The sequence below is a fragment of the Eriocheir sinensis genome, chromosome 62 (assembly GCF_024679095.1).
Source record: "Eriocheir sinensis breed Jianghai 21 chromosome 62, ASM2467909v1, whole genome shotgun sequence".
Classification (NCBI taxonomy): Eukaryota; Metazoa; Arthropoda; class Malacostraca; order Decapoda; family Varunidae; genus Eriocheir; species Eriocheir sinensis.
In genome coordinates, this window is record NC_066570.1 from 9,013,577 (window position 1) to 9,085,665 (window position 72,089).

A 72,089-nucleotide genomic window follows, 5' to 3' on the forward strand; every position below is an offset into this window, starting at 1 on the left:
AGCTGTCGTTGAAAAGATAAGGTCAAGTATATTATTTTCCCGAGTCGGTTCTTGAACGTGTTGATGCAAATCACTTTCTAGTAAATATGTGTACAGGTCGAGCCCTGTATGACAGTTCAACGGTTCACCCCATCTTTTCACTTGCAAGTTAAAGTCCCCAACAATTACTGCCTCGCAACTGCTACTTGTTTCTAATAATAATTCACTTAATGCGTGGTCGATATCAAGAGTCTGCCTTGGCGGTCTGTAGATAAGTCCAATTACTATTTTACGAGATTTATTTTTAATTTCAATGAAGACCGTGTCTACATTGGTTATAATATCTGTTTTCACGGATACTGGATGGAGAGAGTTGTGGATATAAAAGATAACGCCTCCACCCTGTCTGTTCTCTCTTTCATGACTAAAGATGGTATAACCCGGTAATCTATATTCCGCAATGAAATCTCTATTTGAAGTATCTATCCAAGATTCTGTGACTCCGATGATGTGATAATGATTTGTAGCTTTGAGGGGGACGCGGGTGGAGCCCCCGGCACAGACTGTTCGGAGGCTGAGGACACGGGCGCCGGCAGGGCCGCACCGTGACCTTTGGCAGCAGCGGTCACCGGCTGAGGGTAAGCCGGGGCCACTGGTGCAGAGGTGGAGGCTGCTGCCGGCACCCGGGATTCTTCCAGCGATCCAGAAGCGGGCGCTGAAGAAGGCACTTTAGCAGGAGGTCTGTCCCCAAGGGAGTCCTCACTGCGAGTGCAATTCTTCTGATGGGGCTCAGTACCACAATCATCAGGCGTCTGGGGCGATGATACGGCCTTTTGAGGCAAAATTGAGGTTTTGAAAAGAACATACTTGGCAGTGGTAGAACGGCGATGGGCATGGACATTGAGGGCAGCGGCATATGTCATTCCGGGGGTGGCCATCTTTGTTAGGGCAAGTTGTTTAGCCTCAGCGAAGGGTACCCTTTCCTGATTGCGTATTTTGAGTAATTTCCTCTCAAAGAGGAAGCGCTCACAATCCTTTGATGAGGCAGGACGAGGTTCACCACAGTGGTAACAATGTACAGGTCAGTCGTCACCGTGGTTATCCATACCGACAGGTCTGGGTGACGTGACCATACGCTTGGCAATGAAAGCACCTTCTGGGGTTGAGGACATAGGGCTTCACATTCAAATTTAACCAGGCCAGCTTGACAGTTTTGGGCAGTACTAATCGGTTGAAAGTAATGAATAGGGTTGGTGTAGGTGTGAGAACTTCGTCTACTTTTCGTGGAACTCGTCGTACTGATGTCACATCGTAGTTTTTGAGTTCGTTCACCAACCTTTCTTCTGAGTAATGAAGAAGGTGCCGTGAAAAGACAACTCCCCGAGATTGTTTCATGGTGGCTTGAGCAGAGCAGGACACTGATGCATCCAGAACGGAGGTAAGGGAGCGGAGCTTTGAACTCTCTTCAGGTGACGAAACTTCAACCAACAAGCTACCGTCCCCTTGTGGCATAATCTTGGGCTCACGGCCACAAGTCTTGACCAGACAACGGTGCACTTCAAAAATATCCAGGTCATTTATCGAGTCTTGGGCAGACCCTCTAGGAGGTAGGGACTTTCCAGAGGCACCACCAGGAGCCGTGAAAGGCTCCAAGGTGGCGATGAGAGAGGACCGTGTGGGACTTTCCGGGGACGGGCGGACGTCAGGAAGAGAGGCAGGCTGGGGCAGTGTATCTATATCCATACACAGGGAGTTTCTTCTACTTCCCTACACCCCTACCCAACACGAAGCCCAACAAGAGGAGGCTGGATGTTGGGGCCAGACCGCACCCAACAGCCCCAGGGGTAATGGGGAAGTATACGCAGCCACTGCCAGGCGTTTAACGGCGGCCGCGTGACCGTTGCGATCGCCCACCCGGCAGTGACCGCTTGACCCTAGCCTTCGCATGGTCCTAGCCAGCGCATGACCAGCCGATTGATTCAGTGGGACCACTCTGAACCGCCCGTCTTACCCCAACCCTCCCACCAAAGGAGCGTGTTGCCCACCGAAGGGAACTACACCCCGCCCCGCGGTGGACTCAACTCCTAGATGAGAGGGCGCAGGGAGTATACGGGACGCCACGCACGGCAAACATGTGGGGAGACAATAGCCCTGCCCTAGGTGATAAAAGAGCGGGCGCAAGCAACATCACCAGTAGGCCTCCTCTGCTAGTGATGAGGGGGGAGCACTTAGTCCACGAGGGCAGCGGACATCGAGCCCTATCGAGGTAGACAAGCCACCACGGTGGGTGGTGCCGCCGACCTCGCTTCAAGCCCGTCACCACGACAAGGTGACTCCCCTTCGACGGGGTGAAGATCCGGATCTTTGTCCTTCTGCACAGGTATCGACAACGCCATATACTCGTGTTGAGCGAGTCCATAACACAGTGGGCCGGGTCAATCCGCCGTAAGACTTCCTGGCGAGACTCACCGTTGTTATAAACTAGGCTACCAAGATACGTGAAACTTTCTGAGATCTCAACGTCCTCGCCACACGCATGAACAGACTGTACTGTTTTATCTAGCAAGCCTCAAAACGCCTGTACCTAGGTGTTGACCCAGGAGACCTGAAGTCCCAAAGGCTTCGCCTCCATGTGCAGTGCCCGAGAGCCATCATCAAAACATCCAGCGACTCCGCCAGGATTACTGCATCATCGTCAAAAACAAGGTCAGTGACCCTGGTACTCCGCAATGACTCTGGTTCACATCTCTGCCCAGTACCCAGTCCATACAAGTGCTGAAAAGCGATGGGGCAAGGACACAGACCTGCCTCACTCCCGCATTCACAGACTAGAAGCTGGACAACCGCCCCCCCCCACACACACACACTCATTTCACAGCACTCTCTGTCCCAGAATACAGGCCAGTCAGTAAACCAATAGTTCTCGCAGGAATCCCACCAAAGTCGCAGAAGATCCCAGAGTGCCTCGCGATGCACTGAGTCAAATGCCTTCTTGAGATCGATGATGATAATTGGAGCGTTCATTTCTTGGCGCCGCAACTGCAGGGATATGTGGCGCCGAATATAAAACTGAATAACCTATACTAAAAAACTATAAAAGAAAACGGTAATTATTTAAAAGCATAATACAAACGAAGTCAATAAAAGGTCAATAAAACCTACAGGAGGTTGAAGATGCCAGCCTTCTGTAGGAAGCCATAAACGTCATGTCCCGGGGAGAGTGCTTTCTCCCCCAGCACCAGAGAGAGAGAGAGAAACTCCCATATCCACCCCGACACCGGGTGAGGTACCGCTCTAGCATGTCCCCCAGACTGGGGCACTCAACCAGCAAGTGTCGAGCAGTCAGGGGACCAAGCAGTCATCACAGTACGGATGAGGACATGTCCCAGGACATGAGGAGCCATGTGTATGTCGAGTATGACCCACCTTAAGGCGGGCCAGGACAGTCTCTCTCTTACGACTCCTAATATGGGAATACGACCAGGGACGCACAGCCCTGGTCGTGACCTTCACCATCTTTGTCGTGGCAAGAACAGCCTGCCAACTGCATTGCCACACCCTCAGGAGTGCAGACCGCACGGTGGGATATAAGTGCCTAAATGGAAGAGCGCATTGTGAGGGAGGACGAGAAGCTGCGGCCGGCGCCACCTCATCGGCTTCCTCGTTAACACGCACAGAGACGTGGGCAGGTACCCAACATATATTTATTTGATGGCCACACCTTTTGGCCAGAACCAGCCAGCTTAAAACTTCTAAAACTTTAGCGTCGATGCTCCTAAAATCTTCTATTGCGGACAAGGATGCCTGTGAGTCAGAGTAGACAGTAAAAATACCAACAGACAAAGTGAAGATAGTGCGAATTGATAAAAGAATGGCAGATAGTTCTGCGGTAAAAATTGAGGCTAAAGCAGGCAGAGTTCCGGAACCGGAAAAGTCCAAGTAAAGTACAGATATGGCGTGACTATAGTCCGTTTCATTCCATCTGTCCACACGTGAACGTGGATGTGACACCAGCGCATTGTTAGTTCGTGATTGCGGGAAGATGAACTTCATATTTTCAGTGATATATTTGAGTGTTTATGTTTACAAAAAACCTCAAGCCCTCTTATATGAACCGCAAACAGGCCGATTTGCATCGATAATCCACCATACAAGCACACGAAAGAACAACTTGTATATCAAATAGTAGCTATAGTCTGATCATACTCGATCGATTCATACCTAGCCTTTCAGATACCCATAGTTCATCTCACTTAGGTACATAAAATGACATCAGACCCTACAAGTGTGTATACATAAGGAATTTTGATTTGTTGCATGTAAATAACAACTAAAAGCCTAGAATCGCATTCAACAGTTATTATTTGCTATTTCATGTTATTTCGATTAATAATAGGTATGTACGAGCAGTAAATTATGAAGATACCCTTATTTGCACTTGCAGAGCCAGATGTCTTTTAAGGGGGGGTTGTAAATGGTCGGCTGAAAAAAAACTTTTTATAAAAATATATTTTTGTTTTATAAAATTCAGCAATTTTTCCTTTCTTTTGGTATATGAATGAATATGATGAAAAAATAATACAGTGGTATGCAACATGCATTGCAATGCAATGCAATGTCCTGCAATGACCTTCCGCGCGGCGCCACTGGGTTGCAATCCATGTTTTCACCCATTTTTAATTTTAGGATTTTTTTTCATGGTCTGTCATGATACTCTTAGGTTCTCTTACACCACTAGTCAAGAAAATGGGAAGTTTAACACTCAGTAATATATTTTTGTATTTATCCGTGAAAAATCGATTTAAATAATGTTTTTTTCATAAATCCAACAAAACATTGTATGTATCCGCCTCAGATGTCTTTGGATTATATTTCATTGATTTTACACAGTAGAAGACTGGTTTTTACTTTGAAATATGGTCAAATTCGAGTACATGGATTTGTGACCCCGTAGCCTGTGTACACATCCAATGAAAGTAAGTTAAGGAAACCATGTGTGCTTTTTTCTTCATATCCTGATGTATTTATCCTGTGGATTTCAAGTCCCTAGGTGGAATACGTAAAATACAAAAAAATATTTCATCTTCATCGCTTGATATCTCAAAACCATGATTTTGCACTTTGAAAAATATCTCCTTCGTTGTATTTCTTGTTATACACAAATTTCTTACTGCAGCTTATGAAAGTATGTGTAAGGAATAGGGTTTGCTATCGAAATCATTGCTTGAAGTTGATTTTGATTTGTGTAAAATATTTGTCAATATTTTTTTTATTTCATCGAACCTAAAAAATATTGTTAGCTATTGTATAAACGATATATTGTATATATTGTTAAATATTGTATAAACGATAGCAAACATTAATCTCCCAGCCTTCCTGATTAAAATGCTTTTCGAAAGAAAAGAATCGGCCTGTAAATAAGGGAGGAGAAACACTTAGAACATAAGGAATTTAACATGGGATTTGAGATTTTACAACCCCCCTTAATATACAGGAAATGAGCTATCAATCCATGAATTTAAAAAAAAAACATAGATCGTTCGAGCATGATGTGACTAGGTTATTTGATATAAGCTTGTCTTTTCATGTGCTTGTGTGGTAGATTATCGATGCAAACGACCGAGTTGTTTTTTGAGTACATAAACATTCAAATATATTATTGAAAAATAAGCTTGAATGTCTATCACAATAGTTGAATTTCAGGCATTCACGAACTAGAAATGCGCAGGTGCCACATCTATCAAAATTCCCGCTTTGTTGGCGGACAGATGAAATGAAACAGACTATAGCTGTGTGAGACAGGAAGAACTGTCGAGCAGTTCCCGCCGAGATGCGCTTTGTTAAAGTTGAAGTACCGACAGAAATGTGTATTTGGAAACTCCCATGGTGTGATGGTGGGTATCTGATAGACTGCTATAGGGAAGTATGGTAGTGAGAGGTCCCCAATGACATTCCGGACACGGAAACCAAAGGGGCGAGGTTGGAGAGGTTTGTTTCCGTACATTATATCTACATTGGTGTCTAAGGCAGGTGTAGGCAGGGTTGTTAGGTTGGCGTTGTAGTCTGTACCAGTACTTAATTAGAAGTCCGTCTCTATGCCCGTCTAAGGGTGGCACCCCAGCGTCAACTAAAAGACTTGATATGGGGGATGATCTAAAGGCACCTACTGACACTTGAACTGCAGCGTGGTGGACTGCATCAAGTGTGCGGAGACGGGCGGTTGTTGCCGATGTGTATACTTCGCAGCCGTAGGACAGTCTCGACCCAGTGAGTGCCTGGTAAATGCTTAAGCGTATTGTGCATCTACTGTTGATCTCACCTTCCGAAACCCTGACTGGTAAAGAGACAGGTGGCCATTGCTCTCTAGATGGTGTACTAGGCGAAAATTTTCCATCTTCTCCAGGAATTTCCTTAGGTAGGATGTTTGAGCAATGGGTCGGTAGTGTATTGTGAACCATCCTTCCGGATGGGAAGTACAATGGCTTTGTGCCACCACTTGGTATGATGCCAGTCTGCCAGACTTTGTTGTATATTTGCAACAGAAGGGTCATGGTGTTAGGGCTAATGTGTCGGAGCATGGCATATGAGATATTATCAGGACCCGGCGAGGTGTCGTTGCAGCGGGAATGAGCTGATTGCAGTTCGCGCATGGAAAAGGGAGCGTTGTATATTTCTGAGTTGAGAGATGAGAAGTGTAGCTGGCGTCTCTCCTGAAGTGCCGGCGTACTTCGGGAGGTCTTGAGTCCCGTTCAGACACAACAGCAAATGCTCTGGCTATGACGTTGGCGACTTCAGCGCTCCCTGATATTATTTTATTGTTGATTTTAAATGCAGGTGGTGGGGTCAATGAAAACTTTCCTGCTACTTTGTGTACCCACTTCCACACCCGTGTCATCTGCGTCTGTGAATTAAGTGAGGATACATAACTGGCAAATAAGGATCGTCGTGCTTCTTTCAGTGTCCGGCGTGCTTGTGCTCGTGCTTTCTTGTAGGCGATATGGTTGAACTCTGTCCTCTGCCATTTTTAACGGTTGAAGGCCCGGCGACGGCAAGCCACAGCTTGTTTGCACTCGTCAGTCCACCATGGCACAGGACGACGTGGTGTATTTCCCGTTGTCTGTGGGATTGTAAATACTCCCGCTCGGTAAATATGTGCCGTAAAAAAGTTAACTCCCGCCTCGGTTGTCTCAAAGTCAGCGATTATCATCTCCGTGTGACTCATGGTTCCAAAAAGCTCCCAGTCTGCCCGATCTAATTTCCAACGCGGTAGTCGAGGTGACGGTTGAAAGGTGGAATGGGAGATGTAGATGGGGTAGTGGTCGCTGCCATGTAGATCCTCTGATATTTCCCACTTGAAGTCCAGATAAGCATTGGGGAACTGAGTGAGAGGTCAATAATTAACTGAGTGTCAGTTTGCATGTGGTAGTGTGATTGATGACCGGTGTTCAATATGCATAGATCAAGGTCTTCAATTACAGATGCGATAATGGCTCCTCTTGGATTGTTGATGTTATCCTCCCATAGTGTATGTCGGCTGTTAAAATTCCCAACTATTAGGAAATGTGAGGGCAACTGGCGTACCAGTGCCAGAAGGTCTTGCCGATTGATTGGTGTACTGGGTGGGAGATACAAAAACTCAGAGTGTAGGTGCGAGTTATATGAATTTGAGCAGCAGCGGCCTGCAATGGAGTGTTAGGGAAGAGCGGAGTATGTGCCACGTTATTGGAAATAAGGAGACAAGTACCTCTTGAAGGGGCTTGTGTGGGGTCTGCTGGTGAGTATATGACACTGTAATTGCGTGGGGGAGGGGGAGCGTATGCTCCTAACAGTGTTTCTTGGAGACAGAGACACTGTGGCTGGGAGTCTTTTATTAGGAGCTGGAGTTCTTCCCAGCTTCCTCGCAACCCACGGCAGTTCCACTAAATGATCTTGATTTTTGTTGTTGTTGTTGCAGGGATCCTCCGGAGAGGGACGTCCCTGTTTTAAGGATGGTCTCTCGCTGGAGGGTTGACCCCAGCACTAATGTTTTTCTTTTCGGTGCGTCTTGCCGGGGAAGGTCTAGCTTTCCCCGGCCTACTACTCCTGCCGGTGGCTTTCTCACCCTGTCCCCCAAACCTTCCGCCACCCCTACGAGGCGGCAAGGGAAGGAGACACGGGTGGAGCCTCCGGCACAGACTGTGCGGAGGCTGAGGACACGGGCGCCGGCAGAGCTGCACCGTGATACAGGGCAGCAGCGGCCAGTGGCTGAGGGCAGCCGGAACCACTGTTTTTTTTTCTCTTTTTTTTCTTTTTTTTTTACGTCTTGGCCTATTGCGCCGGTAGGCTTCTTCCCGGTGGATCCTGATGGTCGGTCCAAGGCTTCTTCCCGGTGGGTCCTGATGGTCGGCCCAGCCCGTTCTGGCGCAGGCGAGTGTTTATAGTGGCGCCGTCTTGCATTGGCTCATGCTGCCCTCCCGGAGCTCATCTTTAATCCTAGAATCTAGAGTCCGGGTTGTTAGGTGGTCTTCTGGACAGCATGTGGGTAGTTTTAAGCCACTCGGCGGCGGCTTGGTGGCATCGGTCGGGGATTGAACTCGCGTCCTCCTGAACGCGGGGCCGTCTTGCTATCTGTTCAGCCACCAGGGATAGCGGTCACAGCCGGCACCCGGAATTCTTCCAGCAATCCAGAGGCGGGAGCTGGTTTACGTGAACTATTCCGTGGACATTTTAGTCGCACGGACTTGTCTTGGGCAGACCCTCTAGGGGGTAGGGACTTGCCAGAGACACCACCAGGAACCGTGAAAGGCTCCAAGGTGGCGATGAGAGAGGACCGTGCGGAAGTATCCGGGTACGGGCGGACGTCAGGAAAAGAGGCAGGTATATTTACCTTTCATTTCCCTACACCCCCACCTAATACGGAGCCCAACAAGGGGAGGCTGCATGTCGGGGCCAGACTGCACCCAACGGCCCCAGGGGTAATGGGGAAGTATACGCAGCCACTGCCAGGTGTTTAACGGCGGCCGCGGGACCGTTGCAATCGCCCACCCGATAGTGACCGCTTGACCCTAGCCAACATATGACCAGCCGATTGATTCAGCGGGGCCTCACTGAACCGCCCGTTTTACCCCAACCCTCCCACCAAAGGAGCGTGTTGCCCACAGAGGGTAACTACACCCAGCCCCGCGGTGGACTCAACTCCCAGATGAGAGGGCACGGGGAGTATACGGGACGCCACGCACGACAAACACGTGGGGAGACAATAGCCCTGCCCTAGGTGGTAAAAGAGCGGGTGCAGGCAACATCACCAGTAGGCCTCCTCTACTAGTGATGAGGGGGGAGCACTTGGTCCACGAGGTCATCAGGCATCGATCCCTATCGAGGTAGTCAAGCTACCACGGTAGGTGGTGCAGCCGACCTCTCTTCAAGCCCCGTCACCACGACAAGGTGACTCCCCTTCGACGGGGTCTTGAGATCGACATAGGCTACAAGCATCCCCTGTCGAAACTCACGTCGACGCTCCACCTGTACGCGAAGCGCTAGGATACGGTCAGTTGTTGATTTACCAGGCGTGAACCCAGACTGTTCAGGTCTTTGCATCTTCAGCAGCTGGCTGCGAATTCGCATCAGCAATAGATGGGCAAGCACCTTGCCTGGCACACTGAGCAGTTTCATACCACGGTAGTTGTGGCAATCTTGTCGGTCCCCTTTCCCTTTCCAGATAGGGACGACCAACCCCCTCTTCCAGTCAGGAGGAATGGTATCGGACTGCCATACGCCAGTCATGACCGCATGCAACCCACGGATAATGGCCTCACCTCCAGCTCTGAGCAGCTCCGCACTGAAATTACAGGTGCCAGGTGCCTTTCCACCCCTCAACTTTGCCACAGCCTCTCTGGCCTCAGCCAGAGAGGGTTGGCTTTCGTCGATGGGTGGATCAGCATCCGCCACTTGCAACCCAGCAACTGGAAGCTGCCCACGTGGAGGGTCCGCCATGTACAGCTGCTAAAAGTGCTCAGTCCAGCGAACCCTCTGCCCATACATGTCCGATACGAGGCAGCCATCAGCTGTTCGGATAGCGCTCACCTAAGAGGGAGACTTGGAGCGGAGCTTCTTCAGGGATCGGTAAGCAGGTCGGAGGTCATTCGCTTTTAAATGGCCCTCGACTTCCTCAGCGAGACCCCTGACATACCTCTCCTTGTCTCTCCTCAGGAGAGCTCTAGTCCTACGTGACAGAGCCCTGTATTGGTCCCGGTTCCCAGCAAGTCTGGCAGCGCGACTCTCTTCGATAATCTCCAGCGTCTCCACCGAGGGAAAGCCACTCCTAGATCTCGGGTGCTCTCCAATGCACTCCTTGGCTGCTTGCAAAGTCTTATGTTTGAAGGTATCCCACAGTTCTACAGGGTCCTCCAGGGTGCCGAGCACATCGATCCGATTTGAGACTGTCACTTCATACTCCTGAGCACATGCCAGGTCCTTCAGCCTCTCGAGATGGAACACAGTATTGTTGCATCTCGAGATTCTTCTTGACCTGATATGAAGCTTGAGTGTTGCAACAACAAGCCTATGATCAGTTCCAAAGAACTCAGCACTTCGGAAAACCCTGCAGTTCTGGAAGATCCTCCAACGAATACTTACAAGGATGTGGACAATTTCCTTAGCTACCCCTCTGGCATTACTATACCAAGTCCAGCGGGCGCAGCTCTGGTCTCTAGCACCAAGAACCCGCAATTCTCAACCTCCTGGATTCTTTAATATTCAGAAGGAGAAAGCTGTTGATGTTTCCGGCACCAGAACCATGGGGACCAACACATAGCTCGTGGCCAACCTTGTCAATGCCAGTATAGTCCGCTTCATTCCGTTTGTCCACTCGCGAACGTAGATGTGGCACCTGCGCATTGTTAGTTCGTGATTGCGTGAAGATCAACTTTATATTTTCAGTGATATATTTGAATGTTTGTGTATACAAAAAACCTTCAAGTCTTTTTATATGAACCGCAAACATGCCAATTTGCATCGATAATCTACCATATAAGCACAAGAAAACAATTGGTATATCAAACAGTATAGTCTGATCATACTCGAACGATTCACAGCATTTCAGATACCCATTTTTCATCTCATTCAGGTACAAAAAATGATATCCGACTCTGCAAGTGTAAATGCATAAGGAATTTTGATGTGTTGCTCTTTAAGCAGCATGGGTAGCCTAATATTCGAAATAGCCTAGCATCGCATTCAAGTTAGCCTATTTTTACTATTTCATGTTATTTCGATTATCAATCATTATTTACATACAGTAAATTATTAAGATAGCCTTTATATGCACTTGCAGAGTCAAGATGTCTTTTGATATACCTGAAATGAGCTATTAATCAATGAATTTGAAAAAAAAAACAGGCCTAGATCGTTCGAGCATGATGTGACTATGTTATTTGATACAAGCTTGTCTTTTCGTGTGCTTGTATGTTAGATTATATCGATGCAAATGAATGAGTTGTTGTTTTTAATACATAAACATTAAAATATATTATTGAAAAATAAGCTTGAATGTCTATCACAACAGTTAAAGTGACTGCATAGCACCGAGATACCGAAAATGGTTCACGAAGTCGATTTCTAGAGTCTGGCATGTAGAGGTACCTGCAAGCATCAGCCTTTACATGGCGCGTATTTAAATGCCCCGCGAGGGATTTAAATATAGATCAGCTGAATGGGACTGTTGCCATATGTAGTGCAGATTTTGGTTTAATTTTTTTCATAATTTTTCTTGCTCTATCCAAAAGCAGACTCATTCTGGTTAATATACGATATGTTGGGCGTGTGTGTGGCAGAAAGGGTCATAACCAGGAAGAGCGCGTCACGGCATCAGTCCAGTCGGTCCAGTCAAAAAAAAAAAAAAAATAATAATAATAATAATAATAATAAATAAATAAATAAATAAATAAATAAAACGCACGTATCAAACCACCCTTTGGTTCGTGTAGAAGAGTGTGAACCTCCTAGGACAAAGTATGAAGCTCTATCTTAATTTGCATACAGTTTATTATATGATACTTGAATTTAAAATGCTGCATCGTTTTTCATTATTAACCAATGTTTGATCCGTTCATTGTTTTGGACACTACAATAAAAGAGCTAAAACATTCTTATGTAAACCTTTCTGTGAAGAGGATTGTTATAGGAGTAAATCTTAGCCAAAATGTGAGCGCCGTTTTCTCGAAATTACTTTTTTGACTGGTTTTGATGCTTCTTTGAGTAATAACATTTCCTATTTTTAACCAATTAGAAATATGTTAAGTTTATTTTGCAGAGTATGATATGCAGAAGATTTAGTTCTGTCAAATTAATTATAATTTAAAAAAAAAGTTTACCCGAAATTAAAATGTTTTTTTTATTATTGTTTTATCTTAAAACGTTAAACTTTACCCAGACTGTTTGGTAGATATGGAGGTCTTTTTTTTTAAATGAGCTTTTGAAATATAAAATACAAGTAAAATTCGAGGAGTAATTAAAACTTTATCATTTTTTTTATTAAAAATAAAAAAAAAATATATATATAATGGCTTGATTTTTTGTCTGAAGCCTTTTTATGATAGCCTCAACTTTATATTATAGGGTCATGAAAATTGAACCATTCCTTTTATGTACTGACCCAATCCTATGCAGTTACCTTAATTTTCATTGTCCGAGAGGCCCCGGACGTTCCAGGAGCCCACACGCAGAGCCCTTCGAAGGTTAACCCCGGGCCTGGTTCTGCGGGCGGGCGCAGCCTCTGCACCACCCCGGCCACTCCAAAAACAAAAAGAGGGGCTAGGGGGCTAAGGTTCTAGTAATAAGGCTTGTGTGGGCTGGTAAGGAAACGTAGTAATGTGTTTAAGTTATATAAATTAAAATTAAAATAAGTTCTAGGCCAGAACTGGTTTACCAATGGTGGTGGATGAGTGAAACAGTCTTGGCAGGCATGTTGTAAGACTTAATACGATAGAAACACCCACGAAAAGGTTAGATAAGTTCATGGATAATGAGGTTAAGTGGGATTAGGTTTACAGCAGCTGCCTTGGACATGCCTGCCGACCTCTTGCAGACTCTTTATGTTCTTATTTTCTGATGATCTAATGTAATCAAATGTTTTGGGGAAACAAACAGTGGCATCGAAAAGAAGCAAGGGAACCGAAAAAGAATGAGAAGGGAGGGAAAGGAATGAGAATACCAAAAGGATAAGAATAGATAAGGAAATATTTGAGGAAAGGGCATGCAGGGTAAAGAGAGACAGAGAAAGTGCAGGGAATCAAACGCTATTATATAAAAAAATAGAAAGGGAAGATTAGGCATGGAAAAGGTGAGGCTGAAAAGGAAAGGAAAGGGGAGAGAAAGAAGAAAAGTGAAGGAAAATAAATGGAAAGAGGGAAAAGCACATGAGTAAGGAAGAAAATAAAGAGGAGAACTTAAGAGAATATGAAGGTGGGGGAGAGAAAGGGAGGGAGAGATGTAAGAGGGATGGAGAGGGAGGTTAAAGAGAGGGGAAGTGTAGAGAAAAGGGAAGGGAAGAAAAGGAAAGGGAGGAAAGAAGGAGGTGGGATTTCTAACAAGCACAGTAACTTTAAGGATAGAGCCAGCGAGCATCGAAGGAGGAGGAGGAGGAGGAGGAGGAGGGTAAAAAAGTAAGGTGAAGGACACGAAGAGGAGGAACGGGGGGAAAATAAATGAAAAGAAGAACAGAGGATGGAAGGTAAATAGTTGGAAGGAGAAGGAGGGGAAGGAGATGGAGGTGGAGGAGGAGGGCATAGGAGAAGGAGGAAGAGGAGGAGGAGGAGGAGGGGGAGGGCATAGGAGAAGGAGGAAGAGGAGGAGGAGGAGGAGGGCATAGGAGAAGGAGGAAGAGGAGGAAGAGGAGGAGGAGGAGGAAGGCATAGGAGGAGGAAGAAGAGGAGGAGGAGGAGGAAGGGAAGAAGGAGGAGAAGAAGGAGGAGGAAGAGGAGGAGGAGAAAGGAAAGAAGAAGAAGGAGGAGGTGCAGGGGGAGGAGGCAGGGGTTCCAAGCATCCGCAGGAAATACCAAAGGTTAGGGGTATCATCATAATTACGCCATGAACCACTCCGTCACCCCTTCCTGTTAGATGTGGAGGATATGAAGAGAGAAGGGAGGGGGAGGGGAAAGAACGAGAAGGGAGAGGACAGGAAAAGAAGAAATGGAGGAAAAGGGAAAAAAGAAAATGAAAAGAATCAGGAGAAAAATAAAAAAAGAGAGATTAGGAGAGACAAGGGATGGAAATCAACGTTAAAGCTGTTTTACAATAGATTAAGAAGAGAGGAATGAAGGAAGGGCACGAGAGGAAAGCAAGGGATAAGGGAAAGGCATTATGGGGGAGGAAGCTAAGAGGGATAAGAGGAAAGTCAGGGAAGGGGAGTAATGGTGGCATGGGAGCGAAGGTGAGGAGGGAGAAGGATTAGAGAAAGCCATGCACACAGCCACGGCGGTGTGGAGAAAGAACTGAAGTGAAGAGGGAGAATAAAAACGGAGAATGCGAAAATGGAAATAACGTTAAGGAGGACGACAAGGAGGAGGGGACAAACGAGGAAGAAGCGGAGGGGGGAGGGAAAGGAGGGAGAGATACTAAGAGGAAAGAAGAATATAAAGGAATGTGAGGAGGACTAGGAGGAGGAGGAGGAGGAGGGGTCACAGACGACAGGACTCATTTTAGAGGTGAAGGACGAGAGAGAGAGAGAGAGAGAGAGAGGTACTACTAAGGATTTCAGAGGCTGTGCGGCCTCGTTTTTTGGGAATAATATCGTAACGAACAATCGTATCGGTACGAGATTTTGCGACAGTGTATTTCACACACTGCCTTAATTTTTAAGGGTATCGCCAACCGCCACAAGTAGAGAATAAAGGCACTTGTCCCTATACCAAGAGGGTAAAGTCATCAGTGTCAGGCAAAGATACGAACACAACTACCAGAGGCTCCGCCCACCTTGTTCCTCTTCCTTCCATCTCCCGCCTCCTCCCTTCTCCCTCAATATCTCTCTCTCTTTCTCTCTCTCATGTAGCTTCGTAACTATAATGAATGAAAGGCATGCATTAATTGTAGTGGCGTTATATACTCTTTCTAATACTGATAGGCATCCTTTAAATAAAGTTGAGAGTAGGGTAACGTGTTACTTACATAGCCTAATTACCTCCGTAACTATTGGTAGCGTAGTGGTTTGGTGGTTTATGGTGTACGTTTTCGTAGGGCTATTGTATAGCATGTACCTACTGATAAAAGTAATGGTGCTCTTATCGCCAAATTATAGTGGTGCTATTAATTTTATTGTCAGGGAAGAGCTGAAAGTATGGTAACGGGAAGAATTGCGAAGGTATAACAACAAAAAACAAACGAGAGAGAAACAAATACAAGCGAGCAATCGTTCTACCATCAATCATGGTAGTCATCATTTACCACCTCACCCTACTCTCACATGTCATTACGTCCACGGCCCAGATGTGTATCACTATGCTCAAAATTAAAGTCCCAGTATCACATCAAGCATGCCTTAATTGAAAAAAAAAAAATCATTCTCGAGTATGTATGTATCTTCCAGAGAGAGAGAGAGAGAGAGAGATTGAGGGAGAAGGGAGGAGGCGGGAGATGGAGGGAAGAGGAACAAGGTGGGCGGAGCCTCTGGTAGTTGTGTTCGTATCTTTGCCTGACACTGATGACTTTACCCTCTTGGTATAGGGACAAGTGCCTTTATTCTCTACTTGTGGCGGTTGGCGATACCCTTAAAAATTAAGGCAGTGTGTGAAATACACTGTCGCAAAATCTCGTACCGATACGATTGTTCGTTACGATATTATTCCCAAAAAACGAGGCCGCACAGCCTCTGAAATCCTTTTAGTAGGTATTGTTTTACCGTAGATGTAGCGGTTACTATTGTGGCTGTAAGTATTGTTATTGCAGCTGTATAAATTTTGCAATGAATTTCGTCACTGACAATTATAACAATAACATATAATAATAAAAATAATGATAATAATAATAATAATAATAATAATAATAATAATAACAAAAACAACAACAATATGCATCTTGCTTCCTCATATCCTCCCCTCCTTCCCTGCCGTCACCGCCCGTCCCGTCCCCTTCTCATGCCCTTTCCCCGGCAGAGGCAGCGGAGGGAGTCTGGCGGCGTGGGGCCCTGCTTCAAATATTTACACCTGATCGTAGTGTTTGACATTTTGTAAAAGTCACTCGTGCGTGCTTTGGTGATGCTTCTCTTGACTCTGCTTCCACTACCATCAGGGGGCTACGTGGTGCAGTTGTTAGCACACTCGGCTCACAACTGAGAGAGCCAGGGTTCGATTCCCGGGCGGAGTGGAAAAATTTGGGGGGCTTTTCCGATACCCTACGCCCCTGTCCACCCAGCAGTGAATGGTTACCAGGTATTAATCGGGGGTTGTGTCCCGTCTCCTGGGATCTGTTTCCTTCTCGTATAATTCCTTCTCCTTCTGTCTCTCTCCGGCATATGACCACAGATGTTGCGTCGACTAAACGGAACTTTCCAACTTTTCCACTACCATCACGATCACCACTACCCCCACCATCGCCACCACCTTTACTACCAACATCACTAACACGACAAAAAACACGAACCACCATCATTACCACCACAACGAGCATTACTACTAACACCCCAAGCACCATAACTCACCATCATCACCAGGACCACGACCATCACCACCAGCTCCAGAAATATCATAAGCACAAGCATCATCGCCTGCTTTAAACATCAACACCAGTAACAATAAGAAACCGGAACTTCAACAACAACAACAACGACGACGACGACGACAACAATAACAACACAACAGGAAGAGCATCAACTACAGCAGCAAAGGAGCAACAGTAGCAGTAATAACAAGCTCGCTCTCTCTCTATGATGTCAGTGTCTTCCCTCCCGCTCCAGAAAATGTTTTAATTTAATTTTTCCACCTGGTCTCATGTCTGCCCCAAATTGTACATTTTTTTGTGTTCCACTAATATTTCGATTGTTGAAGTCCATTTATTTTCATATAATTATTAGTATAGTTTCAACCTTTTGACTGATCTGTAATCTGTAATGATCGCTTGCCGTCTTTCCATGTTATAACCAGCAGTTTTCTCTTAATTCTTCTTTTGAAGGCTTTTAATCCCTCTCTCTCCCTCTCAATATTTTGTGAGCTCCAAGTTTCTGAACCGTATATTTAGGTTGGCAGGATACATTGATTGTACACTTTCTCCTCACGAAGAGTGGCAAGCTGCTTTACTGAGATTACTATGTTTACATAAAGCGTTCCCATTCATTTCAATATTTTTTTTTTAGACTGGACTTGCACTAGTTGCTTGTCCTCGGTGTGTGTAATCATCTACTCGTCAAATGTTTCACTGTCGATCATTACTTGTTTTCCTGCCACTGGTTTATCAAGCACTACATTAATGTTCTTCATATTCATCTCAAGGCCTACTTTCAATAATTTTATCTGTGGTTCCTTATCCTTCTACACAAGGATATTTTCCTCAGACTGAATTAGTAGCCTTATATACTCATAAGAATTTAAGGTCGTAAAATTAATCATCATTTATCTTCATTCCAATGTTACGTCACTCTACATTCTTTTGTACTTCTGTGTAAGCCGTGAACAATTTTGGAGATAATTTATCACCTTGCCCGTTGCATTTCACAATTGGAGTTGTCACGCTTTTTCATGGGGTTTAATGGCTGCCGTGCTACTTTCTATCTATACATTCTAACAAATTTATGTATGGTTCACCAGCGCCCTACCTAATGACTGCCTGCATGAACGATAAAATTTAAAGTGAGTCAAATGTTTTCTCATTATCTATGAAAGCCATGCATGTGGCTCTATTGTGCTCGGCAGATATTTCTTAAACTTGGAAATTATTCATGTTACTCGTTTGTTGATACTAAATTACCTTCGATGAAAGGCTCTCGTCTCATTATGTCCTCTCTTTAGAAGCGTCGCCTCCGAGGCAGACTGATCGAATGTTTTTAAAATAGTTAATGGCTTCACGGGTGTGGACAAATTAAAATTGTTTATGATCGCTGACACGTTTCGAACGAGAAACAGTTGCACAAAACCCAAGTTTCACACTGCACTATTTTTTTCTTTCACCAACGTTGTATAATTAAAATTAAATAAGCTCCCACCTTCAGTGGTACAGTGCAACATAACTTATTAATTAAAAAAAAAAAAAACTTGATCGCCACTTCCTTCGCTCTAATACTCGCTAAAGTAGAAATACAAAATCTTGGTGGCTTTCATAGGATGTAATATCACTTTGGTTTAGTACAAACCATTTAGTCTGGATCATAGATATCTATGTAAATATTCGTAAATTCTCTCTCTCTCTCTCTCTCTCTCTCTCTCTCTCTCTCTCTCTCTCTCCAAGGTAATCCTTCCGATGCGATGTGCTAGCCAGCTGGTCGGTTTATCATTTCTACTTGCGTTTTTTCTGTGTACATCAATTGTGTAGTACCAAAATAATCTCTCCTCACTCTACGATCTCCGTTGCTCGCCATCACTACCGCGCCACCTATACCGCCACCTTCAAAGGGTCACGGGGAGGGGTCAGGGAGAGGAAGGTGAGGGGAAGAGGGTGGGAGGGAAGGGGCACGTCTAGGTGACCTCGCTGTTACCGCCCCACATTTATTTTAAAGGAAAAGTATCATAACATTCACAGAAAACGGAAGTCTTTGGCGGACCGTGCTGTGAGAGGGTGACCATACTGGGACCGACTGAAAACGGAAACGAGGAGGAGGACGAGGAAAAGGAGGACAAGACAAGAAAATATGAATAAAATGTAGCTTTCTCTGTCTGTTTATTTATTTGTCTATCTGTCTATCTGTCTGTTTGTCTGCCTGTCTCTCTCTCTCTCTCTCTCTCTCTCTCTCTCTCTCTCTCTCTCTCTCTCTCTCTAGGTGATCGCCCACTTCTAAACAGATGAATGGAAAAATACCATGGAGAGAGAGAGAGAGAGAGAGAGAGAGAGAGAGAGAGAGAGAGAGAGGATGAAACCCGATAAATTTTTCTCTTCTGTGATACGCTTCTCCCCCCCCTCTCTCTCTCTCTCTCTCTCTCTCTCTCTCTCTCTCTCTCTCTCTCTCTCTCTCTCTCTCTCTCTCTCTCGCGGTACGAAAACATTCCTCACTCAACCGATTTATTGACAATAGTTCAATGGTTCAATGCAGCAGTGAGAGAGAGAGAGAGAGAGAGAATTCACACACACACACACAGAGAGAGAGAGAATTCACACGCACACACACACACACACACACACAGAAGAGAGAGAGAGAGAGAGAGAGAGACACACACACACACACACACACACACACACACACACACACAGAAGAGAGAGAGAGAGAGAGAGAATTACATAGATTTTACATAGATACCAGACCACACAGGCCCCAAGGCCCAAACTAGGTGGTCTGTCCTAAACCTAAGTGACAGTTGTTATATGCCACCATGACGTTGAAACTGACCTAGTGAACATTTAAATGGAGGAGATAGCGGTCAAGATTATTCTTAAACGATGCAATCGAGTTACAATGCACCACTGATGGTGGTAATCTGTTCCAATCTCGAACGACAGCATTAGTGAAGAAGAATTTTGTGCAATCTGAATGAACTTGTCTACATTTGAGTTTAGCGCCATTATTTCTCGTTTGCATCGAATCATCCATCACAAACAGCTTGGTCGGATCCACGTTGGTAAAACCGTTAAGTATTTTAAAGCACATGGGGAGGCGGTGGCTGAATGGATTGCGTGACGGCCCCGCGTTCAGGAGCTCCAGGAGGGATGCGGGATCGAATCCTGGCCGCCGCACAGCTGAGGTTTTTCAGTCACCGCCGAGTGGCTTAAGACTACCCACAATCTGGCCTGAAGACCATCCATCAACCTGGGCTCTAGATAACCTCTCCGAAAAGAGGCTCAAAAATGAGTTCCGGGGACAGCATGAGCCAACGCAAGATGGCGCCACTATAAACACTCGCCTGCGCCAGAACGGGCTGGGCCGACCATCAGGCCCCACCGTGAAAAAGCCTTGGGCCGACCATCAGACCCCACCGGGAAGAAGCCTTGGGCCGACCATCAGGCCCCACCGGGAAAACTTGGGAAAGCTTGGCCGACCATCCGGCCCCACCGGGAAGAACCTTGGGCCGACCATCAGGCCCCACCGAGGATAAGCCTACCGGCGCAATAGGCCGCGACGTAAAAAAAAAAAACGATCGGTTTTCCTCTGAGGCGGCGTTTTTCATGAGAAAACAGGTTTAGATGTGACACAGAGAGATTGATTGATTGATTTAAATTAGGCGCCGCAACAGCCAGGGTCATATGGCGCCGCATTCAATGAGTTAAAAACTAAAAAAGGAAGAAAAAACTAAACTAAAAGGGCTAAAAAAGGAACCTAAAAAAGTAAACTAAGAGCAAAGCCAAACAAAACGAGACGAAACAAATCACACAGAAAACGGTCATAACTTATGGAGAAGGCCAGCCTTCTCCATAAAGAGAAGTACCTCATGTCCCGGGGAAAGGCATCTCCCTCCCAGCATCAGCGAGAGACGGAATGATCCGTCTTCTCCCCGACACTGCGACAGGTATCGCACTCGCAGGTCCCCCAAACTGGGGCACTCGACCAGCAAGTGCCGCACGGTCAGGGGAACCAAGCAGTCATCACAATAAGGCTGCACTCCCCGGGACATGAGGTAACCATGTGTTAGACGCGTATGACCCGTCCGAAGACGGGTCAAGGCTGTCTGCGAGCGACGGTCACGGACACTTTCGCATGACCAAGGACGAGACACAGTCCTGGTAATCTCTCCCATTTTGGAAGTCGCACCCCGAGCATTCCACCTCTCCTGCCAACTGGCAAGAATTGCCTTGCGAATCTCTGGAAACATATCTGTACATGGGACAGCACTAGGAGGGGCAGCTCTAGCTGCTGCCTCCCTTGCAAGTCCATCAGCTCGTTCGTTCCCGTGTACGCCAACGTGTCCTGGAACCCAACAAAACCCAACGCGATATCCCCTATTGCTGAGCAAATACAGCCACTCGAAAGCAGATAATACTAGGGGATTAACAGAGGGAGTAAAGGAGCCCAGCGCAGAAAGAGCGCTACGAGAATCACTAAAGATTATGAAAGAGTCCACAGGAAGCGTAAAAATAATCTGTAAAGAGAGAACTATTGCAGACAGCTCTGCAGTAAATACAGAAGCAACAGAAGAAAGACTACCTCCCCGACAGAAGAAGGGGAACACAACACCAAAGCCAACTCCAGCATCCAATTTAGAGCCATCAGTAAAGACAGGGATGGAGTCCGAGTGTTCAGTGAAATGCTCTAAAATAAGACTCGGGACGCATATGGCGGTAAATCCCTCTTACTATCTATAGTGGGAGAACACACGGATACACCGGGCAACTGACAGTATCCAACCCTAGGTACTCGATAAGGGCAGATAGGAATGGGAGGGAAAGACAACGGTGTCATGGCAGACGCTACCCGAAACCCAAAAGGTTTAGGGAGACTAGGTCGCTCATCATATGCAGGCGAACGGGAATCCCGCAAAATTGACACACAAGGAACTAATTCTGGAAGGTGTTGGACGCGGAACCAGCAACGGAATAGAGAGGACTGGCGTCTCAAATCCAGAGGCAGGACGCCAGCATCCACGAGGAGGCTAGGTATCGGTGAAGACCGGAATGCACCAGTAGCCAAGCGGACCCCGGCGTGATGTACTGAGTCCAACACGCGTAGGTGAGCCTCCTTGGCGGAGGAGTATACCTCGCAGCCATATTCCAACTTGGAAAGGATGAGTGTTCTGTGGAGGAGGAGTAGCGTGTCCCTGTCTGCACCCCAAGAGGTATGAGCTAAAACACGAAGGAGGGACAGGGCTTTCTGACAAGCCGCCTTAACGTAACGTAAATGAGGCACCCAGGTTAGGCGGCTATCAAATAAAAGACCGAGGTAACGAGTCGTCTCTACACAGGACAGTCGCCTATTACCAAGATATAAGTCAGGGTCCGGATGAACGCCTCGAAGACGACAGAAATGCATAGCTACTGTCTTTGAGGACGAAAATCGAAAGCCGCGCGTATTTGCCCAATTGGCGACTCTATTAATAGTCAATTGCAGTTTTCGTTCAATCAACGACATCCTTGCCGCAGAAAACGAAATGGATAAATCGTCTACATATAAGGAGCTATGAACTCCATCAGGCAGGACACCAACGACTCCATTAATAGCCACAGCAAATAGCGTAACACTGAGAATACTTCCCTGTGGTACACCATCCTCAAGTGGACAAACCTCGGAAAGAGTACTCCCCACTCTAACCCGTAAAAGACGATGAGATAAAAACTCCCGAATAAAAACAGGGAGACGGTCACGAAGACCAAACTCAAACAGGCTAAGTAAAATACCATGATACCAAGCGGTGTCATAGGCCTTCTCCAGATCAAAAAACACGGTCACCTGGTGGTGATTATTGGCAAACGCCTCACAAACTGAGGACTCCAAGGATAAAAGAGCATCCGAAGTGGACCGCACCTTTCGGAAACCATATTGCACCGGGGTCAATAAATTCCGGCTCTCCAAGTACCACATAAGCCTGACATTCACCATCTTCTCCATCACTTTACGAATGCAGGATGTTAAAGAAATAGGACGATAGTTAGTTGCTTGGAGATGATCTTTCCCAGGCTTCAGAATGGGGAGAATTACAGCCACATTCCACAGAGATGGAAAATCACCGGTACGCCAAATGAAATTGTAAAGATCCAATAAAAATATAAAACCACAGTCAGACATGTGGCGTAAGAAAGCATAAGGGATGTCGTCTGGACCTGGCTAGGAATCATGACACTGGGATAAAGCCGTCTTCAACTCGGAGAGAGAAAATGGGATGTTATAAGATTCCCCTCCGGTGGAAGCGAAGTTAACGCCGAGTGATTCCAAATCCCGGCGATGACGAGCCCCTGGTGCAGTAGGATCTTTCCTAGAGACACTGGCAAAGTGCTTGGCGAATAGGTCAGCAACAGTCTTAGGGTCCGCCACCGTTTCCCCTGTATGCGATAACACTGGAGGGGGAGGGGGGGAAAACTTCCCAGGGATCTTACGAACTCTGTTAAAGACTTCTGTGAGTGTAGTTCTGGTAGTGATGGAAGAGAGATAAGCCTTCCAAGAAATTCGTTGAGCCTCCTTGAAAGTGCGTCGTGCTCGAGCACGCGCTCGCCGAAAAGCATCCAAACACTGGGGGTCCCCACGGTGACGACGAAGTCGAGAGAATGCAGCACGCTTCTCTTGCACAGCAGTAGTGCAAGCGGCGTTCCACCAGGGAACAGGACGTTTAGGGAACTGGCCAGACGTCCTGGGGACGGATTGAAGGGCTCCAGAATGTAGGGCATCAGTGAAATAGGATGCAGCTTCGTCAGAAGTTCCAAAGTCACCCAACGGACGAAGAGAGGAGCTAAGTTCCGTAAATCGCTGCCAGTCTGCTTTATCTAGACGCCAGCGAGAAAGGCGTGACTGTGGGACAGAATCAATGCGTTCCAATAAAATTGGAAAGTGGTCACTGCCATACAAGTCCGGTAAGACCCGCCAACGAAAATCAGGAAGAGAATTAGAAGTGCAAAGTGAAAGATCTATAGAGGTAAAAGTACCAGTTTGGCTATGAAAATGTGTCACCTCCCCAGAGTTTAAAATTTCTAATCCCTGATCCTCAATAAAAGAAGCAACTAAAAGTCCGCGTGGGTTGGTAGCACCATCATCCTACAACGGATGGCGACCGTTAAAATCCCCCAATAAAAGTAAAGGCGAGGAAAGTTCCTGCACCAGGTCGTCAAGATCGTGTCTGTCAACGGGAACACCAGGAGGGAGATAAAGGCTACATAATGTATAAAATTTGCCCAAATAAACCTTAACAGCAACAGACTGCAACGTTGAGTGAAGCTGTAATGGGACAAAAGGGATATCACAGCGAACGAATATGGCGGTGCCACCATGGTGGCCCTGTCCAGGATTGGGGGTCCTGTAAACGGCACGATACCCAGGAGGACTAGAGTGAGTGTAGTCTCCGAGCATTGTCTCCTGTAAACAAAGGCAAGCAGGAGAAAACCGAGATATCAATCCTCCCACGAGGCTCGTAGGCCTCTACAATTCCACTGGAGGAGTAGGAAGATGTCTATTTTCGAGTGCGCTCCAGGCGAGCCCCTGAAAGAGACTGCCACCTGATTCGGTACGGTAATACGACGAGAAGAGGAGACTGGGACCCGAGAGAAGCCGGGTCGAGGGACCTCGAGCTTTCTCGCAACAAAGGAACCTGCGCCCCCTCCGGACGCCGCACTACTAGAGCCAGACCGCACACCACTCCCCGAAGCTACATGCTCGCGGGGAGGATTCCCAACACTATATCCAAGGGATTCCTCAGTTTCCATATCCCGATCAGGAAAACCACTAGAAGCAACAGGAACTGGAACAGAGGGGAACTCAGCAGGCTCAATATAAGCCTCCGCATCTTCCTCCATTGGCCTTTCCTGAGAGACCCCAGAATCATGTATACCTACAGTAATCTTAGTTGGCGGAACAGATTCAACTGAATCTGTAGAACCGCGATGTCGCTTCTTCATACCTCTGGCGGACTTCGGCGAAGCAATGTGAGGTGCATGTACATCAACATGCATCACCTGGGACGAGGCCGGAGAAGCTCCATCAGAAACTGGAGGTGACTCGACAGAATCACAGGACAAAAGGGAAAATCTATTATGGGACGTAATAACAGTAGCTTCAAAGGGCCGGGAGGAAACCGTAGAGGACACCTGAGCAGCGGGCTGGGCAGAAGAGCGAGTGCCCAGCGATGAGGTGTACGTCTTTGCTCCAGTACCGGCCTTCTGGCGGTAGAGGAGTTCACGGCGCGCACTACCAAGGCTGATAAACTGACTATTTGCAAGTTGCAAAATATCCTGTTCCAGGCGATATCGTGGGCACTGTCTGGAAGACAACTGGTGAGCATCCTGGCAATAGAAGCAATAAGCAGCTGACTCACATTCCGCCGTGGAGTGTGAGCCTAATGCAGAACAATTACCATATCGAGAAGGCTCAGTGCAGTATTTCTTACCATGACCATACCCGTAACATGAAAAACACTGTAGAGGGCGGTCAACAAAAGGCTTTACCCGAAGATGGAGAGGGCCAATACTGACACGGTCAGGGAGGGTAGAACCAAAAAAGGTGAGAAGTATCATGTTAGCTGAACCCTTCATCTTGGACACCTTATGAACAGAACTAGGGCACATCCCAAGTATTTCCTCCTCAGAGAACTCATAGAGGTCATGATTATATATACTGCCTTTACTATAATTGAAGGTATGGTGTGCTTTGACCGTTTCAAACATGTTGTCAGCAGGGCATGGTAGATGTTGCAGCATTTTAGCTTGAGTAATATCTTTAGCCCTGACTAACACTCCCTTCCCATACTTTTTCAGATTCCCCTCAGGGATCGTGCCAATTTCTTTGGCGAGGTACGTAGCAGCATGAATGAAGTTGCCACGCCCATTCCTATAGTATGCAACAAACCAACGAGGGGGAGGGACCTGGCTGTCCCTGGGAGTTGGCTCTAACAAAGCGTCTTCGAAGAAGTTCTGGACATAGTCCACGTCACTGTCAGAAATATTGGAAGAGCGGAGAAGTTTCGCTTGAAATCCAGCACCTGCGATAGGCAGAGTCGCAACAGCATCACACGCCGACTGGGCTTCAGCGCTGGAGGCAAAGGTCACATAACATCTGTTTGACTTGAAGTCTCCATCATAAATGAGACGGATACGAAGGACTGTGCCAAATGGCTTGAGTAAGGAGTGCAAGGCACGGCAGGAAAACGATGGATCGATATTCACCATCTGAAGTGCGTCCAGCTTGGAAGAGGGACGCACATCAGAGTTACCCTCAGAATGAGAGGCAGCCTTGTCAGACACACGTGGACTTTTGTGTCGCACGGACTTGTTTTGGTCAGCCCCTCTAGGAGGTAGGGACTTTCCAGCGGCACCACCAGGAACGGTGAAAGGCTCCAAGGTGGCGACGAGAGAGGACCGTGTAGGGGTAATCGGGGACAGGTGGACGTCAGGGAGAGAGGCAGGCCGAGGCAAGGGAAACTTACCCATACACAGGGGAGGTGTTTCACTCCCCACCCCCACCACCACGGAGCCCAACAAGGGGAGGCTGAATGTTGGGGCCAAACCGCACCCAACAGCCCCAGGGGTAATGGGGAAGTATACGCATCCACTGCCAGGTGTTTAACGGCGGCCGCGGGACCGTTGCGACCGCCCACCCGGCAATGACCACTTGACCCTAGCCATCGCATGACCAGCCGATTGATTCAGTGGGGCCACACTGAACCACCCGTCTTACCCCAACCCTCCCACCAAAGGAGCGTGTTGCCCACCGAGGGGAACTACACCCTGCCCCGCGGTGGACTCAACCCCCAGATGAAAGGGCACGGGGAGTATACGGGACGCCACGCACGGCAAACACGTGGGGAGACAGTAGCCCTGCCCTGGGTGGTAAAAGGGCAGGGCGGGAGAAGGCAACATCACCAGTAGGCCTCCTCTACCGGTGAAGAGGATGAGCACTTGGTCCACGAGGCCAACGGACATCGAGCCCTATCGAGGTGGGTAAGCCACCACGGTAGGTGGTGCCGCCGACCTCGCTTCAAGCCCCGTCACCACGACAAGGTGACTCCCCTTCGACGGGGGAGAGAGAGAGAGAGAGAGAGAGAGAGAGAGAGAGAGAGAGAGAGAGAGAGAGAGAGAGAGAGAGAGAGAGAGAGAGAGAATAATGAAAGAATATAAGATTAATATAGATTTACATAGATATTTAAACCACACAGAATTTAGGCAGGGGTTCTCTCCTAACCCTAAGTGAGACTACGTCGAACAGACTCGAAACACAAACTTTTGCTTTAGCAAATATCAAGAAGAAAATGAGTATCGAGTGTTTTTTAAATGAAGGGATGAGTGGTCAAGTTCAAGTCTCCCCTGCAGCTACATGACGATTTTCAGCCATCGCCGAATGGCCGAAGGTAACACACATGCTGTCCTGATGAACACTAAACAATCCTGACTGAAGCGAAGCTCTCAAGAGAATCAGATGGAGCTCTGGGGGAGAGAACGAATCAGACAAAAATGGCGCCATTATAAAACACTTGGCCATGCTACTAACGAGCTGGGGTGGCCAACGTGCTACATCAAGGAAGCCTAAAGGCGCTAAAGGCTGAACGTTAAAAAAATATGGAAAAGATTATTGTGTTGCACTAAACTGCCTTTAATTAAGGCAGGAGCTTATTCCATTCTCGTACAAAAATATTGGTGAATATTAATGGAGTGCAGCCTGAAGTAATATGTTCACACTAAAGTTTTGTGCCATTATTTCTCTTTCGCGACGTGTCATCGATTATAAAAAAAAATTGGTTTCATTCACTTTCGTAAAGCCTTGAAGTATTTTTAGAGATTCGATCAGTTTCCCTTTGATGCGGCATTTCTCACGAGAGAAAATGTTAAGATATAGCAGCCTTTCCTTGTAAGGTTTGTTGCGTGAGAAAGATATCATCTTGGTTGCCCTGTACTGAATACCTTATAATTTAGTAATAACCTTCGCATGGTGAAGAAACCAAAACTGCACTGCGTATTCAAAGTGAAGTCTGACAAAATTAAAGTATAATAATTATAGTATTGAACAGTGGTAGTACTAGATTTTTATATTTAAATGAGACGTTTATATCAATAAAGCCCAACGTTCTTTTCACTTTTATCGGCACATCAATACATTGCTGGGAGAATTTTAAGCATGCCGTGATTTTGAGAAAAAGATCCTCAGCACTAATTTCATAATCAAATTTCTTAGTTTTAGTTCCAATTTGAAGAACTTATCTATGTGAAGGGGCATTTCCCATTTATCAGACACAGCTAAATGAATTTATAAATCTTCTTAGAGCCATTGCTAACATTCGTCTAAGAAGACGGAGTTACCAACAAACATGTTAGCAAATTTAGTTCTGAAACCATTGGCATCGACGTCATTTATCCAAATTTAAAAACAAAAAAGTACCCAAGCCAGAAACAAATCAAAAGTAGAGGTCGGGGTCGGGGCGCGAGCCTCGACCCCGATCCGGTCTTGCTGGGGGGCCCGACCGCGCGGCAGGCTTCCACGATGCATCCGCATCCGGGGAGCCTGCCGTCAGTGACGGGTGCAGGGCAAAGCCTACGGGACCCCTGCACCTCGAAGGAGGAAGGGCCCCCTAGCCCCTCTTTTTGTTTTGAGGGTGGCCGGGGTGGTGTAGAGGTTGCGCCCGCCGGCAGAACCAGGCCCGGGGTTAACCTTCGGAGGGCTCTGCGTGTGGGCTCCTGGAACGTCCGGAGCCTCTCGGACGATGATCGACTGCCCTACCTATCAAATGAGCTCAGAAGGCTGAGGGTGGACATAGTGGCACTCTCTGAGACAAGGAGGCCTGGCAGTGGGAAGATCAGTGAGGGGGGTTACACCTTCCACTGGTCCGGCATGAGCAATGGCTTCCATGTCAAGGGGGTAGCTATGGGTATCTCCAGTCGACTGCTGCCATTTGTGGTTGAGGTTGCTCCGGTTGATGAGCGTATAATGCGAGTGAGGTTGAAGCACACACTGGGCTCCATGTCTCTTGTTGCAGTGTACGCTCCTACCGAGATGCGTGAAACTGAAGAGAAGGAGACGTTCTACGCCTAATTCGACTCCGTATTAGACCAGTGCCCTCCCCGGGACACACTCATTGTCCTGGGCGACTTCAATGCTACTACTGGCACTGACAGGGTTGCTACGAGCTATGTGTTGGTCCCTATGGATCTGGTATCAGGAACATCAACAGCTCTCTCCTCCTGAATTTTGCAAAATCCAGAAGGTTGAGAATTGCAGGTTCCTGGTACCAGAGACCAGAACTGCACCGCTGGACTTGGTTTAGCGATGCCGGAGGGGTAGCTAAGGAGATCGACCACATTTTCGTAAGTACTCGTTGGAGGATCCTTCAGAATTGCAGGGTTTACCGGAGTGCTGAGTTCTTTGCAATTGACCGTAGGCTTATTGTTGCAACATTCAAGCTTCATGTCAGGTCAAGAAGAATTTGAGTTGCAACACTACTGTGTTCCATCTCGAGAGGCTGAAGGACCTGGCATGTGCTCAGGAGTATGCAGTGGCAGTCTCAAATCGGTTCGAAGTGCTTGGCACCCTGGAGGACCCTGTAGAGTTGTGGGATACCTTCAAACGTGAGACTCTGCAAGCTGCCAAGGAGTGCATTGGAGAGCGCCCGAGATCTAGGAGTGGCTTTGCCTCGGTGGAGACACTAGAAAATATTGAGGAGAGTCGCGCTGCTAGACTTGCTGGGAACCGGGACCAATACAGGGCTCTGTCACGTAGGACTAGAGTTTTCCTGAGGAGAGACAAGGAGAGGTATGTCAGGGGTCTCGTTGAGGAAGTCGAGGGCCATTCAAATGCGAATGACCTCCTACCTGCTTACCGAGCCCTGAAAAAGCTCCGCTCTAAGTCTCCCTCTCAGGTGAGCGCTATCCGAACAGCTGACGGCTGCCTCGTGTCGGACATGGATGGGCAGAGGGCTCGTTGGATTGAGTAATTTGAGCAGCTGTACATAGCGGACCTTTCACGTGGGCAGCTTCCAGTTGCTGGGTTGCAGGTGGCGGATGCTGACCCACCCATTGACGAAAGCCCACCCTCTCTGGGCGAGGTCAGAGAGGCTGTGGCCAAATTGAAATGTGGGAAGGCACCTGGCACCTGTAACATCAGTGCGGAGCTGGTCAAAGCTGGAGGTGAGGCTATTATCCGCGGGTTGCATGCGGTCTTGACCGCCGTATTGCAGTCCGGTACCATTATTCCTGACTGGAAGAGGGGGTTGGTCGTCCCTATCTGGAGAGGGAAAGGGGACCGCCAGGACTGCAACAACTACCGTGGTATTACACTGCTCAGTGTGCCAGGCAGACCTGAACAGTCTGGGTTCACGCCTGGCAAGTCAACAACTGACCGTATCCTAGCGCTTCGCGTACTGGTGGAGTGCCGACGTGAGTTTCGACAGGGGATGCTTGCAGCCTATGTCAATCTCAAGAAGGCGTTTGATTCAGTGCATCGTGAGGCACTCTGGGATCTTCTGCGACTCCGTGGATTCCTGCGAGGACTATTGGTCTGCTGACTGGCCTGTATTCTGGGACAGAGAGTGCTGTGAAGTGTGTGTGTGTTTGGGTGGGTGGGTGGGGGGTGGGGGGGTGGAGGGGGCTTGTCAAGCTTCTTTCCCGTGAATGCGGGAGTGAGGCAGGGCTGTGTCATTGCCCCATCGCTTTTCAACACTTGTATGGACTGGGTACTGGGCAGAATTGTGGACCAGAGTCATTGCGGAGCATCCATTGGCAATACCAGGGTCACTGACCTTGTTTTTGCAGATGATGCAGTAATCCTGACGGACTCGCTGGAGGTCTTGGTGATGGCTCTCGAGGATGTCTCTGTAAGAGACAATCCTGAGTGGAGTAGGCCAAGGGGACGCCCACGGAGTTCGTGGCTAGAGCAAGTCGATAGATCCTGCCAGGAGGTACTCAAGGTGAGAAGGAGGTCTGCATGGAGACTTGCCGAGGGACCTCCGGGCTTGGCGTCGTAGGGTGGGCGAGGCGACGCATCCCCCGACGTATACCCCCACTGATTGACTGATTGATACGATAAGAACTGAGCTCTGTGAGGCACCATTAGTGACAGGTGCTCACTCTGAGGCAGCTCCATTAATCACCACCCTCTGATGTCAGTTGTTTAGCCATGCCAGGCTGACTAGTTCTTCGGAGCGATACAGAGCTCTGTCACGAAGGACTAAGGGTCATTCTTACAGTCGTCTCCGAATGTTCGGAAGACGGTCCCTAACACGTTCGGGTAGCTTGTTCTTTCTTAGGCCGGTGTCACACTGGGCGGTTTTGCCGCGCGGTTTCGCCGAGCGGTTTCGCCGCTTTTGCGATAACACACACAAACCAATTAGAGGTGTCACACTGGGCGGTTTTGCCACCACCGCTGCATGCTGCGGCAGAACCGCCCTGCCGCCCTGCCGCTTCCCGCCGCGATTGAGGACACAACACACACAGTTCAATGCACGTGGTCACACTGGGCGGTTCCGCCGCGCGGTCGACCACCATGTTTGACGTTGATTTGTTTATTCAATTAGTGTAATTGTTAATCTTTCCTCGGCAGATATTGCCCTCCTGAACTGTGTGTTTTGTTTGGAGATGTGAGGCCTTAGAACTTGCAGCAATTTATCAAATGAAGCCTTGGTCATTCGGTAATTAAGAACATAAGAAAGTAGGAGTCTGCAAGAGGCCGGTAGGCCTGTACAAGGCAGCTCATTTGAATCTAAGTTCCCGTGAATCTAACCCCACCTAATATCACTGCCTATGAATTTATTTAATACATTTATTAATGCGACAATTGTACTGGCACTCACCACATGACTCCTCAGCCTGTTCCACTCATCTACCACTCTGTTAGTAAACCATTTTTAGCCTAGTTCCTTGTTGCATCTGAATTTATCCAGTTTAAACCCATTACTACGTGTCCTACCCGGTTCTCTTACCAACAGAACCTTTTTAATATCCCCCTTATTACAGCCCTTCATCCATTTATAAACCTCGATCATGTCTCCACGCACCCTTCGCCTTTCTAGAGAATGCAAGTTTAACTGTGTGAGTCTTTCCTCGTATGGCAAGTTTCATAAAGCTTGAATCATTTTAGTCATCCTTCTCTGCACCGATTCTAACATTTTTATATCCATTCTAAAGTAAGGTGACCAGAACTGAACCGCATAATCAAGATGAGGTCTAACTAATGCTAAATATAGTTTGAGGAAGACTTCGGCGTTTGCTTACGCTCCTTGAAATAAAACCCAGTACCCTGTTTGCTCGATTTCTAGCTTGAATGCACGGTGCCCTTGGACTGAGATCAGAGCTCACTAACACCCCCTATTCTCATAAAACTTCTCAAACTTTTCACTAGTTTCCCTCTCAGCATGGAATGGGTGAACCAAGTTTCTCAGACATGTGGGCTCTTTAAGTAATCCTTCTGCCTCAAGGACACAAACAACCTTGAGGTTAGCGCTGCCGCGCGGCGAAACCGCCAAAGTGTGACATGGTACTGGTTAGGCGGCGCCGCCGCCCTTCCCCACCCAGCGGTTTTGCCGCGCGGCAAAACCGCCCAGTGTGACACCGGCCTTACAGTCGCTTTTCCCACCTCATCAACCTTCGGGAGTGCGGCCCGAGCGCCTCGCATTGGGTCCGAATTATTGGAACACGAATGGGGACCTACCAGGCTCCCCAACTTGGTAGAGGGTGCCATCCCGAATCAATAAAATTATCTGTAGAATGTTGTAGCTTGTATACATGTTCCTTGTGTCACACTAAACATAAGCTCGATTATTATAAAAAAAAAAATTTGTCCAGTGAAAAGAAAGATGACTTGTTTATTTTCTTTTAGAAGAATGTATGATGCAGCTTTGAATTCAAGATTCCATCAACTCCGACGAGAAAAATATAAGTAATTCACCACCCCGGTTTCTGACCACATATCTGCAAATAATAATGGTAAGTGCAATTATATATCATCACATAGGCTTGCAGAAGTCAAAATTCAATATCAAATAAACAATGAATATCATAAAAGTCACGTTCACTATCTAAGCAAGGTCCAATCTACCAGAAAAAAAAACATGAGTCTGTAGCATTGAGATTCTATGGTCTGAAGTACAGTATTATTAAGTTACCTATTACTTGTGATAATGATAGTTATGTAATTAGAACTTGGCAGTATTTTCGTTATTGTTAGGAGGCTTTCCCACAAATTCACATGTTATGTCCATAAATGTTGTTGTTATTGTGGCAAGAGCTAAGCCACATACCATAGAACTTCTTATCTCACTTACAGTTAGCTGATAATGCTTATACATTTTTTGACTGACACATGAAACAGCTAAAAGTAAGGGTAAATTTTCCGTGGTAGGCTACACATATGTGAGATTTCCAGACAAAATATATTTTTTTCTACTGTTTTTCTTTTTCATATGATTAATAGATTTTCAGTACTCATTTCTTGCAGAAATGCTTTGGTTTTGACAAGACTTGGCTCGGATTTAAATGATTTCAGAGAAAACTTTGGTTGCTAGACAAACCAACCTGACCTAACCTAACCTAACCTGGACTGGAGCAGAGCATCGGCCTTGCTTATAACAAACTCCTAACCCAACCTAACTCTATTGCTATTATTTCAGGAGGCCATTGCAAATCTCATGCAGCTGTATGAAGATATGGAACAACATGAGTAGCGGGCTTTTTTTATTAATGTTTATTTTTTTTGTGCCCTTGAACTGTCTCCTTTGCTGTAAAAAAAAAAAAAATGCAGTTAATGAAATTGCCATGCTGAGGGTTCCACGGATAATTCCGGTTGAACGTTCCAACCCAATGGCATACTTCAGTGAGGAAGACTTTATGATGAGGTACCGGCTAACAAAAGAAACTGTGAGGGATCTCTTGCAGGAAATATCCCCCCATCTTCAAAAAATTAAAAATAACAGAGGTATGTCTACACAAACCCACCACCATCTACTAAAAATAGATTTTGTTATATTGAACTCAAACATTTTATTTTTCACACCATCCAGTACAGACACTCCATCTTTTTTTTTTTACAACAAAGGAGGCAGCTCAAGGGCACAAAAAAGAAAACAATAATTAAAAAAAGCCCGCTAGTCGCTGCTTCCAAAAAAGAATCAAAAGAGGTGGCCGAAAGAAAGATCAATTTCGGGAGAAGAGGTGTCCTGATACCCTCCTCTTGAAAGAGTTCAAGTCGTAGGCAGGAGGAAATACAGATGAAGGAAGATTGTTCCAGAGTTTACCAGCGTGAGGGATGAAAGAGTGAAGATGCTGGTTAACTCTTGCATAAGGGGATTGGACAGTGTAGGGATGAGGATGAGTAGAAAATCGTGTGCAGCGGGGCCGCGGGAGAGGGGGAGGCATGCAGTTAGCAAGTTCAAAAGAGCAGTCAGCGTGGAAATATCGATAGAAGATAGAAAGAGAGGCAACATCGCGGCGGAATTTAAGAGGTAGAAGGCTATCAGTAGGAGGAGGAGAGCTGATGAGACGAAGAGCCTTAGACTCCACTATGTCCAGAAGAGAAGAGAGTGAGTGGAGCCCCTCCACACGTGAGATGCATACTCCATACGAGGGCGGACAAGGCCCCTGTATATGGATAGCAACTGTGCGGGGGAGAAGAACTGGTGGAGACGATACAGAACGCCCAACCTCGAGGAAGCTGATTTAGCAAGAGAGGAGATAAGAAGTTTCCAGTTGAGATTTTGAGTTAAGGATAGACCGAGGATGCTTAGTGTTGAAGAAGGTGACAGCTGAGTGTTGTCGAAGAATAGGGGATAGGTGTTTGGAAGATTGTGTCGAGTTGAAAGGTGGAGAAATTGAGTTTTTGAGGCATTGAAGGACACAAGGTTTCTTCTGCCCCAATCGGAAATGATAGCAAGGTCTGGAGTCGTGTACTTCCTGTTGTGATGGTCTTCTACTGAAAGAAGTTGAATAGTGCAGAGTGGAGTCGTCGGCGTATGAGTGGACAGGACAGTTTGTTATGGAAAGAAGATCATTGATGAATAACAGGAAGAGAGTGGGTGATAGGACAGAGCCCTGTGGAACGCCACTGTTGATAGGTTTAGGGGAAGAGCAGTGACCGTCTACCACCGCAGAGATAGAACGGCCGGAAAGGAAACTGGAGATAAAGGAACAGAGAGAGGGATAGAATCCGAAAGAGGGCAGTTTAGAAAGCAAAGACTGGTGCCAGACTCTATCGAAGGCTTTCGATATGTCTAGCGCAACAGAGAAAGTTTCACCGAACCGGCTAAGAGAGGATGCCCAAGAGTCAGTTAAGAGAGCAAGAATATCGCCAGTAGAATGTCCCTTGCGGAATCCATACTGGCGATCAGATAGAAGGTTAGAAGTGGAAAGGTGCTTTTGAATCTTCCGGTTAAGGATTGATTCAAAAGCTTTAGATAGACAGGAAAGTAAAGCTATAGGGCGGTAGTTTGAGGGATTGGAACGGTCACCCTTCATAGGCACAGGCTGTACAAAGGCATACTTCCAGCAGGAAGGAAAGATAGATGTTGATAGTTAGAGACGAAAGAGTTTGACCAGGCAGGGTGTCAGCACAAAAGCATAGTTTTTAAGTACAATACGAGGCACTCCATCAGGTCCATAAGCCTTCTGAGAGTTGAGGCCAGAGAGGGCATAGAAAACATCATTAGGAAGAATCTTAATAACAGGCATAAAGGAGTCAGAGGGGGGATGAGTAGGAGGAATATGCCCAGAATCGTCCAGGGTGGAGTTCTTACAGAAAGTTTGAGCGAAGAGTTCAGCCTTAGAGACAGATGAGACGGCAGTGCTACCGTCAGGGTTAAGGAGAGGAGGGAAAGAGGAAGAAGTGAAATTGGATGAGATATTTTTGGCTAGATGCCAGAAGTCACGGGAAGAATTAGAAGAAGCAAGGTGTTTACATTTTCTATTAATAAAAGAAGTTTTGGTAAGTCGGAGAATAAATTTAGCACGATTCCGGGCTGAAATGTAAAGGTCAAAGTTAGTGGGAGTTCGAAGGCTCTGGAACCTTTTGTGAGCTGCCTCTCTATCTTTAATAGCACGAGAACAAGCGTGATTAAACCAAGGCTTTTTAGCATGAGGAGTAGAGAAAGTACGTGGAATGTATGCCTCCATTCCGGAGACAATCACCTCTGTGATGCGCTGAGCACACACAGAGGGGTCTCTCTCCTGGAAGCAGTAATCATTCCACAGGAAATCGGAAAAGTACATCCTCAGGTCGTCCCACCGAGCTGAAGCAAAATGCCAGAAGCATCGCCTCTTCGGCGGGTCCAGAGGATGTACAGGAGCGATAGGACAGGATACAGAAATAAGGTTATGATCGGAGGAGCCCAACGGAGAGAACAGTTTGACAGAGTAAGCAGAAGGATTAGAGGTAAGGAAGAGGTCTAGAATGTTGGGCCTGTCTCCAAGACGGTCGGGAATACGAGTAGGGTGCTGAACCAACTGCTCTAGGTCGTTGAAGAGAGCAAAGTTGTAGGCTTGTTCACCAGGCTAGTCAGTGAAGGAGGATGAAAGCCAAAGCTGGTGGTGAATATTGAAATCTCCCAAGATGGAGATTTCAGCAAAGGGAGAGTGAGTCAAGATGTGCTCCACTTTAGAGTTCAAATAGTCAAAGAATTTTACATAGTAGAGTTAGGTGAGAGATAAACAGCACAGATGTATTTAGTAATAGAATGACAATGAAGTCTTAGCCAGATGGTGGAAAATTCAGAAGAGTCAAGGTCGTGGGCACGAGAGCAAGTGATGTCGTTGCGCACGTAGGCGCAACATCCAGCTTTGGATTGAAATTTAGGATAGAGACAGTAGGAGGGAACAGAGTAGAGGTTGCTGGCAGTAGCCTCAGAAACCTGTGTTTCGGTGAGGAAGAAAAGGTGGGGTTTAGAGGAGGAGAGATGGTGTTCCACAGAATGAAAATTAGAACGAAGACCACGAATGTTGCAGAAATTGATAAGGAGGAGGTTCGAGGAGTTATCAGGACACTTCTCATGTCGGCAACCAGAAGGGGAGTCCTCACTGTGGGAATTTATGGTCCCCCCCCCCCAGGCGGGGACTCCGAGGCGGTGTTTTCGTTAGCCATTTCGAATTTTGAATTTTGGGAAAAGGTGTGTGTGTTGTGTAGAAAGAGAGAGGAACTGTATTTAGAGAGCATGCTGAACTGCTCTCTGGTGTTGATGAGACAAAGGGGAAACGGTTAGTGAGGACATGGGAAGGGTCTTTGAAGGGCTTCAGCACCCTCCTCGCTTTCCATATATCCTCACCGGGAGTAGCTCACGCCCGTTCGGTAGGTGTCTTCCTACCTACTCCTACTACACTTTAATTAACTCCTCTGAACTACTGTTGCTTATTCTACGTCCATGTTTTAGATACAAAAACTTTATAAATGTATTAGTATAGTACAGTATATAATGGTATTAGTAATATCAGTTATCAAATCTGTAATTCTCCGACAGGCTGCAGTGTCCCTCATCACCTCCAGCTTCTAGTTGCACTACGGTACTTCGCCACTGGAGACTTCCAGATAACGATGGGTGACTGTAGTGATATGTCTACAGTATCTGTCAGCAAGTACGTCACAGTTATTGCAACAGCGATTGCACGGCAGGCACCCCGCTCCATACATTTTCCTCAACCTAATGAAGCTCTTTCTGTAGTGTCTCATTTTCTTTTCCATTGCTGGAATGCCAGGAGTAGGCTGCATTGATGGGTCTCATATTAAAATAATAAGTCCTGGAGGAGATAATGCAGAAATTTATCGATGTAGGAAGGGATACATATCCTTAAACATTCAAGGGGTTTGTGATGTCAACATGAAGTTCACAAATATTCTTTGCAGCTGGCCTGGATCCACAAATGATGTCAGAATTTTTGAAAATTTACGCATTTATGCATGGTTCGAGGAAGGCCAGTTTTCGGGGCATTTGTTGGGTGACAGCGGCTATGGATGCTCCTCATTCCTGTTGACACCAATACTGAACCCAAAAAATGAAAAAGAAAGAAATTATAATTCTGAGCGCATTAAAACTAGAAATGTGATAGAAATAGCATTTGGTGTTTGGAAGAGGTTTGCTTGCCTCTCTATCCCACTAAAAACAAAGCTTGCAACATCGAAGATCATAATATTAACTTGTGCTGTATTGCACAATATTGCTATAGAGAGGAGAATCATAACTGATGACGAGTATGAACTTCCTGATGCACAACACGATGATTATGAAGGGGAGGGAGAGGCACACAATGCAGCAGGTGGCCCTCAGAAACGACAAGCTCTGATACAACGTTGGTTCTGAATAGTGCCATATGATCAGGGCAAAGACACTCTTTAAGTGGTGTGATGTGATAAGTGGCTAAATATTAAGTTATGTAAGATCAGTGACAAGTTGTGGTGTAGTAAGAGATAATAAAAAAGGTAATTTAGGGCAATATTCAAGGTACAAACAATATTAAAGGTAATGTATATTTATAGCAGTAAGTACCGTATAGTATAATAAGTCTCTACTCTGTTCCCTCCTACTATATCTATCCTAAATTTCAATCCAAAGCTGGATGTTGCGTCTACGTGAGCAACGACATCACTTGCTCTCGTGCCCACGACCTTGACTCTTCAGAGTCCGGCTAAGACTTCATTGTCATTCTTCTACTAAATACATCTGTGCTGTTTATCTCTCACCTAACTCTACCAACTATGTAAAATCCTTGGCTACTTGAACTCTAAAGTGGAGCACATCTTGACCCACTTTCCCTTCGCTGAAATCTCTATCTTGGGAGATTTCAATATTCACCACCAGCTTTGGCTTTCATCCTCTTTCACTGACCAGCCTGGTGAACAACCCTACAACTTTGCTCTCCTCAATGACCTAAAGCAGTTGGTTCAGCACCCTACACGTATTCCCGACCGTCTTGGAAACCGGCCCAACATACTAGACCTCTTTCTTACCTCTAACCCTTCTGCTTACTCAGTCAAACTGTTCTCTCCGTTGGGTCCTCCGATCACAACCTTATTTCTGTATCCTGTCCTATCGCTCCTGTACACTCTCTAGACCCACCGAAGAGGCGATGCTTCTGGCATTTTGCTTCAGCTCGGTGGGACGACCTGAGGATGTACTTTTCCGATTTCCCGTGGAATGATTACTGCTTCCAGGATCGAGACCCCTCTGTGTGTGCCCAGCGCATCACAGAGGTGATTGTCTCTGGAATGGAGGCATACATTCCACCTACTTTCTCTACTCCTCATGCTAAAAAACCTTGGTTTAATCACGCTTGTTCTCATGCTGTCAAAGATAGGGAGGCAGCTCACGAAAGGTACCAAAGCCTTCGAACTCCCACTAACCATAATCTTTACATTTCTGCCCGGAATCGTGTCAAATCTATTCTCCGACTAACCATAAACTTCCTCATTAATAGAAAATGCCAAAACTTTGCTTTCTCTAATTCTTCCCGTGACTTCTGGCATCTAGCCAAAAATATCTCCTCCAATTTCACTTCTTCCTCTTTCCCTCCTTTCCTTAACCCTGATGGCAGAACTGTCGTCTCATCTCTCTCTAAGGCTGAACTCTTCGCTCGAACTTTCTGTAAGAACTCCATCCTGGACGATTCTGGGCATATTCCTCCTACTCATCCCCCCTCTGACTTCTTTATGCCTATAATTAAGATTCTTCCTAATTATGTTTTCTATGCCCTCTCTGGCCTCAGCTCTCAAGAGGCTTATGGACCTGATGGAGTGCCTCCTATTGTCCTTAAAAACTGTGCTTCCGTGCTGACAACCTGCCTGGTCAAACTCTTTCGCCTCTGCCTGTCAACATCTACCTTTCCTTCCTGTTGGAAGTATGCCTTCATACAGCCTGTGCCTAAGAAGGGTGACCGTTCCAATCCCTCAAACTACCGTCCTATAGCTTTGCTTTCATGTCTATCTAAAGCTTTTGAATCAATCCTTAACCGAAAGATTCAAAAGCACCTTTCCACTCCTGACCTTCTATCTGATCGCCAGTATGGGTTCCGCAAAGGGCGTTCTACTGGTGATCTCCTTGCCTTCCTAACTGACTCTTGGTCATCCTCTCTTAGCCGTTTCGGTGAAACCTTTGCTATTGCGCTGGATATATCAAAAGCCTTTGATAGGGTCTGGCACAAATCTTTGCTTTCCAAACTACCATCCTACGGTTTCTATCCTTCTCTCTGTACCTTTCTCTCAAGTTTCCTCTCTGACCGTTTTATTTCTGCTGTGGTAGACGGTCACTGTTCTTCCCCTAAACCTATTAACAGTGGTGTTCCACAGGGTTCTATCCTATCTCCCACTCTCTTTCTGTTGTTCATTGATGATCTTTCCAAAACGAACTGTCCTATCCATTCTTACGCCGATGACTCTACTCTGCATTACTCAACTTCTTTTAATAGAAGACCCACCCAACAGGAACTAAATGATTCCAAGATGGAGGCGGCAGAACGCTTAGCCTCAGACTTTACTATTATTTCCGACTGGGGCAAGAAGAACTTGGTGTCCTTCAACGCCTCAAAAACACAGTTTCTCCACCTATCCACTCGACACAATCTTCCAAACAACTATCCCCTATACTTTGACAACACTCAGCTGTCACCTTCTTCAACACTAAACATCCTCGGTCTATCCTTAACTCAAAATCTCAACTGGAAACTTCATATCTCTTCTCTTACTAAATCAGCTTCCTCGAGGCTGGGCGTTCTGTACCGTCTCCACCAGTTCTTCTCCCCCGCACAGTTGCTATCCATTTACAGGGGCCTTGTCCGCCCTCGTATGTAGTATGCATCTCACGTGTGGGGGCTCACAGCTCTCTTGGACAGAGTGGAGTCTAAGGCTCTTCGTCTCATCAGCTCTCCTCCTCTTACTGATAGTCTTCTACCTCTTAAATTTCGCCGCCATGTTGCCTCTCTTTCTATCTTCTATCGATATTTTCATGGTGACTGCTCTTCTGAGCTTGCTAACTGCATGCCTTCCCCCCTTCCGCGGCCTTGCAACACACGACTTTCTATTCAAGCTCATCCCTTTATTGTCCAAATCCCTTACGCAAGAGTTACCCAGCATCTTCACTCTTTCATCCCTCACGCTGGTAAACTCTGGAACAATCTTCCTTCATCTCTATTTCCTCCTGCCTACGACTTGAACTCTTTCAAGAGGAGGGTATCAGGACACCTCTCCTCCCGAAATTGACCTATCTTTCGGCCACTCCTCTAACTCTTTATAGGAGCAGTGATTAGCGGGCTTTTTTTTCTTCAACATTTGTTACCTTTTTTTATGCCCTTGAACTGACTCCTCTGCTGTAAAAAAAATAGTTATAGCAGGAAATGTATGATGCAAGGTAATGTTCAAGTTCTTTATCGTAATAATAAAAGTTAGCATACAATGTCTTTGAGTGTTTATATCCTGATCTTATGCAATGGCACTTATTTGTTCAAATAGTGGTTTTCTATGGCACCCAAGGTCTTCACAACTGCATCGGTAATTCTTCGAAAACAGTCCAAGATTCCATCCAAAAATTCTATGCTCTTAGCTGAAACTCTTTTTGCCTCATTTTCCAGAACACTTGCAGTTCTTTCTCGCTGTACAGTCTGGTCACATTTCAATCTTTTTAGGGCTTCTGATTTTTCAAGGGAAAGTTTTCTTTTTCTCTCAATTTTTTTCTACACTGAATTATTCACATTCACTGGAGAAACAGTTCTTGATGAAGTGGAGGAGGAGGGGAAGGTGGTGCTGCTCTTCCCATGGTGTTCCTCTGCATTTATAGCTGGAAGGTCTTCCAGCAATGAAGCCTCCTGCTCCAAGGTCGTGTTACCTGCTGGGGAACAGCCGATTACTTCTACACCTGAAATGTACAAAATTCTAAATAAACATTCATGTGTGATGCAAATAACAGTGGGGAGAGAAAAAATTGAGGAGTTTGAGTTCATGGGCATAAAATAGGTCACACTAGATGAGCAGATACGAGCTATCTGACTGGACAGTGTAAGCAAAGATTATAGGATCAGAGCTGCAGAGAGAAACATTGTGGAAACCTACGAACCTACCTGACCCACCCTAACCTAACCTGGACTGTGGCAGACTACCAGGACCTAATTTAACCTAACCTGCATGTGGGTACCTAAATTTAACCTAACCTGCAGGTGCATACCGAATGTAAACAATGTAGCGTGCGACCGGTGTACTTTTCCAAACGGAGCTCTTATGAAGAATTGTCTACTTTCCTAATAGAATTAGTCAAACTTTACCTAACCTAGCCTAATCTGGAGTAGGCCAGACTACCAATATGTAAATATTCTTACCTCCTTCAGTTATGCCAATGACAAGAGCATCATCTCCATTGATAGTGCTGTCAGCTAAGAGATTAATGCCGCAATTTATATCCTTTGTGTGTAGCTGTTCTTGGGCTGGTTGAAGATCACTATTCATAACTGACTCGGCCACAAGAGTCAGCTCATCTGGCTTTGGTGGAGTAGGAGGAGGCCCACCACCAGTTTTATAGCACTGCCTGATGTACGTGCTATTAGCCTTCTTAACACTGTGAACAATAAGAACTTGATAAGCTTAATAATGTCTTACTGAATACCTATTAAGTCTACACTTTGCAACACTATCAAGCTAAAGCATCGCCTTATTAACTATTTCTCATTAAAAACTAATACTACACTAATAGCCTACTGTGTTTTTGTAAGTACTTTCCGTATCTTTAAAAAGTATGGACATACTGTACTGTAAATGGTGACCTAAGTGTAGGAAGGTCCACATTTATTTTTTACTAATTTCTTTCAGTCCATAATAATGAGGATCTAACAAGATTAATTGCAATTATAATGGCAAATCCTCTGTTTTGTATCCTCTGTCTAACATATTTAGGACTGGTATGTTAGGTGTGGGACATCATCAATACAGTGGTATATCATGAATATTAAATTTAAATCAACAGGGATAACACACAATAAAAATAATGGGGAAACAGACCAATCTTCAATAATTTACCATGGCAGTGCCTATCTTGACAACAACCATACTGGCTTCAAGCTCTTCCAACGACAAAGTCAACTTAAACATATCTCTCCATAATTGTTTACACTGCACCAACTTGTTCACACAAATTTGGAATAATATTTAACTTATGCACCTTACAGTGTCCTCACATAAAATAGCATAGATAATCTCTGAAAAAAAAAATGTATAGTTTAAAGTGTAATGATACCACTGCAAACCAAACCACTGTGCTAGCCAGCCCCATTTGTATTTGTTTATAAAATATTTGGTGTTATTTCAATTGAGCTTTCATAATGTGGAAATGGTTAACTGACTTAACTAATGAGCAGTTACCTATCATTCATATTAAAGGATTAGCAACTCATATGGGCTTGGCCAATATTAATGCTGAGAAATCTAAATTTCCATCAACAATGGATTCAATTTAACCTAGAACATACAATACATATCTTACCTGTTTCGTATATATATTCCCAACATCTCTTCAGCTGTACAGTCGACTTGGGTTGGCTTACAGGGAAAACAGCATTATATTTCCTCGTCACCTTCTCCCATGCAACGGCTTTTTGACCCAGCTTGAGGTGGTCACTGCTTTTATCCATCATATTCGGATTCAGCTTTATTAACTGCACCAAATGCAGCTTCTGATCATAGGTCAAAGGCTGTCCTTTATCTTGGCGGGCTGCCATTCTGTGTATCAGTTTTGATTTGAGAAACAAACACTTTTCCTGGTTTCACGTCCTCCTTCTGCAGGCAACAAGGGTAGAATGAAAACGTTTGTTTTGATGCTACACGTGCGTCAGTGATACCAACCGCAGTTCATCGATATTACCAACCCTCCCGAATTATCAACTACACGAGTCCCGACGTTAGTAAAGGGGTACCCATGACTGTCGAAGAGAAACGCTGTGTGTGCGCTCCCGACTCCTAACTTGGTATGGGATGAGAGTTCCGAACATTCGGAGACGACTGTAAGAATGGGGGTAAAACTCTTCTGAAGGAGGATAAGTAGAGCAATATCGGATGGCTCGCTGAGGATGTCGAGAGTTGTCTCAATGCAAACGACCTTAGGCCTGTCTTTATGGGCCGCTTTCACAGTCACTTTGTTTTGATCATTACCAATGACGGCGATCGACGCTATAATTTTCCACGTGAAACTGGCCTATGGGGTAATGGTGGCTGCAGAGGAAGGGAGAGGTGTTGAGAATGTGTGATAAGGTGCGGGTCTAGGCTAACCCCGCAGCCGCCACTACCCCATCGGCCAGTTTTAAGTGGAAATTCTATAGCGGCGATCACCGCCATTGGTAACGATCGAAACAAACAAAACGACTGTGAAAGCAGCCCTAAAGCTCTAAAGAAGTTCCGCTTCAAAGTCAAATCTCAGACGAGTCCCTACTATTCCAGCGGCAGATAGTATCAGATGCGGATAGGTATTGGGCTCATTGGTACAAGTACTTTGGGCAACTGGCAGAGCCCCAAAGCGGACAGTTCCCTCCGGAAGATTTACAGACGGCGGCTGTTGATCCACCACAACACGAAACTCCACCCTATCTTTCAGACGTGAGAGAAGTTGTGAGGAAGTTGAACGGTAGACAGGCAGCAGGGATCTGTAATATCAGCGCGGAGATGCTGAAAGACGGGGGTGAAGCCATGCATGATCCATTGGTGGTATGCGGTGCTTTCTGAAGTTTGGCAGTCCGGTACCATTCCAACTGACTGGAAAAAAATATAAACTGGTTGTCCCTTTGCGGAAAAGGGAAGGGGATCAAAGGTACTTCAACAATTACTGCGGTAGCACAATGCTCATTGTGCCGAACAAAGTGCTCCAACATTTAATGCTGATGAGAATTTCATTGAATCTGCCAAATATACAGAGACCTGAGCAATCTGGGTACACGCCAGGAAAGTCAACAGGTACCTGAATCACAGCACTTCGTGTCTTCGTGGAACGCTGACTTGAGTAGAAGATATTACATATCAAACTGCTGTTTTGTCTCAAAGTTTGGCATTTTTCTGCGTGAGAGAAGATTCTTTATTATGTATTCTTCTCTGGCTTTAACGCTACTGACGGGAGTAGGTAGGGAGACACCTACCGAAACGGCCGCAAGCCACTCCCGATGAGGTACATACGAGAAGCGAGGAGAGTGCTGCAAGCCCTCCAAAGACCCTTCCTGCGTCCTCACTTTCCGTTTCCCTATTGTCACATCTACACCAGCGAGTAGTTCAGCATGCTCTCTAAAGACAAATCCTCTTACTTTTCACACCACACTACATACACGCAACACACACTCCCTTCCCCAATTTTTTTTTTAAATTCAAAATGGCTTATAACTCTGCCTGAGTCCTAGTCTGGGAGAGGGGGACCACAAATGCCCCCAGAGCGGAGTCCACTCTCGGCCTTCAACCCAAGAGGTGTCTTGATATCTCTTCCAACTTTCTCCTTATTAACTTTGCAACATTCGCGGTCTTCGCTCTAATTTTCATTCTGTGGAACACCATCTCTCCTCCTCTAAACCTCACCTTCTCTTCCTCACCGAAACACAGGTTTCTGAGGCTGCTGACAGAAATCTATGCTCTGTTCCCTCCTACTATCTCTATCCTAAATTTCAATCTAAAGCTGGATGTTGCGTCTACGTACGCAACGGCATCACTTGCTCTCATGCCCACCTTGACTTTTCAAAGTTTTCCACCATCTGGCCAAGACTTCATTGTCATTCTATCACTAAATACATCTGTGCTGTTTATCTCTCACCTAACTCTACTAACTATGTAAAATTCTTTGACTACTTGAACTTTAAAGTGGAGCACATCTTGACCCACTCTCCCTTCGCTGAAATGTCCATCTTGGGAGATTTCAATGTTTACCACCAGCTTTGACTTTCATCCTCTTTCACTGACCTGCCTGGCGAACAAGCCTACAACTTTGCCATCCTCAATGATCTAGAGCAGTTAGTCCAGCACCCTACACGTATTCCCGACCGTCTTGGAGACCGGCCCAACATACTAGACCTCTTCCTTACCTCTAACCCTTCTACCAGAAGAGGTTCTCTCGCCCACCCCTGGCCCTCCCTGTGACATCCAGGACTACGCCAGGAACCTCAAGGACGCCATGCAGAGACTCCAACCAGTGCCGCCCCGTACATCAGCCTTCAAGACGTTCGTGAGCCAGAACCTCGACACCTGCACACACGTGTTCGTGCGAGTGGACGCCGCGAAGAAACCTCTGCAGCAACCGTACGATGGCCCCTTCGCCGTCACCAGGAGGACGCGCTAAAACATCACCATTAACCGCTACGGCAAGTCCGACGTCATCTCCATCGACCGGGTCAAGCCTGCGTACCTCCTGCGTCCATATCCTCTACCAATCAACACCGTGTCAGTGTCCCCTAGTCCAGTGCCCAAAGACAATGTCCAGTGCCACAGAAAAAAACACGTAACGTTCCTCCTACCTCGTCACTAGGGGGGGAGTTATGTAGTGACCCTCTAAATCTTTCCATTTTCTCTTGCTTTTCCCGTTCTTTCCATCTTCCGTTTCTTCAGTCTACCCTTAACTCATCACGTTCTCTTTCTTTTCTCTCACTCTCAACACACACTATTCCATTTCATCTATTACACATATTCATCACACATTAACTTCTCTTGTTACGAGTCACTACATATAAATAAATGTATATAATCATTCTTATTATTATAAGCAATATTATGTTCAAGCTGCATCACCAAAGAGTCATTCTTGTAAATATTACCGTATACTAACCATTGTAAATATTCATTCACAATAATAAAAAACATGAATATTCTCAGAAATAAATCTCTTCCTCAATGGAGTTACCACCAGGTTCAAAGTTGTTTCTCTAAACCTATTCAGACGGCCTTAACGGACCCATACGGCGTTATACCAGCTATAACGGTTGCTGCCAGATCACTCACAAACAGCAATGTTTGGTTTTCTCAGTAGCGGCCTAGGCTGCCGCTACAGTATCACAAATAGCCATTGTTTCATTTTCCATTTACCTGATATTTTCTTTATAGTATCACAATTTAATATGCAATGATTATTTCCAACGCACTGAACATTTAACACAGTTTATCTTCGTCTTAAACACTAATTAGTGACCATGACCAGTTATGTTACGAATTCTCTCAATTTCAGTCTGAAGAACAACATAACACTGGTCATTCGCTGAGTGGTTGATTTCAGGGTTCTTGTACCTCAAACAATTTATGCATTTCTTTTCAGCCATGGTGCAATCATTTGATTTATGATCACCAGCACCCTTATAACATTTGGGGGCTTCTCCATTGTTCTTGGCAGTACAGTTGACCTCAAGATGGCCGTATCTCTGACAGTGGTAGCATATAATTGCATTGTATCTATCTCTCACAGTATACACTCCTCATTCTAGTTTTATCTTATGATGTTTGTGAATTAACTATCTAACAGTTGGATCACATTTCAAAATATAATGAATTGTACCACCAGCAGCAGGCTTATTATAAATCTTCTTAATTTTCCCCTCAACTCCAGGAATCGAGTGTAGGAACTCATTCATGTTTAAGTGTCTCAATTATCTTATCCCCGGTCTCCTCCTTATGCACATTGGATCTTTGGCCTTAATTTCCCACACTTTTAGTGCAAACTTGCTCTACATTTACCAGTTTTGGGGCTGCTTCATTCCTTATATTATCTCATCAAAGTTCATAACAATGTTACCTCCATTCGTGAATCTTGAATCAGTAATCTGAATGCATTGTAATGCCTGGGAAACTTAATTATTAATTTCAGTATCCTTTTTATCTTGATCAGAGGCCTTGACGACAAAAGGAGATGCTTCTTCCTCCTGCGTTTGGCTACGTCAGCTCAACTTGCGCCAGCCGATTCCGACTGCTCAGCGCAAATCACACCAGCTACCTCACTCAACTCCTTCAGACTGGATACCCGAGATTCAACCTCATCTTTAACAAAAGATATTTCTTTAGATAATTCTTGCTTGAATTCATTCAATTTTTCTACAATGTTGGTAGCGAGACGCTTTATGAAGACAGAGTGCAAATTCAATTTATTTTAGGTACATTATCCTGCTTCACTCCAGTCAAATAGGCATATTTCACATGGCAGCACTTTGAACACAAGAGCATGCAATCCACTTCTCGCCTGTAAAATCTTCACGACGCAACACAAGTCTCTTAGGCTCCTGGTTCTGCCCGCCATTGTCGACTCAGCAGTTCCGAGGAGCTCACGACACATGTCCGCGGTCTCACTCACTCAAATGTATCCGAAAGAACTCGTAAAATTGTCGAGTACTTGGAGTCCAATACGAATACAAGTACTAAGGATCTTTTGACTACGAGTACAAGTACAATGACATGATATTGAGTGCTTAAGTACGAATACAAGTACGAGTACGTGTATTTGGTGCCAGTGTAGCGCCATGAGAGTGGGGCGACCCAGAAGTGGTGATAGCCAGTCTTACCAGAAGGAATATTCCTATCGATGTGTGGGAAATGTCTGTAGATGGCACAGTACGTTTGTCCAGTACATTTTAAATCTTCTTGAATTTCTACGTATATCTTATGGAAAAAATACAAATGAATAAATTATAAACTAAAAGAAGCCTTGCATACCAATGCGAGGATGTGGTAACACTGAGTGCGGGCGGTCACGTGATTGTCGACACCCTCTATGTTACCACATCCCCGCAAACGCCACAAAGTCTTAACCTCGCACATTATTGCCCCAAGACGTTTCCATTCGTTCCTAATGGACTCCAAATGCAAGGAATTTTCTACATTTTAGCGAGCTTATTCACTAAAAAGGCCAGATTGGATTTGGTAACTTGCAGTGAAATTGATACTGGCCGTTGTTTGTTGCCTTATATAGCCTACTCTTTTCTGTATTTTTTCGTTGCCTGCCTTATGTTAGGTAATACCTGATGTAATTCATGCACTCGTTGTACAATATGAATTTCTCATCAGGCTCCATGGCGTGTGTATAGACTCCAGATGCGATTTGTTTTAGGATACAAGAGGAACCGAGCTGAAGATGGCAGACACACGCGTGGCCGCATTATCGTTTATTATCCCAATAGGTTTCCATTAATCACCTCCTTATTCATCTCTGCATTAATACCTTCCATGAAATCAATGTAAAACTCTAGTCAAAGACTTATGATGCATTCCCCACACATCGATATGAATATCTCTTCTAGCAACACCGGTGCCCTTTAATTAATTGCCAGCACTTCAGGGCCGCTTCCCCACCCTCAGGGCGCTACACCGGTGTAGCAGGAGGAAGTGCGACATGAGGAAATAATGAGATATCGTTGTGCACATGCGCTGTTGTCTCAAATACACGCTCGAACACACACACACACACACACGCTCTCTCGTGGCGATGAGTGGCTCTTCTCAGAGCATATTCAAGGCTGTTTTTTTTATCCTCCTTAGTTTATTATACCATCACCCCCTTGCCCACAACTGTGTGGTGTATGAGTGGTAAATGTACGCTGTTCTCTACTTCACATATACGTCTTAACTATTTTCTTCAGGAGTAGGCGACCAATATTTAGTTTATTTAACCAGATAGCCTACTATTATATTTATTGTTGTGCTTTATATCGTCCTGCATCCAGTGTTAAAATGACCCGTGCTGTACAATATATAAACAGCAATAAAGGAATTTAACAGTGGGTTAAGTCGCTACATTGACTCCTCTATACCTGTTATTAAAATTCTTAGGAATGATGTTTTCTATGCCCTCTCTGGCCTCAACCCTCAGAAGGCCCTTATGGAATTCCTCCTATTATCCTTAAAAACTGTACTTCCATACTGACACCCTGCCTGGTCAAACTCTTTCGCCTCTGCCTGTCAACATCTACCTTTCCTTCCTGCTGGAAGTACGTCTACATCCAGTCTGTGCCTAAGGTTGACCGTTCCAATCCCTCAAATTACCGTCCTATAGCTTTACTTTTTCTTTCCAAAGCTTTTTAATCTATCCTCAACAGGAAGATTCATAACCATCTATCCACTTCTGAACTTCTATCTGATCGCCAGTATGGGTTCCGCAAGTGGCGTTCTACTGGTAATCTTCTTGCTTTCCTAACTGATTCTTGGTCATCCTCTCTTAGCCGTTTCGGCGAAACGTTCACTGGTGCGCTAGACATTTCGGAAGCATTCGACAAGGTCTGGCACAAGTCTTTGCTTTCTAAACTTCCCTTTTACGGTTTATATCCCTCTCTCTGTACTTTCATCTCCAGTTTCCTTTCCGGCCGTCCTATCGCTGCTGTGGTAGACGGTCACTGTTCTTCGCCTAAACCTATTAATAGCGGTGTCCCACAGGGCTCTGTCCTACCTCCCACTCTCTTTTTGTTGTTCATTGATGATCTTCTTTCAATAACAAACTGTCCTATCCATACCTATGCTGATGACTCTACTCTGCATTACTCAACATCATTTAACAGAAGACCACCCCCACAGGAATTACGTGATTCCAGGCTGGAGGTTGCAGAGCGCTTGACCTTAGATCTTACTCTTATTTCTGATTGGGGGAAAAGGAACCTGGTGTCCTTTAATGCCTCAAAAACTCAATATCTCCACCTATCAACTCGGCAATCTTCTAAACACCCATTCACTATCCTTCAACAACACTCAGCTGTCACCTTCTTCTACACTAAACATCCCAGGTCTATCCTTAACTCAAAATCTTAACTGGAAACTTCTCATTTCTTCTCTCGCTAAATCAGCTTCCTCGAGGTTGGGTGGTCTGTATCGTCTCCGCCAGTTCTTCTCCCCCGCACAGATGCTGACCATATACAGGGGCCTTGTTCGCCCTCGTATGGAGTATGCATCTCATGTGGTGGGGGAGCTACACACACACAGCTCTACTAGACAGAGTGGAGTCAAAGGCTATTCATCTCAACTCTCCTCCTCTCTCTAGCAATTTGCTACCGCTTAAATTCCGCCGCAGTGTTGCATCTCTATCTTCTGTCGATATTTTCATGCTGACTGCTCTTCTGGACTTGCTAACTGCATGCCTCCCCCCTCCCGCGGCCCCGCTGCACTCGACTATTTACTCTTGCACATCCCTACACTGTCCAAACCCCTCATGTAAGAGGTAATCAGCATCTTCATTCTTTCATCCTCTTCACTGATAAAATCTGGAACAGCCTTCCTTTATCTTTATTTTTTCCTGCCTATGACTTGACCTCTTTCAAGAGGAGAGTATCCATCCGGAATTTTACTTCTTTTGGCCACTCTTTACTTTGAACTTTTTCTAGGAGCAACGTATAGCGGTCTTTTTTTCTACACTTTTTTTTTTATGCCCTTGGGCTGCTTCCTTTCCTGTAAAAAGAGAGAAAAAGAAAACAAAACATTACTTTGACCCAATTCGGCTTTCCGTATTTTCCACCCATCCACTCCTGGGGGTTAGTGATTACACACACACACACACACACACACACACACACCGTCTAACACGTCAAAATAAGAAAAATATGGATGATGATTATTGGGGCGTTGTATCTTGGCGCCGCAACTGCAGGGTCATATGGCGCCGGATCTAGTGCATTCAAAATGACTTGTATTTTAAAACTATATTAAACCGATAAAAAAAATATATATATAAAAAACACCAGTAAAACTATTAAACTACTTATAAATTAAAAGCATTATAAAAAATAAACTAATAGAACTATATAAAACCGGTTAAAAAAATACAAGATAAAAACAACGAAAGAAAGTCAATCAAAACTTACAGGAGGCTGAGGACGCCAGCCTCCTGTAGGAAGCCAAGAACATCATGTCCCGGGGAGAGTGCTTTCTCCCTCAGCACTAATGAGAGAGAAACTTCCACCTCCGCGCCGACATCGGGGGAGGTACCGCTTTCGCAGGTCCCACAGACTGGGGCACTCGATCAGCAAGTACCGAACAGTCAGGGGGACCAAACAGTCCTCACAATGAAGCTGAACTCCCCGGGACATGAGGAAACCATGTGTGTATCGAGTATGACCCATCTTAAGGCGGGTCAGAGTAGTCTTCTTACGATTTATAATATGGGAGTACGACCAGGGACGCACACCCCTGGTTGTGACTTCTCCCATCTTTGTCGCGGCAATCACAGCCTCCCACCTGCGCTGCCACACACTCTGGAGTGTATACCGCACGGTGGGATTCCAGTCCCTAAGTGGAAGAGCGCACTGTAATGAAGGACGAGAAGCAGCGACCCGTGCCACCTCAACGGCCTCCTCATTACCACGCACAGAGATGTGGGCAGGTACCCAACAGAAGGTCACCTGATGCCCACGCCTTTTTGCTAAAACTAGTCAGCTAAAAATATCTAAAATGATAAGGTGGGTGCTCCTAAAATCTCCTATTGCGGTCAGGGCTGCCTGTGAGTCAGAGTAGACAGTATAAGTAGTATCAGCGGGCAGAATGAAGATGGTGCGGATAGCTAAAAAAAAATGGCAGTTAGTTCTGCGGTAAAAATTGAGGCAATAGCAGGCAGGGTTCCGGAACGGGAAGAGTCTGGAAAGACAGCTCCAAATCCAACGCCAGCATCGGATTTGGAGTCGTCCGTGTATACTGGTACAGAGGTGGCGTGATTAGCTGAGTGGGACAAGAAAAGCTGTCGAGCAGTTGCCGTTGACATGCTTGCTTTGTTAAGTTAAAATACCGGCAGAAATGTGTGTTTGGTAACTCCCACAGTGTGATGGGGAGTACCTGGTAAACTGCTGTTGGAAAGTATGGTAGTGAGAGGTCCCCAGTGACATTCCGGACACGGAAACCAAAGGGGCGAGATAGGATAGGCTTGATTCTGTATTTTATATCTGCATTAGTGTCTATGGCAACGGTGTAGGCAGGGTTGTTATGTTGGCGTTGTAGTCTGTACCAGCAAGTCTAAGGGTGGCACTCCTGTGTCGACTAAAAGACTTAATATGGGGGATGATCTAAAGGCACCAGTTGACTATCGGACTGCCGCATGATGGACTGCATCAAGTGTGCGGCGGCGTGCGGTTGTTGCCGATGTGTATACTTCGCAGCCGTTGGACAGTCTCGAACCAATGAGTGCCTCCATGGTAAAGGCGTAGGAGTATTGTGCGGTCTGCGCCCCAAGAAGTGCATGAGAGGACACGAAAGAGATCGAGCGATCTCATACACTTCGCTTTTAAGGCTTTTAGGTGTGGAAGCCATGTAAGGCTCCTGTCGGAAACGAGACACAAGAACTAGTGTTCTTCCGCAACAGGTAGACGTAAACCGCACATGATGAGATCAGGGTCTGGATGGTGGCTTCTCAGGCGGCAAAAAATGCATGGCAACCGACTTGGCTGGTGAGAATCGGAAGCCATGTTTCTTCGCCCATCTGAATGTCCAGTCAATGGCATTTTGCAACCTTCGCTATGCTGTGGACATTCGAGTCGCCGAGAACCAGATTGCCAGGTCGTCGACGTAGAGGGAGGACGATACCCCCTCAGGAACCGACGTTGTAATGCCATTTATGGCTACAGCAAAAAGGGTGACACTCAGGACGCTTCCCTGGGGATCTCCTTCCTGCTGTTCATAGGATGGTGAATAGGAGTTACCGACTCTGACTCGGAAAGTCCGATCTTCAAGAAACCCCTTAATAAACTTTGGCATCCGTCCACGGAGACCAAAGTCATGGATCTGCTTTAGTATCCCATATCTCCATGTCGTGTCGTAAGCCTTCTCGAGGTCAAAGAAGATGCACACCATGTGTTGTCTGTCTGCAAACGAGCGGCAGATAGCTAACTCAAGGCGCACGAGGGCGTCTACTGTTGTTCTCATTTTCCGAAACCCTGACTGGTAAAGAAATAAGTGGCCATTGCTCTCTAGATGGTGTACAAGGCGAAAGTTTACCATCTTCTCCAGGAGTTTGCATAGACAGGATGTTAGAGCAATTGGTTTGTAGTGCAAGGGCTGTGAACTTTCCTTCCCAGGTTTAAGGATGGGAAGTAGAATGGCTTTGCGCCATTCACTTGGCATGGTACTAGTCAGCCAGACTTTGTTGCATATATGGAGCAGCAGTGTCGTGGTGGTAGGGCTAAGGTGTCTGATCATGGCATATTATTAGGGCCGGGCGACGTGTCGTTGCAGTGGGAAAGAGCTGATTGTAGTTCTCGCATCGAGAAGGGAACGTTGTATGTTTTTGTGTTTAGAGATGAGAAGTCTAGGTGTAGGAGTATGGAGGAAGACACCTACCGAACGGGCGCAAGCCACTCCAAACCCTTCTGCTTATTCTGTCAAACTGTTCTCTCCGTTGGGCTCCTCCGATCACAATCTTATTTCTGCATCCTGTCCTATCGCTCCTGTACACCCTCTTGTTATAGTAGGATATCAATGTATTATTATTATTATTTAATATCACCACGAATTAGGCATACAATTGTCAATGGAAAAAACCCACGACAGATAGATCACGCCACCTTATAGGAATGTCGTCCGTCAGTGTTTACCGTCTCAGTTTTGTATACTTCGCACTTCGATGGTGCGCAGAGGTCACCTTGACGTACGTGACCAATTGTAACAATTATTTTCCAACCTGTAACTCGTCACTCCTTCACGAGAGTCCGACTGACACACAACGACAGTCACTCTCGCTCCGACGCTCCTGTACATAGGCTACGAATATATTCACCTTAAGGAAGCTGAAGTCTTAATCAACGCCCTTTAAACGCCCCCCGACAAGCCCGTTACATTTGGTGGCAGCGGTGGGATGTTGTTAATATAGACTTATTACAGCTCCCCCAGAGCCAACATGGTTCGCGCTACTTATTGGTGTGCGTCGACCAGTTCTCTAGGTTTCTAGTTCTAGCGCCTCTCAAGGACAAGACAGCCACACGCGTGGCCCATGCCCTCGTGACTCACGTGTTGTGTCCACATTCGTCTCCTCGAATTTTTTTGAGTGACAATGGCACCGAGTTTATGAAATCAGTATTGAGCGAAATATGCGCTCAGTTTAACATCACGCAATCCTTCATCACAGCTTACCACCCAGCTGCTAATGGGTTGGCGGAGAGGGCTAATAGGAAAATCTTACAGGTCCATAGGCCTATCGTGAACGATCTCCACGATAACTGGGAGGATTGGCTATCGCATATAACCGCTTCCATAAATACGTCGGTAAACGACTCTACGGGGAAGTCTCCCTACTACATCTTATATGGGGTGGAGAAACGTCTTCCGTACGACCTCCTAACAATCCCACAACAACCTCTCTACAACATTGATAGGTACGTACAACAGCAGATGCATATGTTTTCCAAGATACCCTCAGAAGTTAGGTGTACGTTAAAAGCTACGAAGGTTGAAATGATGTCAAAACAACACAAACAGGCCGTCCCGGTGAATTTACAAGAGGGTGACACAGTCATGATTAAGCAAGCGGAAAGGAGTTCGAAACTGGGGGCTAAATTTGTGGGTCCTTACCGAGTTGTTCGAAATGTCAGGGGAAATCGGTTCGAGGTTCTCGAGTCGAATAGTGGAGTCAGTCTAGAAGTTCACAGTGATCGTCTGAAAGTAATTCCCTCACCTTTGGACCTTGATATTGGTAATTCTCCCTCAGAGTCAAATGTTCAACAAGATGATCCCAACACCCATAGCTATAACTTGAGACCACGGGTTTAAATACTTCATTCCCACCACTTTCAGATCATGATGTTGCGTTTTCTGATCATCTTGCTGTCCCTCGGCTCCCTGCTTGCAACAACGCCCATCCACCTGAAGCCTGGTGCCCTCACGGCACACATAGGGGAGGTCTTCCTCATAGAAGATGTGCTCCTCGTAAAATATCCATATACATTCTTGACCAACACAACTGACACAATCAGGATAGTCTCAGAAAAACTACTCGGCATGGCAGACGCCATACGGGCTACCATGACTAGGGAATCAAAGGCACCTTCTAGTACCAACTCTCTGACTCTTTTTCAACTACTGGAGGATAGGATTCTGTTCTTACGGGGAAAAGTTGATGAGGTAGACATGGATTATAGTTTTCACTCAGTTCACTCTCGGGTAAAGAGGGGGTTGCTCAACATCGTTGGGTCCGCCTCAAAGTTCCTTTTCGGTACGGCTACCGACGAGGACGTTCGCGATTTGCGGGACCACTACGCTCATGTACTTTCCTTTGCTGCTCGAAATCGCAGGGTGATCAACGCCAATTGTAGAACACTTGCGCGATTGCATACTAACATTGAGGAACTGCTAGAGCAGACAAATAAGATGGTAGAGGTTATCAACATAGTTGTCAAACAGATCGACCAGGTGAATCAGTTGCTCCTCCTAGATCAGGCCTTGCATGTATTGGAAAACGTCATTAACTCCGTCGCAACGGCAAATCAGCAGGTTATTAGCAACATGGTTGATGCAGCGCACGGTAGTCACACCTGCCTTGTTCCCTCTACACGATTTGAGAACGACTGCCCATATCGGGTATCAAAATTATAGCCTAACACCTTTATTCACCCCAGACATGAGTCAATATTTTTACCCCTTAATTGAGTCCAGCCTCACCCCCGATGCCATAATCATTCATGTTCCATTTCAGACGGCGGACGTGTTTGAGGCACACGAAATTGTCCCGTTCCCTTTTTCAGCTAAGGACAGTGTGTTAGCCCTGGACACGTCCCCGTCTCTTGTTCTAATCGCGAAGGATTCCGCTCTGTATTCAACGGGTAGCTACTCACTCTTGCAGTATTGCAAGGAGACGGTCTTCGGGCGATTCTATTGCTCTGCGTCTCTCTTTGCCTTCCTACCAGTTCGGGGAGGGGTATGCGAGATCGCCCTCACCCGCGTGAACGCGTCTGACGCTCTTTCCCTGTGCCCTTACAAGCAGCTAACACCAACGCCTGCTTTCCATAAGAACTTTCAGGGTCTGCATTATTTTTATTTCCCTCAGTCATTCTATGTATCGGTCATCTGCCCGGAGGGTACCAATTATCAACGGGTTACTGGTCACTATGCTATATCCGCTCCACTAACATAACAACGTACCCGTCCCGGATCCGTCTGGTTTTCACGGCCAATATTTCCCATCGAGTGTTTCCTCTACGGTCTCTCGATGACATTCACTTCTCCAGCATCTCGTATGTGACTAATTCCCTTAATTCATTGTCTTTTGCAAACAAAACAGAGTTTGCGGAAACCCTGGAGGAAACGCTGCCTGATTATTTGCATCTCCCCTACCTGTACCCTGGATTTTTTATACCAATGTTTCTGATGTTCGTCAGTCTCGTCGTCATGTGCTACCTTATTAGGAGGAACTCTGTCCTGCACGATTATTTGGTTGTACAGACACGGCGACTGGATGCAGGGAGGCCACTGGCAAGGTAGTTTTTCCTTTTCTCAGACAAGTCAGGGGACAGAAACCTGGCTGCTCCTATACTTAACATTGTACTGTGTTTCACTACTGTATTTTTTTTTAGGAGCTAGATGAACGTTTCATTGTCTGTAACTATGCCAGTTGATAGCTTCTTATACATGTGTCTTTATATTTATCTTTTGAGAGATTTCTTATGTTTCATGTCACACACTGTGGTTTACCTCTCACTATTTATATAACTCCACATATGTTCTTACATAGCCAGTGTTTTAATGTAATTGTATCATAGGCAGTCTGCTTGACAAACTCCCACTATGTATGTTCATGGTAACCAGACTGCTATTTAGATTTTTGTATATCGCGAGGTCGCGATCACTGGTAGGTGACCGAGCAGTGTTATAGTAGGATATCAATGTATTATTATTATTTAATATCACCACGAATTAGGCATACAATTGTCAATGGAAAAATCCCACGACAGATAGATCACGCCACCTTATAGGAATGTCGTCCGTCAGTGTTTACCGTCTCAGTTTTGTATACTTCGCGCTTCGATGGTGCGCAGAGGTCACCTTGACGTACGTGACCAATTGTAACAATTATTTTCCAACCTGTAACTCGTCACTCCTTCACGAGAGTCCGACTGACACACAACGACAGTCACTCTCGCTCCGACGCTCCTGTACATAGGCTACGAATATATTCACCTTAAGGAAGCTGAAGTCTTAATCAACGCCCTTTAAACGCCCCCCCGACAAGCCCGTTACACTCTGGACCCAACGAAGAGGCGATGCTTCTGGCATTTTGCTTCAGCTCGGTGGGACGACCTGAGGATGTACTTTTCCGATTTCCCGTGGAATGATTATTGCTTCCAGGATAGAGACCCTTCTGTGTGTGCTCAGCGCATCACAGAGGTGATTGTCTCAGGAATGGAGGCATACATTCCTCGTTCTTTCTCTACTCCTCACGCTAAAAAGCCTTGGTTTAATCACGCTTGTTCTCGTGCTGTCAATGATAGAGAGGCAGCTAACAAAAGGTACCAGAGCCTTCAAACTAATGCTAATTATGAACTTTACATTTCTGCCCGAAATCGTGCCAAATCTATTCTCCGACTAACCAAAAAATCTTTCATTAATAGAAAATGCCAAAACCTTGCTTTCTCTAACTCTTCCCGTGACTTCTGGCATCTAGCCAAAAACATCTCCAATTTCACTTTTTCATCTTTCCCTCCACTCCTCAGTCCTGACGGCAACACTGCCGTCTCATCTATCTCTAAGGCTGAACTCTTCTCTCAAACTTTTTCTAAAAACTCCACTCTGGACGATTCTGGGCATATTCCTCCTACTCATCCACCCTCTGACTCCTTTATGCCTGTTATAAAGATTCTTCAAAATGATGTTTTCTATGCCCTCTCTGGCCTCAATCCTCAGAAAGCTTATGGACCTGATTGAGTGCCTCCTATTGTCCTTAAAAACTGTGCTTCCGTGCTGACACCCTGCCTGATCAAACTCTTTCGCCTCTGCCTGTCAACATCTACCTTTCCTTCTTGCTGGAAGTATGCCTTCATACAGCCTGTGCCTAAGAAGGGTGACCGCTCCAATCCCTCAAACTACCGTCCTATAGCTTTACTTGCTTGTCTATCTAAAGCTTTTGAATCAATCCTTAACCGGAAGATTCAAAAGCACCTTTCCACTTCTGACCTTCTATCTGATCGCCAGTATGGGTTCCGCAAGGGGCGTTCTACTGGTGATCTCCTAGCCTTCTTAACTGACTCTTGGTCATCCTCTCTTAGCCGTTTCGGTGAAACCTTTGCTATTGCGCTGGACATATCAAAAGCTTTTGATAGGGTCTGGCACAAATCTTTGCTTTCCAAACTACCCTCCTACGGTTTCTATCCTTCTCTCTGTACCTTTATCTCCAGTTTCCTTTCTGACCGTTCTATTTCTGCTGTGGTAGACGGTCACTGTTCTTCCCCTAAATCTATTAACAGTGGTGTCCCACAGGGTTCTGTCCTATCTCCCACTCTTTTTCTGTTGTTCATTGATGATCTTCTTTCCAAAACGAACTGTCCTATCCATTCCTACGCCGATGATTCCACTCTGCATTACTCAACTTCTTTTAATAGAAGACCCACCCTACAGGAACTTAACGACTCAAGGCTGGAGGCTGCAGAACGCTTAGCCTCAGACCTTACTATTATTTCCGATTGGGGCAAGAGGAACCTGGTGTCCTTCAACGCCTCAAAAACACAGTTTCTCCATCTATCCACTCGACACAATCTTCCAAACAACTATCCCCTATTCTTTGAAAACACCCAGCTATCACCTTCCTCAACACTAAACATCCTCGGTCTATCCTTAACTCAAAATCTCAACTGGAAACTTCATATCTCATCTCTTACTAAATCAGCTTCCTCGAGGCTGGGCGTTCTGTACCGTCTCCGCCAGTTCTTCTCCCCTGCACAGGGGCCTTGTCCGCCCTCGTATGGAGTATGCATCTCATGTGTGGGGGGGCTCCACTCACACAGCTCTTCTGTCTCATCAGCTCTCCTCCTCATACTGATAGTCTTCTACCTCTTAAATTCCGCCGCAATGTTGCCTCCCTTTCTATCTTCTATCGATATTTCCACGCTGACTGCTCTTCTGAACTTGCTAACTGCATGCCTCCCCCCCTCCCGCGGCCACGCTGCACTCGACTTTCTACTCATGCTCATCCCTATACTGTCCAAACCCCTTATGCAAGAGTTAACCAGCATCTTCACTCTTTCATCCCTTACGCTGGTAAACTCTGGAACAATCTTCCTTCATCTGTATTATCTCCTGCCTACGGGAGGACATCTCTCCTCCCGTATTTGACCTTGCTTTTGGACACCTCTTTTGTTTCTTTTTTAGGAGCAGCGAGTAGCGGGCTTTTTTTTATTATTGTTTTCTTTTTTTGTGTGCCCTTGAGCTGCCTCCTTTGTTTTAAAAAAAAAAAAAAAAAAAAAAAAAAAGTCTCTCCTGTTCTTCCAAGTTCGGGAGGTCTAAAGTCCGGCTTATACACAGCAGCAAATACACTGACTATGGCGTTGGCGGCTTCGGCGCTCCCTACTATTATGTTGTTGATCTTGAGTGCAGGTGGTGGGCTCGTTGAGAACTTTCCTGCAATTTTGTCTACCCTCTTCCACACTTGTGTCATTTGCGTCTGCGAGTTAAGTGTGGCAAACGAGGACCGCCGTGCTTCTTTTAGTGTCCCGCGTGCTTGTGCTCGTGCTTTCTTGTAGGCGATGTGATTGAATTCTGTCCTATGCCTCTTGTAGCGGTTGAGGGCCCGGCGTCGGCAAGCCACTGCCTGCTTGCACTCGTCCGACCACCATGGCACCGGCCGACGCGACGAATTTCCCGTTGTCTGCGGGGTTGTGTGTTCTCCCGCCCGGTGAATGTGCGCCGTAAGAAAAGTAACTGCATCCTCCGATCTAATTTCCAACGTGGTAACCAAGGTAACGGTTGAAAAGTGGAGTGGGAGATGAAGCTGGGGTAGTGGTCGCTGCCATGTAGATCCTCTGATATTTCCCACCTGAAGTCCAAGTATGCATCGGGGGAACTGAGCCAGAGGTCAATAATTGACCGTGTATCTGTTTGCATATGGTAGTGTGTTGGATGGCCGGTGTTCAATATACAGAGGTCTAAGTCTTCAATCACAGATGCAACAGTGACTCTTCTTGGGTTGCTGGTGGTATCTTCCCATAGTGTTTGGCGACTGTTGAAATCGCCAACTATTAGGAATTGTGAGGTCAATTGGCGTACTATAGTGTCAGGAGGTCTTGCTGATCGAGTGGTGTACTGGGTGGTAGATAGAGGGAGCATATAGTGTTGGTACGTGTTATGTGGATTTGAGCAGCAGTAGCCTGCAATGGAGTGTAAGTGAAGTGTGTTCTATGTCGTTGGAGATGAGAAGACAAGTACCTCCCGAAGGAGCTTGTATGGGATCTGCTGGCGAGTATATGGCACCGTAATTGCGTGGGGGAGGATGAGCGTATGCTCCTAAAAGTGTCTCCTGTAGGCAGAGACACTGTGGCTGGGTGTCTTTAATTAGGAGCTGGAGTTCCTCCCAGCTTCCTCTTAGACCGCGACAGTTCCACTGAAGGATCTTGAATTTATCTTTGTTTCTTCAGGGCGTCCCCGGAGACGGACCTCCCTGTCGTAGCACCGGACTTTCGCTGGAATATAGATCCCAGCACTAGCATTTTCTTTATCGGCCCTATGGCCGATGTGACGGGCCGGGGAACACCTAAATTTCCCAGGCTTCCACCTTCTGCCGTTGGCTTCCTCACCCTGCCCCCTTCAACCTTCCGCCACCCCGAAGAAGCGGCAAGGGAGCGAGCCACGGGTGGAGCCCCCAGCACAGGCTGTGCGGGGGATAAGGACACGGGCGACGGCAGGGCCGCACCGTGACCCTTGGCAGCAGCAGTCACCGGCTGAGGGTCAGCTGGGGCCACTGGTGCAGGGGTAGCGGCTGCAGCCGACACCCGGGATTCTTCCAGCGACCCAGAGTCGGGCGCTGGAGAAGGCACTTAAGCAGAAGGAGTGTCACCGAGGGGCTCCTCACTGCTGATGGGGATCATCAGCAGGCGTCTGATTGGATGAGGTGGCCTTTGGATACAAACTTGAAGTTCTGGGAGGAGCAGACTTGGTAGTGGCAGAACGGCGATGGGAATGGGCATTGAGGGCAGCGGCCTAAGTCATTCCGGGGCTGGACATCTTGTTGAGGGCAAGTTGTTTCGCCTCAGCAAAGGACACCCTTTCCTGGCTGCGGATACTGAGGACTTCCCTTTCAAAAAGGTAGCGCTCACATTCCTTTGATGAATCAGGATGAGGCGCACCACAGTGATAACACCGCACAGGGCCAGTGCAGTCGTCACCGTGGTTATCCGAACCACAAGACACACGCTTTCGCAAGATGGCGCCACTATAAACACTCGCCTGCGCCAGAACGGGCTGGGCTGACCATCAGGCCCCACCTGGAAGAAGCCTTGGGCCGACCATCAGGCCCCACCGGGAAGATGCCTACCGGCGCAATAGGCAACAACGTAAAAAAAAAAAAAAAAAAAAAAAAAAGTCCATTTTTTTAAGCAACGACAAGTTTTGGTGACGTGACCATATGCTTGACAGTGGAAGCATCATATTGGGTTGGGGACATAGGCCTTCACGTTAAGGTTAACAGTCTTTGGCAGTACTAAACGGTTGAATGTGATGAATAGGGTTGGTGTAGGTGTGAGCACCGTCTACTCTGCGTTGCACTCGTCGCACTGAAGTCACATCGTAGTTTTTTAATTCGGTCACCAGTCTTTCTTCTGAGTAGCGGAGAAGGTCCTGTGAAAAGACAACTCCCCGAGATTGGTTCATGGTGGCATGGGGAGCGCAAGACACTGATGCACCTGGAACAGAAGTAAGCAAGCGGAGCTTTGAGCTCTTCTCAGGTGACGAAACTTCAACAAGCAAGCTCCCGTTCCTTTGCGGCATGATCTTGGGCTCACGGCCGCAAGCCTTGACCAGGGAACGGTGTACTTCAAAGATGTCGAGGTCGTTTATCGAGAAGCCATCCACAGACTCGACTACAATGTACCTTTCGTATGAAGCAGGCTCATATATATATATATATATATATACATTATATATATATATATATATATATATATATATATATATATATATATACCAGGCAGAACTTCAATTTGGGAGACTGGGGAGTTCCCAGGTTTACGTGAACTATCCCGTGGACCTTTCTGTCGCACGGATTTGCCGTGGGCAGGCCCTCCTGGGGGTAGGGACTTCCCAGAAGCACCACCAGGAGCCGTGAAAGACTCCAAGGTGGCGATGAGAGTTGACCTTGTGAGGGTAATCGGGGACAGGCGGACGTCAGGGAGACAGGCAGGCCAAGGCAGGGAAGGCTTACGCATACACAGGGGGTTCGTTTCACTTCCCCACACCCCCACCCACCACGGAGCCCAACAAGGGGAGGCTGGCCGTTGGGGCCAGACCGCACCCAACAGCCCCAGGGGTAATGGAGAAGTATACGCAGCCACTGCCAGGCGTTTAACGGCGGCCGCGGGACCGTTCTGATCGCCCACCCGGCAGTGACCGCTTGACCCTAGCCACCGTATGGCCGTAGCCAGCCCATGACCGGCCGATTGGTTCAGTGGGGCCACATTGAATCGCCCGTCTTACCTCAACCCTCCCACCAAAGCAGCAAGTTGCCCACCGAGAGGAACTACACCCTGCCCCGCGGTGGACTCCACTCTCAGATGAGAGGGCACGGGGAGTATACGGGGCGCCACGCACGGCCAACACGTGGGGAGACAATAGCCCTGCCCTGGGTGGTAAAAGGGCGGGCGCAGGAAACATCACCAGTAGGCTTTCTCTACCGGTGATGAAGGGGGAGCACTTAGTCCACGAGGCCTGCGGACATCGAGCCCTATCGAGGTAGACAAGCCACCACGGTAGGTGATGCCGCCGACTTGGCTTCAAGCCCCGTCACCACGACAAGCTGACTCCCCTTCGACGGGGGGAAAAATATGGAAATGTTGCGGGATGAGTAAAGAGGTGGAGAGCTAGCCTAATAGGATTGATGTTAAATTACTAATGTGTGTGTGTGTGTGTGTGTGTGTGTGTGAGAGAGAGAGAGAGAGAGAGAGAGAGAGAGAGAGAGAGATTTTTTTCAGGAGTAGGCTATCAATAGTTTATGTAGCGATGTTTACCTCTTTTGGCCATTCTTTACTTTTAACTTTTTCTAGGAGCTGTTTATAGCGGTCTTTCTTTCTGCACCTTTTGTATGCCCTTGAGCTGCTTTTTTCCTGTAAAAAGAGAAAAAAAAACTACTTTGCCCCTATTCGGTTTTCCGTATTTTCCAGCCATCCACTGCTGGGGCCGGATTCATCAAGCCATTTACCGGACCTGTGGCTGGTAAGTTTCGCGGTATCTCCGCCCACCCGGTAAATTCGCATTCATCAACCATTTACCAGACCCGTGGTAAGGCCAAAAGTTACCGCGGCTCCTAGCACCCGTAAGTGAGTTACCAGAGGCGTGGTAAGTGGATAGACACTGCCGCGGCTCATGTTCGGAGGTGATTTTGAACCTATGTATATTTTTACCTCGTGACGTGCCCTACACCATCAGAAGCTGAAAAGCATGCAGATTTAGGATCTGGGCTCATAAAAGCGATGTGACGAAAACCAGCTTAGTACGAAGGAATTGAAGATAAATAAATGCAAGAAAATGTGTACTCCCTATTCATTTAACTCTGATTTTCGTATATGTATTTACACATTATTGTTACAATTTTATGCTAGTGTGATGCAGAATTTTCTCAGGAAGATGATGGTGGTCTCCATTTTTCTTAAAAATGAATATTGGGATCAGGAAACGGTGTGGGAGTGAGGTGTATGAAGTCGTCGGTTTGGGATGAACTGGGCACACCCGTGCACGGTCTCAGGCCGGCTTCACTTGCTGGCCGCACTCTATAGTATAAGTCTGTGGAACTGTCCACCCACATGACTTTTCCCTGCTTGTTAAAACACTGCAGAGGGAATAATGTTCTCATCCGTGACAGTCACCTCCTGTCTCAAGTCTCCAATATTCTTGCTGTGGAGTTTAACGTCGTAGAATTTTGCTCTGACCTCCACACTACTCACGAAGCCACTCAGTCATTCACTTCAGCAGCCAAAGCTTCCCACGCCTTCACCCATTGCTTGGCTGCACCAGTGAGGCATGATGACAATTGCCCCCTAGTCAATTTTGGTTGCGAGGGGTGAGTATGGGCAAACATTAGAATAATACCCAATCTTGTGATAGCGAGGCACGCTGTTGGCGTTAGCGACGGAAAACTATAAAGGTAACATTTTTTTTTTTTTTTTTTTTTTTTTTTACGTTGATTGCCTATTGCGCCGGTAGGCATTTTCCCGGTGGGGCCTGATGGTCGGCCCAAGGCTTCTTCCAGGTGGGGCCTGATGGTCGGCCCAGCCCGTTCTGGCGCAGGCGAGTGTTTATAGTGGCGCCATCTTGCATTGGCTCATGCTGCCCCCCGGAACTCGTTCTTGATTCGCTTGGACGGCTTCCTCTAGAGTCCGGGTTGATGGGTGGGCTTCAGGACAGCATGTGGGTAGTTTTAAGCCACTCGGCGGTGACTGAAAAATCCGAGTGGTAGCGTGGGGATTCGAACCCGCGTCGTCCATCACGCGGTGAATGTGGGCCCAGTACGCTACCACCTACGCCACCGCCTACCCAAACATACAAAAATGTTTAGAATATAGGCTACATAAGCGAGTATATTCTTATTTCAAGGATAAATATACAAGTAACGTGCATTCATTCGTAAAAAAACACGTCTAATTGAGGGATTACAACGCTAATTATTTGTTTTAAGGCAGTATTTATGCCTGTACAATAAACATGTCTTGATTTTGAAGTCTGTTTATTAGTAAACAAACGACACGTTAAAGCTAAAATACAGAATCAAAGGTCGCACGTGATTGGCTATCCAGCCCAACCAATCGTTGCTAGGGTGCGAGTTATCGGAGCGTTACCATACTGTTGATGAATGCCGTGTTTGAAAGATGCCGCAGCTCTGGTAGCGCTCCGGTAAATGTGAGAGATACCGGAGGCGTGGCTGGTAAGATTGATGAATCCAGCTCCTGGACGTTAATGATTACACACACACACACACACACACCGTCTAACACGTTAAAATATAATAGAGAAAAATATGGAAATGTTGCCGGATGAGTAAAGACATGGCAAGCTAGCCTAATAGGATTGAAGTTAAAATATTACTGTGTGTGTGTGTGTGTGAGAGAGAGAGAGAGAGAGAGAGAGAGAGAGAGAGAGAGAGAATTTTTATTTTAGGAGTAAGCTATTAATAGTTTATGTAGCCAAGACTTTTTTTTCAGGACTAGGCTATAAATAGTTTATGTTTATCGCTGTTTATATATTGTACATAGTTGGTCATTTTAACACTGAATGCTGGACGATATAAAACAACAATAAATATAACAGTAGGATATCTGGTTAAATAAGCTAAATATTGATCGCCTACTCTTGAACAAAATAGTTAGGCGTATTTGTGAATTATGGGCAGAGTGGTGATGGAATAATAAACTAAGAAGGTTAGAGAACCACTGTCTTGATTATTCACTGAGGACAGCCATCCTCCACCACGAGAGCGAGCAAGTGTGTGTGTGTGTGTGTGCGTGTGGTGGTGTAGGATTGCTCCCTCCCTATAGTGGGAGCACGGGCCTTTGCCAGAGGCAGGGACCCGACAGACCGACTCAATCGGCGGACGTGCCATCCAAGTCGGTCTGTCGACGAGGGCGGGCGTGCCACTGTGTACGAGTATGTGTGTGTTCGTGCGTGTTAATATGAGACAGCAGCGAAGGCGCTCTCATATAAACACGCACGAACACACACATACACAGTGAGACACGCCAGTCCTCGTCGACGGACCGATTTGGTCGGTTGGATTTCGATCGCCCATAGAGTCGGTCTGTCGGCTCATTGCTACGGGCCGATTTTGGCAAAGGCCCGTGCTCCCTCGTGCAAGAGGGAGCACAACGCGGTCTCATTATTTCCTGATATCGCACTTCCTCCTGCTACACCGGTGTGGCGAGACCAATGGTGTCCTGCTGTAAAGACGCCTCCCTCGGCGTTTTGAGCCAGACGTACAGTTGCGTCAGGGAGTGATGCGGCACTTCTCAAAATGTTTCGTCCACCGGCCTCTATATGTTTTGATGCCCTATCTTTTTCCTGAGGTGACGCCGCCGAAGCTGCCGCGACGCCACCTTGTACCTCATAACGCGCTCCACCGGTCACATAGCAAGCTACTTACCAACCTGATTTTGAATGGGGAGAGGGGCCCTTTATACCTTTTTTAGAGGCTGGACGTCATGCTGTCAAGATACCGAAATGCGCTACTTACTGTTGTGCAGGTGGCGATTGTGTTGATGGTTGTAATAGTGATGGTGATGAAAGTGGTGGTTGTAGCGATGGTGATGAGTGGTGGTGATGACAAAGGTGATGTGCTGGCTAACTAAATGCAGTGCAGGAAAAAATAAATCCTAATCCATGATGTGGGCCTTGTTTACCCAGCCAGAAAAGATCTTGCTTTAACCATAAAATAAATATATCTTCGCTGTAACACTGCGGAGCAAATTTTCCTCTGCCAGTCAACAGTCGCATCCAGTTATTATTTCTATTACCTTCCTCACTGCCCCAGCGCGATGTAGCTCCAAAGTAATGACTATCAAAGCTACAAGACAAACACTCTCAGATCACTCTCTCCCAATACGCGTAGAAAATACATAAAAGCAAATTGAATAGAGGTAATACCCTTCCCCAGTCACGAGCTAAGCACACCACTTCTTTATCTTAAAGAATCCTGTAAGCAACTGATTTGATGGCTTGGCCGTTGGCAGTGTTCCCAGTGGAAAAAACTAAAACGTACCATAAAAAATGATCAAAATGTAAAAATGTACCACATGGCTGAAAAAAAGTATCAAAAAAAGTATCAACCGGTAATTTTAAGTAATTTATATTTTACAGTGAGGAAATTACTTAAATAATATTTTTTTTAACTCTTACTCTTACGTCTGGCAGTGATGTAGGGTGTACACAGTCTGCAGTGTCTATTGCAGCATGATGACTTGTATGATAACAGAGAGAGAGAGAGAGAGAGAGAGAGAGAGAGAGAGAGAGAGAGAGAGAGAGAGAGAGAGAGATTAAAACTTATAATTAAGATAACAAAGACAATGTAGAATTCTAATCTATATGTGGAAAAACAATACATTTGGTATAGATATACAATTTATTACATATCTTACAGAATAATATCTATGCTTTTGATAAATTAACGATCTTATAGCATTCTATGTATAATTCAATGTATAGTGAATGTTGTCCATCATGATGACAATGATATATGAAAGTGCCCCAATATTATCTACCATTTCACAATGCTATCCAGCTCCTTCCTAAATAAAACTGTTTTATTTTTTTAATAAACCGAGAGAGCAGCTCAAAAATAACAAACAAAAAAACCCCGCTAATCACTGCTCCTTAACAAGAAAAAGAAGAGTAGTTAGTTACTTGAGCTTAAAATACCGTATCTCCTCTTTAAGCAATTAAAACAATAAGTAAAATATTATTGATTTCCTACTTTTGGTCATTATCACATTTCATTTTTCACATTTCCCTGGATGCATCGGTGAGAAGAAAATGTATCATTTTTCTTACTAAATTGGTAAAAAAGTATCAAATTTTTCCTCAATGATAATTTCGTACCACTTTAGCTTAATGTCGTAAAAATGTACCGCTACCGACAAAAAGTATCAAAATGGTACTTTTGTACCGTCACTGGGAACCCTGGCCGTTGGCCGTTGACAACCCCGATATAATAGACAGTGACAGTTGTCCTAAGTTTGAGGTGCCATGCAGGAATATATAGCCGATAATATTTGTCTGAAAATTCATTCGGTGCTTCTCATCTCTGCAATAAAAAATAAGAATATAGTAATGTGTTAAGAAAAAAAGACTTTAGAAACAAACTTTTATTGCACACACACACACACACACACACACACACACACACACACACACACGTGCACACACGCACATACGAGCACACACGCACATACGTGCACACAGGCACATACGCGCACACAGGCACATGCGGGCACACACACACACACACACACACACACACATTAAAACTAAATATTTTCCATAGTTCACAGCTAGCTACCGTTAAAGTCTTAGATGGACATCAATCCAACAAGTAAAATATAATAAAATATGAATCTCAGTATCTGGAGACATTATTGTTCCATTGTCTGACATGCTTTAATGCTCTCTCTCTCTCTCTCTCTCTCTCTCTCTCACACACACACACACACACACACACATTAAAACTAAATATTTTCCATAGTTCACAGCTAGCTACCGTTAACGTCTTAGATGGACATCAATCCAACAAGTAAAATATAATAAAATATGAATCTCAGTATCTGGAGACATTATTGTTCCATTGTCTGACATGCTTTAATGCTCTCTCTCTCTCTCTCTCTCTCTCTCTCTCTCTCTCTCTCTCTCTCTCACACACACACACACACACACACACACACACCACTTTTACAAATAGTATTTCGTAGAGAATCCTCTCTTTTCTATCACTTCTTCCAGCCTCCTTGGCATAGACATTACTAGATTATTACATACATCTTCTGACCGTAAATCATCCCATATGTCTTTTGCATGAGCAATAAGGTTTTCTTTTTTTCTGGGCACATTGCAGTCCCATTTTTTTACCATTTTTGCCCAAAGATTTTCAATGGGCATCAAATCTGGAGACTTTGATGGCCAGGGAAGTCTTACAACATCCGGGTGTTCCCTGAACCATTCCTTTACGGCCTGGGAATTGTGGGTTGGAGCATTATCCATCGCAATGATAATTGGTTGTGGTGGTGGTATCAGCATTGCTCTTACAGTTGGCAGCATAATTGTGTCCAATATCTCTACATATTGAAGTGAAGTCAGGCGCTCCTCAATTTCAGCTACCTCCCCAGGTCCGCTTGCTGACATCCACCCCCAGAGTCCGACCGTTATCCTGCCACTCCTTCTCGAATAGTTGATGTTTTGAGTTTCATACCTGAAATTAGAATTAAGAAATATAAGTATTTTCTGTTTAAATAATTGAAGCCTTAATGAATATATGTTTATTATCCGAGAGAGAGAGAGAGAGAGAGAGAGAGAGAGAGAGAGAGAGAGAGATATTGAGAGTGAGATTGTGTGCTACTTTATTTTATTATGACATAAAATCATTTTATTTTTTCAGCTTTTTTGGCTTATAAAAAGTTTTAGATGTCAATATTCACTGCATATGCATATATATTATTGCTTAGAATATTATAGTACCGTCAACAAATATAAAGTCACCATTATTTTCTGTAACAATAGAATTAACTGTTCAAGAAACCAGCATGGACTCGTTGTAAAACATAATGTCATAAATACTCAAAGATCGTGGCACTTTTGACAAATAGCTCAAAAGGTAAACGAAAAAGTCTTATTAGGGGCAATGCGTGGCATCAGAACTGATATTAATAGCCTACTAAAGAACCCGATAATAAATCCTCGGGCGGCAACAACAACTGAGCTGGCGATGTGTGTGTGTGTGTGTGTGTGCACCGCACCCAACTGCTACCCACAGCCAGAGGGGGATGGGGAGAGGCTAGCAAGAGAGTCTTGGGGAGGAGGGTGGATAGTTTCGCGAGTCAGAAAAAAGGGAAAACAATCTGTGAATATTTAATGAAGTATTAAGGTCTGCTAATTTTATAAAAGTGCTTACAGTAAAGTAACAGATATGAATGTAAAGTTGATGAAATGGACTATGTCACTAATGCCTTTGAAAATTACTGTAATTAATTACTTTTTTAAATACAGCCATTTGCTTCTTCTCTGCGACTTTATAGTGGTGGCTTTATACCAGTTCACGGTTGAATTTATTTCTTATTCTCACCTTGTTTTGTCGAGACGCCAGCAGTGTAGTCTCCCGTGGTCGTCAGAGGCAAACGTTTTCTCGTCGCAGAAGACGACCTGTTCCCAAAACGTTGCCTCGACCGGGAGATATTCCAAAGCGAAGCCCAGGCGCTCCTCCCTGTTGGTGTCGGTGAGGAAGGGCTTGGTGGCTGGCGTCCGGTGGTGCAGGCCAGCTTCATGGAGTCTCTTCCTCACCGTGGTGATCCCTACGTTAATGCCCGTGGTGACCTTGATCTTCACAGCTGTGGTGAGGGGATTGTCTCTTGCTTGGCTGATGATGCGCTCGTCTTCCTCCTGGGTGGTGTGGCGTGGACCTCCAGGTCTTCTTCTATTTTCAAGGCTGTTTGTCTCCGCATGCCTTTTCTTCCATCGTTGAATTGTGCAGCGATTGACATTAAGTATTCTGGCAATGTCCTTTGTCTTCATATTAGCATTAGCTAGATTAATAATGGTTTGTCGCTGATCGACAGAAGTCTCTCCTGCGTTGACACGCCATGGTGCAGTATGCAGTATGTGTTGTTGTGCATTCCGCCGCCAGACTTGTCAAGCGAGTGCTTGTGAGCGCATGTTATACCATTATAATTTTAAATTTAAAGTGATCACGAGTAATATACTGATTTTTTTTACATTCTCAAATGAACGTAATCTAATATGACCGCTGGAATATATTTATTATTTTCTTAAAATGTAATTACAACTTAGGACTGCTGTTGACTAATATCCATGTGAACGATGCTTCCGCTCTCAAAATGTTTCGACCGTTCCTCACAAACACAACACGATTTAATGGTTGTTTCTGATTGTTTCTCGTTTATTACTTATATTTAATTAATTGTAAGTAATAATGAGGAGAAATATTGACGCCTGAGGCAACAAAACAAAAAAATATCGGAAGAATTACAAGCTACTTCCTGAACGAAAATCAACGGACGGTGCCGCCTCATTCCCTGACGCAACTGTACGGTTCAGGTTCGCTCTCCACTCCACTTCCCAACGCCGAGGCGGTTAAGGGTAGCTATTGTCGGTTCACCCTATTCTGAGGTGTGCATTATCGTGCGCTGGCAACCTGCTGTGTCACGGCTTGTCCGATTTCGTGGATAATGTATGATAGCCTACGCACAGTAAACAGTCGTCATTGTAAATAATTTGCACGTGTAGCACAAGGAGGTGCAACATCTGGATATAATGCGACATCGCTGTGTGCATGCGCTGCTGTCTCATAACCACACGCAAGAACACACACACACGCTCGCTCCCTCGTTGCGGAGGATGCCTCTTCTCAGAGCATAACCAAGGATTTTTTTTTTTTCCCTCCTTAGCTTATCATAACAACCACTTTGCCCACGACTGTGTGGTATATGAGAGGTAAATGTACGTTTTTCTCTACTTCAGAAATACGCCTCAACTATTTTGTTCTTGAGTAGGCGATTAATATTTAGATTATTTAAGGGTAGAACATACGATTTACTGAGCATAAATATGAAAAAAATATGGATTTTTTTTTTTTTTCACC

The 72,089-nt window shown here is 45.8% G+C and overlaps 1 pseudogene; it reads left to right on the forward strand.

The window, feature by feature from the left end:
- Positions 1–3,278: 3,278 nt before the first annotated feature.
- On the forward strand, positions 3,279–45,953 carry LOC126986565 (putative nuclease HARBI1; annotated as a pseudogene).
- Positions 45,954–72,089: the final 26,136 nt, after the last annotated feature.